Genomic DNA, 72,089 nt, shown 5'->3' on the forward strand with positions numbered 1-72,089 from the left:
AATATGTGCACACTCTTTAAAAAAGAAGAGTATTTCTAGTGCTAGAATGTGTTTCAGGGTGCTAACATGTGTTCGTGACTGCAGTTCTAAGTGTTTATAGCCCCAGCTATTTAATGTGCAATATAAAGAAAATGTATTCTTTTTCTGTTGTCTGGGTGGATTGAAAGTGCGTTTTTGGCTAAACAACAAACGTTTGTTGAAATGCTGGGTCACTGGTGCTGTGTGTTTTTTAAACATGATATTTAGGGGCCGATTCATGGAACAAACGTGCGCCGAAAATCTTCGCGCAAGCAGGCGCAAGCGGAAAAAAACAGGCTCACGCGCACGCGTGCCATTCATGGAAGTCCCTGCGCGTGTTTAACTCGGGATGTGCGCCAAACCCGTGCATGGCGCACACGTCACTGCAACATCCCGAAAGACGTGCGCGACGCGCACAGTGAAAGCGCACAACCTCGGCGCATCCACTAGAAAGTGGGCGGAACACGGGGCGTAACGCGCGGAATGAGGAACAACTCGCGAAAACAAGGGCGTAACTGGGGATGTACTGCAGGGAAGCAGATGGAACGCCCACACACACCCGAACCACACGTATTCATGGAATCGAATAGCGCAAAGCCATGCACAGCGAAAGACACGCACAAGCCGAAACACGTCCGCCACACAAAGGCAGGCGGTAGCGTCCCTGCGCATTACAAAAGTGGCAACATACAGCAATTGTATGTCGCCACTGTGCGAGCGGGGCACGTGTATATCAGGGGTTCGCGTGAAGTTTTTCATGCGATCGGGCCTGGGGGAGTGGGCTACGTGTATTTCAGGGGTTCGCGTGAAGTTTCTCACGCGATCGGGCCTGGGGGAGCGGGCTACGTGTATTTCAGGGGTTCGCGTGAAGTTTCTCAAGCGATTGGGCCTGGGGAAGCGGGCTACGTGTATTTCAGGGGTTCGCGTGAAGTTTCTCACGCGATCGGGCCTGGGGGAGCGGGCTACGTGTATTTCAGGGGTTCGCGTGAACTTTTTCACGCGATTGGGCCTGGGGGAGCGGGCTACGTGTATTTCAGGGGTTCGCGTGAAATGGGCTACGTGTATTTCAGGGGTTCGCGTGAAGTTTCTCACGCGATCGGGCCTGGGGGAGCAGCCTACGTGTATTTCAGGGGTTCGCGTGAAGTTTCTCACGCGATCGGGCCTGGGGGAGCGGGCTACGTGTATTTCAGGGGTTCGCGTGAACTTTTTCACGCGATCGGGCCTGGGGGAGCGGGCTACGTGTATTTCAGGGGTTCGCGTGAAGTTTCTCACGCGATCGGGCCTGGGGGAGCGGGCTACGTGTATTTCAGGGGTTCGCGTGAAGTTTCTCACGCGATCGGGCCTGGGGGAGCGGGCTACATGTATTTCAGGGGTTCGCGTGAAGTTTCTCACGCGATCGGGCCTGGGGGAGCAGGCTATGTGTATTTCAGGGGTTCGCGTGAAGTTTCTCACGCGATCGGGCCTGGGGGAAGCGGGCTACGTGTATTTCAGGGCTTCTCGTGAACTTTTTCACGCGATCGGGCCTGGGGGAGCGGGCTACGTGTATTTCAGGGGTTCGCGTGAAGTTTGTCACGCGATCGGGCCTGGGGGAGCGGGGTACCACTCACCGTCTGCCTTGCGTGTCGTAGAACGCGTAGCCAACACCCGCTGTGAAGTAATAGCGTGTGAACCCCAACGGATGGAAAACACACGCACCGCACGAAAAGCACATACAGAACATAAAGGCACGCGGGATCTCCAAGCCCTGCCAGGGCAATGCCCGTGCGCAAAATGTCACAGACGCGCTTACGCTGTAAGGGCCTTTGGTCCAATGAAATCGCGTACGCGTGCAGATTTTTCACGTGCCAAATCACTCCATATCAAGCTGGCCACGCGAAAACACACGGAAGACCACGCTCCTGCCCAGAAGGCCGAATCACTGCCCCCCAGTGCCCTGAGCAGCCTCCCACGTGCCATCTGCTGCTGCCTGCCTGCCTGCCTGCCTGCTGCCACCGTGCCCTGCAATTTGGTGCCTGCACATCAGCCATCTGCAGGGGTCCAGTTGGTGTGTCCGCCCCTGCTGGTACAGAAGACTCCCGACTCGAATAACATCGCTCCACAGCCCAGCCCCAGGACCCAGTTGCCCACCCACTCCTGCCCCTGGGGTTGCCATGTCGGGCACATCCACATCTGACCCCAGTGGCAACCCCCGGCCAGAGGGGCAGAGGGGCACCAGCTTCACTGCCACCGAAGTTGGTGTCCTGGTGGAGCAAGTCCTGGGGCAGTATGATGCCCTCTTCGGATCGTCCCACGCCAACAGGGAAGGACGGGAGAGGATCTGGGCCGACTGTGTGGTTGCCATGAACGCGGAGGGGTTGGCAACCCCGCACCATCCAGAAGGTCAAGAAGCGCTGGGAGGACTTGAGGTCCAGGACCCTCATGAAGGCCCGGCGCCTCGTGGAGGGGGGCCGGGGCCGCATGAGTTCCATCCAGTTGAGGGTCCTGGAACGCGCACACCCAGCGCTCCACGCCCAGGTCCTTGAGAGGGAGACCCGTCTGGAGTTGAGCGGTAAGTGGCCAAGCATTGCTGTGTGAGACAGGGCATGTTGCAGTGTGCTGGTTGTCTGATGCTTGCCTGCATGTGTGACATAGGCCATGTACGCATGTATGTGTGCAGGGACATCATGGGAATGCATGTGCGACCTGTAATGTGTGTACCGCACGGTTGTTGCATGTGTTTGAATGCGACATGGGGAGCCCTGTTCAGATTGCACACATGAGAGCATGGCAGTCTCTGTTCCTGGACATGGGTGGGGGCGAGGGATGGGTGCTGATGCCAGATACATATGTGGTATCCATGTCTGTGTGCCTGACCTGCGTGTCTGTGACTTGTGAGTGCCATGGATGCATGACACATGTCTGTGACAATGTACAGATTCACTGATGCAGCCTAGTCATCCTTGTATGCACTGTGATTGGGGTGTACGGGGCCAGATGGATGTGACTGAGGTGAAGTGTGTGCATGTGATAGGCATGACCCATGATGCATGTGAGTCCCATTATATTGTATGATTCGAGAGTCCATTGGACATGCATTGAAATGTCCATGGCACGCACCATGACTGTCACTGTGTGTGTTTTGCCTGGACTGACACATGTGTTGTGGTGTGACATGATGGAAGTGTACTTTGACAGTGGCACTCATCTGCTATTGCTTCCTGTCTAGGGGACCAATGTACAGTACCCTGATGCTTGTGTTCTATGTCTCCCTCTACGCAGCGGCTAGTGAAGGAGAGGGCGGAGACGGCGCTGTGGAGCAAGGCGGCGGGGATGCCCCCACGGCTGCAGCGGAAGGGGTGGGTGAGCCCCCACAGGGGCCTGCTACGGCGGTAGATGGCGAGGAGCCATCCAGGTTGGTGGTTTCCACAGAGGAGGAGGAGGCCACCACTGAGGCGCACATGGGGCCTGGTAGGGGCATCCCTGCTGGTGCAAGTGGTGCAGTCCAGGGGCAGGGGCAGGAGGCAGCACAGGTCACCGTGGAGGGGCCTGTGCATGTCGCTGTCCCTGAATCTGTGGGTGCACCACCTTGCACCAGCAGGGATGCCCCGTCCCAGGCCCGTCCGCAGGTAGAGAGGATGTCCATGTCATCTGACTCCCCTCCACCTGCGGACGAGGGGACCCCTGGCCGTGTGGAGAAGGTCCTGATTGGGGTCGCGATGCGCACGGCTGTGATTCGTGATGCTGTGCGTGCTTCCCAGGAGGAGCACGCATGTCATCCCGAAGAGCACCGTGCCGACGTGGCCCAATTGGGATCGGCCATGTTCGGGGGTTTCCTGCATGTGTCGGCCAATCTGGCGGCCCTCTCCTCCTCTGTGGAGACTATACTCCAGTCATTCTCCTTGCCGTCTTCCGGCCCAGATGCCACCAGGGCCCCCTGTGGACCTGCCCTGACCAATGCAGCCAGCTCGGTGGGGATCCCATCCCTGCCACAGTCGGGAGTCAGAGGTCCAGCATGGGTGGACAACACAGCAACTGGACCCCAGCAGATGGAAGATGTGACAGCATCATCGGGCAGGGCACGTGCACGACGGCGTCGGTGGTTTCCATCATCCTGGATGCCGTCGTGCTGGCAGAGGCAGTGGCGTCAGAGGCAGCAGCAGGCTCGACGTGGGAGGCATCATGGCTCGGGGCCATCAAGATCAGAGGGGCAGGCATCGGCCGGAGGGCAGGAGAACCCTGGGATGGTAGTGTCTTCCGTGTGGGAGCAGTTGGTCCAGCGGATAGGTGCGGAGCGGCAGTGGGCGGAAGAGAAGCGGCTCACCATGGTCAGGGCGGAGTTCTCCATGCGTCGGGCGTTGAGGCGGGCTGAGTGCCTCGAGGAAGCTCGCAGGGAGTTTGAGGTGAACATGGGGTTATCCCTGCGAGACCTCGGGGCCAGGACAGAGTCCCGCCTCCAGGACATCGACATGGAGTTCGATGATGCCCTGGCCGGCAACATCACAGAGTGAGCCGCAGGACTTGCCCGCTGCCATTGTATATAGTTCTTTAGTTAGTTAGTGTTAGGTTTCCTTTATTTTTTTAGATTTTTTTGGACCGCTCGGACAATGGCCACTTTCCTGTATATTGTTTTTTCATTAGGTAGTAGTAGGTTTCATTTATAGTGTTGGGCTCATGGACCCTGGAATATTCTTGTGTATAGTTGGATTTTTTAAAATACATTTTTTTGATTTATATTTGTGTTCACCATGAGGCAATGGTTTTTCCTTATTTTTTTTCACCATGATTTTGCTTTGGACAACATTAGTTTTTGGATTCGTTTGTTTTTTGGATTTTTACATTACTTATCGGACATGGACAATTTATTTTGTTATCCCCATTGTTGTATGTTTGATTAGTTTACTTCATTTTCTTCGAGAATACATGTTTTTATAACTTTCTTTTGTGGTATTTTCTCATTGGTTTCATGCATGTCATGATATGGGTTTTGACATTCACTTGCACCCATTGTGTATGTGTGTGTGACGGACATGTGTTCATTTACATACTTGCCATTGGGGTTGTATCATGTAAATGCATTTGCTATGTGGGTGGATGCAATCCTTGGCTGGGTGTTTGTGTGCTGGGTATGCTGCCCATTACTGCCATGATTGTGTATCGTCAGGACCTGGGGGCAGGGGGACATGGTTGGGGGCCTGCTGGCAGGTGCCCCACAGTGCTGGGGGGTGGGGGTTCTAGGGGACATGAGTTGGACATGAGTGGGTGCCTGCTGGCAGGTGCCCCAAAGTGCTGGGGGTTGGGGGTGGTGGGAGACATGAGTTGGACATGGGTGGGGGCCTGCTGGCAGGTGCCCCACAGTGCTGGGGGGTGGGGGTGGTGGGAGACATGAGTTGGACATGGGTGGGGGCCTGCTGGCAGGTGCCCCACAGTGCTGGGGGGTGGGGGTGGTGGGAGACATGGGTGGGGGCCTGGTGGAGGCTGCCCCTGGTGGCTGGGGGGGTGGGGGTGGTGGGAGACATGGGTGGGGGCCTGGTGGAGGCTGCCCCTGGTGACTTGGGGGGTGGGGGTGGTGGGAGACATGGGTGGGGGCCTGGTGGAGGCTGCCCCTGGTGACTGGGGGGGTGGGGGTGGTGGGAGACATGGGTGGGGGCCTGGTGGAGGCTGCCCCTGGTGACTGGGGGGGTGGGGGTGGTGGTAGACATGGGTGGGGGCCTGGTGGTGGGTGCCCCTGCACTGCTGGGGGGTGGGGTTGGTGGGAGACATGGGTGGGGGCCTGGTGGAGGCTGCCCCTGGTGACTGGGGGGGTGGGGGTGCTCGGAGACATGGGTGGGGGCCTGGTGGAGGCTGCCCCTGGTGACTGGGGGGGGTGGGGGTGCTGGGAGACATGGGTGGGGGCCTGGTGGAGGCTGCCCCTGGTGACTGGGGGGGTGGGGGTGGTGGGAGACATGGGTGGGGGCCTGGTGGTGGGTGCCCCTGCACTGCTGGGGTGTGGGGGTGGTGGGAGACATGGGTGGGGGCCTGGTGGTGGGTGCCCCTGCACTGCTGGGGGGTGGGGGTGGTGGGAGACATGGGTGGGGGCCTGGTGGAGGCTGTCCCTGGTGACTGAGGGGGTGGGGGTGGTGGGAGACATGGGTGGGGGCCTGGTGGTGGGTGCCCCTGCACTGCTGGGGGGTGGGGGTGGTGGGCCACATGGGTGGGGGCCTGGTGGAGGCTGCCCCTGGTGACTGGCCCTGGGAGATATGGGTGGGGGCCTGGTGGAGGCTGCCCCTGGTGACTGGGGGGGTGGGGGTGCTGGGAGACATGGGTGGGGGCCTGCTGGCAGGTGCCCCGCAATGCTGGGGGTGGGGGTGCAAGGGGACATGAGTTGGTGATCATTGGTGCAAGGAGACATGTGCCTTTGCTGGGGGGCATGCCCATGTTGGGTGGGCTGCCTGCGGGACATGACCAGGGATGCAGGGTAGTCCCCTGTGGTGTGGGCTGCCTGCAGGGGCCGTGGAGGGTGTACAGGGAACACCTGGGAGGACCCACACTGGCAAATCACATGTAGGACTCCCCCGGCACCCCTGAAATACACGTACCCTGCTGAAATCGCGTGTAAAACTTTGTGCGCACCCCTGTAATACCCGCACGCAGCCCAATCGCGTGTAAAACTTCACGCGCACCCCTTTAATACCCGCACGCAGCCCAATCGCGTGTGAAAATGTGCGTGCACCCCTGTAATACCCGCATGCAGCCCAATCGCGTGTAAAACTTTGCACGCACCCCTAATAACCGCATGCAGCCCAATCGCGTGTAAAACTTTGCGCGCACCCTTAATACCCGCACGCAGCCCAATCGCGTGTAAAACTTTGCGCGCACCCCTAATACCTGCACGCAGCCCAATCGCGTGTGGAACTTCCCGCGCACCCCTGGAATACACGTGCCCAGGCCAATCGCGTGTGGAACTTCCCGCGTACCTCTGAAATACACGCGCCCAGGCCAATCGCGTGTGGAACTTCCCGCGCACTCCTGAAATACACGCGCCCAGGCCAATCGCGTGTGGAACTTCTCACGCACCCCTGAAATACACGCACACGCTCCCCCAGGGCCGATCGCGTGTGAAACCACCCGCGAGCCCCTGAAATACACGCGCCCAGGCCAATCGCATGTGGAACTTCCTGCGCACCCCTGAAATACACGCGCACAGGCCAATCGCGTGTAAAACTTTGCACGCACCCCTAATAACCGCATGCAGCCCAATCGCGTGTAAAACTTTGCGCGCACCCTTAATACCCGCACGCAGCCCAATCGCGTGTAAAACTTTGCGCGCACCCCTAATACCTGCACGCAGCCCAATCGCGTGTGGAACTTCCCGCGCACCCCTGGAATACACGTGCCCAGGCCAATCGCGTGTGGAACTTCCCGCGCACCTCTGAAATACACGCGCCCAGGCCAATCGCGTGTGGAACTTCCCACGCACCCCTGAAATACACGCGCCCAGGCCAATCGCGTGTGGAACTTCCCGTGCACTCCTGAAATACACGCACCCAGGCCAATCGCGTGTGGAACTTCTCACGCACCCCTGAAATACACGCACACGCTCCCCCAGGGCCGATCGCGTGTGAAACCCTCTCGAGCCCCTGAAATACACGCGCCCAGGCCAATCGCATGTGGAACTTCCTGCGCACCCCTGAAATACACGCGCACAGGCCAATCGCGTGTGGAACTTCCCACGCACCCCTGTAATACGCGTACCCTGCTCGCACGGGGCCAATCGCGTGAGGTACTTCCCGCGCACCCCAGTGATACACGTAGCCCGCTTGCCGTGCTGGTACAGGGTTAGCGCAGCCCTTTGCGCTGGATTGGGGATTTTGATGGCTTTTCCCTGCGCGGAAGGCGTTCTTGGGGGCGTAACTGGCGCTGCTGCAAGGTCGCTGCGCCACTGTGCGCCACGGCTGGTTTTGGTGGCTGGAATCCATGAATACGCTGTGCGCGGAAATGGGTTTTGGCGCACGCGGCTGGCGCAGGGATTCGCACACGCACACTGTGCGCCAGCCGCATGCGCCACTTGTGCGCTGAATTCTATGAATTACCCCCATAAAGTTTGTTCTAGAATCTATCCCTGTTTATTTTTGTTTAAGGGGCTACCAGCAAATTTAAAACAAAAGGTGTTTATTCTTGGTGGGGACATTCTGTGTGTAAATGAAAACTGGTGTCTCTACATGCACAGATGACACAACCACAACACGCACAACAATGCTGGCATTGTTAATACAGTTGATGAAGTGGGTATACATAGCAATGTGGCTATGATTGAACATATTGATACAACACCCCTTAATAGTCAAGATGCCTGTGTATATATGAACGGAGGTGAATACAGTTTTGGCCTTGATAATATTTCTGCTGATGTTCAGGAAGGGTTAACACACAATGTTTATGTTTTCAGTAGTGTCTCTGATGATATTCAGGGCAGGGATGTTTCTAATATTTTAGTTGGCGCTCAAGTAGGGCGTGTGCACAGGTGTGGGGATGGAACTTATGTCTGTGTTTAGGGGGGCTATGTGAATTATGATGGGGATGTTATTGATATTTTGGATGATTATCAAGGAGGCAGTGTGCACAATGATGAAGAGATCTACAATGCAGATGTTAATATTTCAACTGTTCCGCTGCACAGTGTTCAACCACAGGACATTGTGACCTCCGAGGTTCCTTCAACACTAACACCAATACAACTTTTGAAACACCTCGCGTTGAGCCCTTTATAATTATGGATAGTGATATAGACACGCAAAATGAAGGTGATCACAGTGTGGGAGCCAGGGGCTGTGTTGGGGTCATAAACATTTCAGATACAGTTATGCGTGAGTGTGTTGTGGTTATTCAAAAGAACAAGAGAAAAAGCCCACTTTAAAAAGAATTATAAGAAATTATTGAGCATCGTCAAAAGTTTAAAACCCTATTGTAAAAAGAAGCGGCTTGTAAAATCTATGGTTCAGAGCACTTTTGAAAACACGGAAGTGGCTTTTTTGATGGTATTATAACACCTGGGGCTATACTAGGACTAGGACTGTGCATTCTTCTGGGACAGGCACAGGGTTGACAGTCAATATTACACAAACCACTGTCCCAGTTGTTGAACACACACCATTAGTCATATATGGGGCATCTGATACAACTTGTGAAACATTCACAGAGGTGCACCAGGCTTCAGCGCTGGACACAGCACACAATGCACTAACCACCTGCCAAATTTCTACAAGCATTTGTGGGCCTAGCATATATGCTTCACTATCAACCCCCAATCTGGAAATATCACAAATATTAAACATTTCAGAGGAGCCCAAAAAGTAAAGACTAGCAACTAACGAGATCCGGCAAAGTTCCATTATTAACCAACTAAAAAACACTCAAGAACAAGCCCCATAGAGATCGGCTCTGGAAGACAGCAACAAATTAAAAACACAGCCGTTGTCAAGCCTGTTGTTACAGACAAACATATTGTTCAAAGTGGTGGTGGATGTTCGTTTTGTGAAAGCTCTAAAAACAGGAGACATAACTTAAAATGCGCCAGATCTCGAGCGATAGACGTCGACTATTTAAAATCTTTAAAAGAGCCAGCTTGGTTATATACAGATGTGATCGAGCTAACACACTGCAGATATCAACGGGCCAGACACCGGGTGCCGCAGTGTATTTGGAAAGGGTGCAAACTTATCAAAGAAGTTATAAAACATTTAGAGCCATGGAGCATTACGATGAATTTACGTTCTCGGACCATTTATGCTCTCTAGGTCACAGAATAACGCTTATAACGGAGGCAGTGGAAGCCTTAATCCAGCAGAAATTGGTTTTGTTCTAATAAAATGGGTACTCTTGTTTACAAGGCAATCACATTGTGATACTTTTTGCGTTATACAGTTTTTAGAACATTGACAAAGACTTCTTTAGAGTAAAACTGAGTTTTTGCGCCACTGAAAAGCCTTTCAGCAAGATTCAACACAGCCACATCATAAAATCTTAAGGCCGTTTGTTATTAAACTTCGATCACGTGCAGGATGTTCTGACCCACTGGCTCTGCCCTGCAACATCACTGCGTGCTGCTTTTATCAAAAACAACAGAATTGCCGCCGAAAAGCCTTATGTGTGCTAGAAAAATTGCTGAGAAGTGCGCAGGAAAACCTGAAAAATAGGCTGTCAATCCATTTTGCCTATGTCAGTGGTAAAACAGGAGACCACACTGCCAAAACCTATGATTGGGCTGCCCACAGAGTGAAATAGAACTTCTTGGAAAGGCAGTGCTGCATTGCCAGGAAAATCCAGAAGTGTTTAAAATCCGTTTTTCCCTGGCTGTTGAAAGTGCAAAATCATGGTTCCCAAACGGCAGAGAAGATCCAACATCCTTGTGGGGTGTTCACCATCACCTTATTTAAGGAATCCCCCTAAGCACAATGTCAGGAGAAACACCTTTCATTATAAAAAATCCATATTCAAAAGGTGCTTGCATGGGAAAAATATGTCAGATATGGGCGCAGTTACGCCGCTCGCCTGTGTCAGAACTTCTAATTACTTATACTGTTAGTTTGAAACTTGTGTCTTAAAATCAAATTATTGAAAAGAAGAGAATTGCACCCAAAATCAATATAGGTTGCCACTATTTAATTTCTATGTTGAAAAAGACTGGAATTGAAGATATGTTTGCCTGTTTTTAAATATGTAACTTTAATTTCCACAAAGAACAATGTCACAATTTACTGTAAGGAACCCGATTCAGCTAAACTTCAAAGAGGCTTCCCCCACTGAGAAACACACCACCCTTCTCCTTCCCACCAAAAGGGCAGGAATTCTCAGTTGGATGTTAATGGAGGGGGAGGGGATTTGCTCTGCTGCTCTGGGAAAGAGACAATATGCTTCTTGAACTGAAAGGAAATGCAAATTCGGGTGTCGACAGAAACCAACTGCTAGCAGAAAGACAGCCTGGGACTGCTCTGTCTCAAACAAACCTTGGGGGCGGGGACAGACAGTTTTGTTTATTCTGAAAGCACAGAAAGTATATTTTGAAAAGGACTAACACAGAACTGTGCGAAAATGTAACCATTGTAAAATTACAGTATTGTTAATATGAAAATTCTGGTCACAATTTGAAACTACTCTGAACCCTGTACGATATTCAGAGACCGGACTATTAAAATGTTAATATTATAGCAATTGTGATCATGCTAGGAATATGAAAGTTTACAGGATTATGCCCAGATGTCATGCGCATGTATGTGGAAAAATGTGTACAGATCTGACACTGGGTAACCAACCAAAAGCGCAAAAAACTGTCAATTTTGAACCTGAAACTCTCAAGATGATGGGACTCAGATGTATACGTGCTCTATTTAATCTGTGATATGAATATGTATTATTAGCAAGTTGGTGATATTGTAGATATGCTTTCTATGAAAAATAGATTTTCTGTGTAGGAACAAAGGGGAGGTTTTTCCCTGGATTATAAATTGCAACATCACTATGACACTAGGTTTCCTTCTCAAATCAGGAGAGGGGGAATACTCTGACCAATCAGATTCCTAGAGGGTGGGCTTAGTATAATCAGCCTATCCACCCCTTTGGTAAATAGATAAATAGGGACTATTTAGGACCTAGACACACACACACACATTCACCCATTAACTGATTTACTGGCAAAGCGCTCTGCAGAAGAATCCAGATCCAGACTCTAGAACTCTGAAAGCAGAAGGCCTAATTCCAAAGCTGAACCTTTCTTAGCCTGGCCTTTAAAATCTTGCAACCTGATTTTAACCCCAGACCTCCAAGGGGCACATCAAAAATTGAACAGCCTGGCTTTGCTGTTTTCTGCTTCTTGCCAAGAACTCTTGCCAGAACCCAGAGATCCAAACCAGTAGAGCAGAGCTGTAACCAGATAGCTATAACTCCAGAACCAACCCGTCAGATCCAGTTCAGAGGCCGTGCAGAGACAGAGTGCCGTGCTGAGTGCAGACCTGGGTGCCTGAATCCTGTCTGGTGGGCGAGCAGAATTCCAGTCCAGAACCCTCTGACCAGATCTTTGACGGGCCTATTCCAAAACCATAGTCATTCAATCCTTATTGCTAGTGTTTACCTGAAGCTATCCAAAGCGGCTCCCACTAGTTTTGAATCCCATTTAGAGAATTAAATCAATTTTTAGCATTTTTCCCTATTCATTTAAAATCACATTAAAAAGCATTCAACCTGTTTTAAAATCATTCCTGTTTTTCTCTAAGCTTGCTGGGGGGAACTGGGATTGAAACTGCATTTGTAGAGTGTTTATTCCTGTAAGCTGTTTTCTCTCCTTCCATCTCTATATTGTAAATTAGGGGGGATTGAGTAGTATCAGGGGCAAATAGTGATTACATTGCATTTGATTAAACACACAAAAGTATTATTTCTGTGCTGCATTAATTTCCTCTCATTGCATTTCATTGAACCGACACAAAGTTTATTCTATGCAACATTATTCTTCTCATCCATACTCCTACTGATTAAAGAGATTGTTGATTGTAATATCACCCACCACTGATCATTGTATAATATTAATAGTGTGATATCTAGATATTGCTCAAATTCATAAAAGGGTGTTATATATCTGGTTAAAATCCATCAAATACATGTTTTAACTTTGCAAAACCACCTACTTCTTTGTTCAGTGAGACCGGGGGGGATTCAAAGAGAGGGGCATGATATAAGGGTACAACATTCAGAAATAAAAGAACTTTAGACATAAAAATATATAATTAAGGGTTCCAGCTCGGCATCAGATGCTTGGCATTGACTTAGGTGGAGTGCTGGGTTAAAACCACTTACACACGGCCCCCTAAATCTCTGCCTAGTGTCTAGTCTTACAGATTTAATCAAACTGCGAAGCATAACAGATGCCGATATACGTGTAAAAAGAGTTAGAAAGTGCAGAACGAGTTAAAACTACTAACCAGCACTCCGGTAAGGTTTGGATAACTGGATCTCTTTAAGGGGTATTTTACTAGACCCATCAAAATATTCTATTTTAACAACAGGGTCTGGCGATATTTCCCGCTAACGCAGAAAACAGCCAGGAACACTTTCTATGTTTTACAACACAACAACCATTTCTATGGTGTATTGAAGCTCAAAGGTTTTCTGGTGCCTAAACATCTCTGTCAGATAGTCATCACATTTCCAAGAACAAACATAGACACAGCTGTCAATACCACTGTCACTTGTGTCTAAGGGAAGAAAGTCAAGCGCATAAGAAAAAACCTACAAAATTCCGTCAGTGTCACACGTTTGTGAGGTCTTAGGCCTGTCTAGACACACACATTCAAAAGGCTGGTTTGGGGACAGCCGTGTATGAGCCGCGCATTGATGGTCCAATGTGGCAAAAATGTCTTTAACAGACACAGCTGCGTTGGGATGATTTGTAGAGTGTGTAAAGTTTCCATTGTCAACACGGCTGAACACATGTGCTACATGATGCAGGCAGACCTCAGATAAAACCGAGAACTACATAATATATGACATGGAGGCCCACCAAGAGAATATAACCCATCAACTGTATAATATCTATGCTAGACATCTAACTGGGAACACTATTGGCAATTTACAGAGGATGTCTGTGTGGTGACCTTTATAACCACTTTTGTAACAAGCAAATTCACGGGTTATACCTTTCTAACCCATAATTCAAACGGATATCATTCATACTTTGTGTAGAGACAGTTAATTGGGGGAAAAATTGGGGGAAAAATTCAAATATAACTTATCACCCAAAAGTGCTAAACTAATGGCCATCTTTGTGGTACCTCTAGAAATATCTTTTATTGATTCCTTGAACTTTTTACCCATGAAACACAGCAAGGCATTTAGTTTCCCTGGTTTCAAAGTGTTTCTTTACCCATCTTTTTTAACACTACCACTAACCACCCCCAGATCAATACGCAGTTCAATACATGATGCTTGATGAAAAAGAACAGTTTATGACTTGGTATAAGTCGCATGAACACATCGTCTTTTGAATTTCGCAAAGAGTTAAGGGCCTACTGTCAAAAAGATGTCAACATTTTAAGACAAGTTTGTAATTTGTTTAAGGACGGCATCATTCAAATCACCTGTCATGAAACACCTATATTGGGTGAAATACATATGTCATACATCCTCCCTTTTTAAAATATCACCCTGGCTATATGCAGATCTACAGACAACTATATCTAAAACTGGAAAAAATAGTGCTGCTGCCCCATGATTCATATTCACGGTTGACAAAAATGTTATTCAGCGCTGGAAAGTCAGTGGCTCTTATGCATCTCAAAAAAAGACAAAAAGAGAACATCTCTATACAACATGCCCTAAATGGTGGTGGTGAAAAAATATGCGGCCAATACTTGTTAGATGGTTATGCAGTGGTTCAAGGGGGGGGAACAGCCTATAAATTTAACTTTTGCTTTTATCACGGCTGTCCCGGTTGCTATCCCCCGGTGGCTTCGACACTTTAACGGGCACTACATATTAACAGTTATATAGACGCACTCTGTTGAAACAAAGTTTTATAGCCAATCTAGGTGTTTGCATCGTCACTATCCAGGAGCACGAATGGCTTGCACTGGTAGAAGACAATTCTGTTGTGTGCCATATTCCTAAGAAAATGGATCTACCAGAACCCCTAAACTTTTATATATTTTATGTATAGAAAAGTTAAACTTAGTACAGAAGGGAAAAATACATGTCCTTCTATATATCAAGGTTGGTGCTTCCAGATAAAACAGCAGCCTTGGACATATAGAAGCCAGCCACTCTTTAAGTAGATCCAGCAATAATCACTGTAAACAAACAGTGGCTGGTTTCACATTAAATTGATCACTTTTCAGCAGATGTTCATTTTTTATTTCCTGCAAATAAGTGCAAGTACATATGAAAACCTCTACAGTCTCAGTCCTCATAGGTCAGTTTACAGAGGTTTCATGTGCATTGCTCTACCATACTGTCTTTGATATACTTTATCCCGCCATTTACAAACTGTTTTCTTAACACACATCGGGCAGCTCCATCTAAATTGCTTCATTTTCAAAAGGGGGTTATTTGCTGTTTGTTTAGCCCACAGTGTTTTAGTTACACATTGATCTGCCCCAGGTCCAGCCCTTAGCTGTGTTAGCGACTACGTCAAGCACGTCATTTCTACAAGGCATTTAGAGCTCAGCATGTGACATATTTTATGTAGCAAATTATCCGTGTAAGCTTTTTAAAAACCTTAGTGAGCATCCTGTTGAGGGTAATCAATTTGGTGTCCTGAGCACCATCTGTGAAAGTGTTGTTTTAAACATGTTTTCACAACAACTGCCATAAAGCCTTTGATAGCCATGATAACCGTCCCGGTCACAGCTGCTCTAATCTTATCATTTTTTACACTATCAGTTTCCATTAGCGAAACACCGGCCTTACACAGGACATTTTCAGAATCCCCGGGTTTTTCAATCTGGTTTGAACAGCAAACACAGTAAAAACTGATGGTCTCAGCGCCATCCAGTTCATCGGTTAAAGGCTGTAAACAAAACAAATATGCAACGTTTTAACAACAGCTACTTCTTATGCCCTAAAAAATACACATGCTTTCTTTAAAACATACTTACCGGATAGTGTGCCATCCGATACCCTGGGCGCATGACCTCCTTTTTTTCTGATGGGGCAATAGGGCATAATCCATCTCAGGCATTGTTGCCGCGTCCACCTGCAAAACCATACATTGATATCCACTGTCTTCAGAGCTTCACCTTGACCGCTGTTGGTTGCTCCATAATTGCATCATTGCCATTCCAGGTCAAAATTCCTAGATTAGCCACATTATGGGCACATGCCTCTTAATGTTCTGAATGCCACATTCAACAGACTCACCCATAGAAATAACATTAAGCAGCAGCTTGCTGTTAGCAGAAAGTGACGCCAGGTTTTCACAGAGCTCCCCGGTCTCACGATCTGTCAACACGTCCTGATCAATCTCCAGATCATCATTATACATAAAACAATATGGGGTATAACTATCCTCGGAACCCCCAGGACTTCATGAAGGTGTTTTCCCCTCATCGTAGCTGAAGCTCTTCATAATTTTCGTTTTCTGAATAGCCCTTAATTAGCTCAAAAAAGCGCTGTGTGTTCGAACCCTGTCACAAAAAGCTATATATCCGGGGTATAAAGCCTGCCCCCGATGCCATCACGACCTTAAACTGGCCATTTCAATCAATTTTATATCAAGCATTCTTAAAATATATGGTGGCTTTATATAAAAATAATATTATATTACATGTAGTTATGGTTAAGTTGCTCATCTCATAGGAAGAGCACTTTGTGGGCGGCTAATAATTTTGCTCCCCTTGGACGAATCATCACCAAAGTATATGGCCCACCCTGATTTTTTTTGCAAAGTTTGGTGAGGTTTGGTCAAGGGGGAGCAAAGTTATAGGGGTGGTCTCAAACATTTTTTTTTCCCATAGACATAGACATAGACAGAAAAAACTTTGCTCATGCCTACAGCCGAAACCTCTGGATGGATTTTCACCAAATCTGTGGCAGGAGCAGTGGCTGGGTCCCAAAAGCGTGCTTTTGTTAATTTAGTTTAAATCCGTCCAGTGTTTTTTTTTTAAACAACCAAAATGTAAGGCAAATAAATGTGTGATATCTATGTCCGGTCCGCGGACTCACTTCCCTGTTCGGTCCGCGGACTGGCCTCTGGACATCGGGAGGCGCCGCTGATTTGGTGGTGGGAAAACTTGAAATGCGTTGGTTTTCATAAAACGCCCACCATCTTGGATATGTGGACTTTTTTGGGGACCGCGAACAGCGCAGTGAAAACATTAAAAAAGGCAGCATTTCACTTGTCAAACTCAACAAACAGTCTCTGGGGATAAGGGGGGAAGAGGAATGGATATGGCTATACAAAGCCATAAAATCGGTTGTTTCACCCCCCCCCCGAAGGTCTGCGAACACTCCAGATGTCCTGTGGCAGTCCTGTGGTGTTCGCGGACACATCAGAAATCCTTGGACATCTGTTAGGACATCTGTGCCTATTTCTGCATTACAGAGTTGGATGGCACTTAACTTTTGCGCCACTCAATGAAACTACATGTAATTTTGTAATGTTATTCTAGAACTAATCCTGAATGGTTTTGCAAGATTTTGTGGGATTCTGTCAAGAGGGGGCCATATTAGAGGGGGGGATCCCAAAATATTGTAAAGACATGTAAATGTGGTGTCATTTGATGAATCTGCACAACAATTGACAAAACGATTTTGGATCTAGATATAAATGGTTTTCTAAAGTTTGGAGGGATTTTCTCAAGAGGGGTGAAATTAGAGGGGGGTCTTAACATTTTTAGATGGCTCATAACTTTGTTGCTATTTGACGAATGTGGACAAAAGTTTTGAAAATGATTATAGACCCAACCGTCAACATTTGTGTAAAGACTGAATGGATTTTTGTCAAGTGGGGGCTAAGTTATATGACTATTGTATGTACATACATTTTGACACTTTTTAAAAAATAAAACATGGGCGGATTCGAGCAAACTCGTGAGGAGTGTAAGTGATTTCAATCCGGCACACACCCAAGTCACGCTCAGCATGTAGTGCGCAATTGAAACCTTTATTTATTTTTATCTATAAGTTCAATATTCTGAACGAAATACCACTTGTATTACACCCTTCTCCTGGAACCCCCCGGTCACACTTAACCAGGAATCAGGCTAGTTTGCAAAGGTAATTATTTATTTATGCATTTAGAATTTTAATCACAATATATTTTAATAGGTAAACAACAATCACCAATGGGGTGATGGAGCACTGTATAGTATCTTTAATACACTGGGAATCAAGGAATGAGCACAAAAACAATGGCAGCACAGAAAAGAATACTTTTGAGTTGGTTTGGTATAGCTGGCACTATGGTTAGAGGTTCCATCTGCAACACCCCTCAACCCCCCAATCAATAGGCAATTAAACAGATGTGAGGAGATAGCAGGTATTCAGGAATAGCACAAATCAAACAGAATATCACTCCCACCTTCCCCCTGCAAACACAAGAGAAAAACGGAATTGACTTTTCAGCTGTCAGCATGGCTTTGAAATTGTCTTTGGAATTGACTGAGCAAAAACATCAATGTGGTCAGAAATGCTTAAATTATTATAAATTCCTATGGGAGCCACTTTGAACAGTTACAAACAATCACAAGCAATGATTTAGTCAGAAGAAAACTTTTTAAATCTCAAAGTCAAAGTGGGAGATAAATTAAAGTTATTTCAAACGTGTAAAATTTCTCAAAATTTCAATTTGCGGCAAACTTTTCCTTGCGCGATATTCCCGATAACAGGAGAATAGCACTGTTGAAATTGGGTTCTATGGATAGCTAAGGATGTTAGGTACAAGTAGGAGTTGACATTTCTGAGGGAGTTGTAGAGGTTTTAGTGAGAGTCTTTTTTTCAAAATAGGTGTGAGAAGGGAAAACAGAAATACACTTTGAAAATGAAAGATGGGTTTGATCACACTATATTATGACTATGAAAAAGAGGATGCCACACATGAATCTCCACAGTTACGTGGCCAGCGTAAGACTTCACGTGGTGGATACTCAATTTCTTTCTGGGATTCACTTTAGTTACTCAAAATCACTAATGACTTATGATTTTATAAAACACGAAAGGTCCTGACCATGCTATGATTCTGAATTTACAGATAGGATGGCTTTGACATTGGGATCATGCAAGGCAGCTATATTAGGGTCACTTTTCTTCCTATTAATACTCACAGAATAAGTTATTAAATTGGATCTTCAGTTCTGGTCACTGGATTGGGTCTGGTCTAGGAAGGACAGTACATAAGGCGCAGGACTGGATCAGCTAGGCTGGTCTCCCGTTTTGCACAGGATCTGCCCTTCTTGTTTGTAGGTAGTTCAATCAGCTGGATAGCGAGTTCCTCAGGCAAGCCTTGTGGTAGCAAGCCTATAGAGTTTCAGGATTATAGTTCAAAAGGCCTTTCCACACCCCACAGCGCTTCACTGGGTGGTGAGAATAAGTTTGAAGATTTGGACCTTGCTGAAATCAATGGCTCTCTATTGCTGGCAAGAGTCTTGGCATCTGGATTTGGAAGGATGTTAAAGCTGGATGTAGAATGCTGGATCAGAGTGCTTCGCCGGAATCAGGAAAGTGAGTGAATCAGTCAGTCTCTATGTGCTGTCAGCTGTCTCTATTTATCCTTTCAAATGATATCACAAAATGGGTGTATGGGGCGGATTAGCTAAGCTGCCCCTGTGAGCTGGGATTGGATCACAACTTCATCTCTGCCTTGAATTTAAGTGATTGGGTCAAGGCCGATTGATGTCACATTTTATGGTTTGCTTCACAGTTCTTAGAAACCTCCCTTTAGCCACTGGTCTCAAAATCGGATTTTATCCTAAATACATATTTCTACATTGGTCACTTCTACACAAATCACACACAAAGATACCATATGTTATGTAGCATCTGTTCCTCAAAATCCCGCAGCTGTGGGATCTTGTTTCAACTTTCTACGGAATTGTGTCCTTTTCGCAATGAACACAATTTCCAAACATTATGTAAATTACCACAAATGTGTGTGTTTAACATCGGGATGTGTATGCACATTTTCACAATTCTAATATTAATACATTTCACATAAAACCACATATATTACCATTCCTGTACAGAACATGTTACACGGTTCTGCAGCCTCTTAAAACGTGCAGCCAAAAATTAGACTCACAGATATGTCCTTGGTATATTATTCACCTCTTTCAATCACAAGTTCTGAGTCTTTCAAAATTGTTCATTGTTCATGCTTAACAGCAAATTGTATGCCCCTTTTTCTCTCCCTGGAGTCCAGGAGCATCCCCCTCCTTGGGGAAGTTCCTTCCAGGGGCCATTTACGACCCTCTCACACCTCCGTTTCCTGGGCTGAAGGGTCTGCTTTTGTTCATTCTCTTTCTGTAGACAAAAGTCTGGGGTAACCCACAATTATCATCTACCAGTGAGTTTCAGCTGAGAGAATTTCTCTCCCCCTGGGAGAAACATGTTTGTCCACTTCCAAAGGGTTGCAGCTCAGCCAAGCTAATATATTCTTAATTAAAGATCCAGGAAAAAAACAACTTGTTGCATCAAACATAAACACATTACTTTCTTAGCTTTAACACTGTGGGATAAAAAGCAACTGAGGTCTGCATTCTTTTTTGCAACAATCCTTTTTATGATTGCTAATCTGGCAGACATTTTAGTTTGGATCACTTTGAAGTTTCATCAGTAACTCATCTGACAGCTGTCATTCAGGTAAGCCTTGGTATTGCACCCAGATTATGACAGGGGCTGTCAGTTTACAGACAATCCAGTTTTCTGAAGAAATGTTTTGGTCTTCACATTAGGACTTTGTATGTTCGCAATGCTTCATTAGATTACATGATTTTTAGTGCCAAGATAGATTTTGAATGTTGAGAAGTGTTGTGTTATAGGCATTTTGGAGTTTTTAGCAACAAAACAAATGTCATTTATAGGCACATTTTGTAGTTTCATTTGCAAAGCACTGCTTCTCCCTCTGCACTCTGTTTGCTGGTCATGCAGCCCACTGGCACATTTTCTGCAGGGTGTGCTCTATTCCACCACACATGCACCACGGGTGGCTGGTTGTGCATCCATCTTTTTGTGTGCTGAAGCACACAGTTTTTGTAGGTTTTTGTAGGTTTTTGGCGCGCACCAGAGTTTTGCCGCCATTGTTGCCGTTCTTTGCGCCATACTATCAGAGTGATTCTGCATAGCATAGCGGAGTGGGTCAATACATCCCACAGAGCTCCCCCTCCCAACTTGGTTTTGACCTCCCATCAAGGGGAAGTCGGGATTGGGGTGTGCTTTTTCTGTCTGTGTGGAGAACTTCAGTGGCTTCTCCCGTCAGTGATTGAAGCGACATGCTCTCCTCACTGGTTATGGTCGGGAGTATTGCTGGTTCTGGTTGGGAGTATTGCTTGTTCTGGTTGGGAGTATGGAGCGGCACTCCGGGCTCCTTGGCTCTTTCCTCCCGGTTCCCAAGTGGTCCTCATTGGTAATTCTTGGGATGATTCTTAGTCCAATGCTAGAAAATAGAACATAGCATGTTTATGGAAACGTTCCCACTACTGTGTCCACACGTCATCTGGGGATGTCAGCAGTGGGAAAGACACTTGCATTGGTTACAATTGGTAATTTTCCCCATCTTATGTTCACTAATGGTTTTAACAGGTGGATTCTGTAGGTGATTCCTGGGATGGTCACCTCTCCTCCATTTCTGAAATCCCATTAATAAATAGGGTCCACATTAATCTCAAGTTGGTTGAGAAGGTCACGGCTCATATAAAAGGCGGAAGGAACACCTCGCACAACCCAAAAAGTATCTATTATGCTTTTGTCATTCCTAGAAATGTTTATCATACAACTGCTAAGCAGAGGATGTTTGGAGCGTGGCGCTTCCAGGTCCCTTACCCATTGCTGCACTGACTCTACGGCGGGTAAGTCTGGTCATTTGGGAGTTTTTTTTAATAATGCTTCGCTGATGAAGCTTTCTTTGCTATTCAAGTCAATTCAGGCGAGGACAGACTCCTTCCCGTCATTTAACTGAATCGGGAGGGAGAGCTGTTCCACCTTTTTCAGAATGCCAGCTAAATTCTGTGCTGGTTTGATATCAATTTTGCCTATGGAATTGGGATTTTCGGATTGTACATCAATATAACATTTTAATGTATCTCCCTCATGGGTGGAATGCCACTTGAGACGGGAATGGACGCTGAATTTCAGAAATGGAGAAGAGTTCACATCACCGTTTGGTGGTCCCACAGCTATAACAATGACGTTGGGTGTGTCATTTTTTTGAAAGTAGAACCTAATTAGATCCGGTTTTGTTCAACCATGTGGCATGTGCCATTTAGACTCACATGGTTGACACTTTGCTTTAATTTAATTGGCCTGTGGGTCTGGGTCCAGAGGACCTTGTTTACACAATCTATGAGGGGAGACACCCTGCGGAGGATGTCATTCCCTAATAGACAGGGGGTTCCCTCTGGCACCACAACCAGGATCGGGTGCTTCATTTTGTGTCACCCAATTTTACTTTCCAGCTCTGCAGACCCTTCAACAGGAATTTCCTTCCCGTTAAAGTTCTGGGGATGTCCAGGGAGAGGGGTGAGAGGGATGTGGTATTTCTCCCCCTTCCTGAATTTAGCTGCTCAAAGATCCTCTTTGAGAGCAAAGTTGCTTGGGATCCAGTTACCACCAGTGCTGGAATTGCACATTGCCCTTGCACCTGGATGGAGGCATAGAATCTATCTTCCTTCTCCTCCAAGGGACAAAGGTAATGGGGGCTCTGGGTAAGCTTGATGGTCAATTTGCTTATTTCTGACTCTGACACCGGGATAGTTCGGTCAAGAGACGGTGTTGGAGTTGAAGAATCTAGCACAGAATTTTGACACACTGCTATTTGGGGAGTTTTATGCTCCCCTTATTCTGTTTCTGGGCTGCCTCCTCCCCCTTTCTGGAGGCAGTTAACAGAGGTGGTTGGTGAGGTTTGGGGTTCCGCTTGGGCTGGTTCTGGGTTGCTACCCCCTTCTAGGAGGCGGTCCCCAGAATGGAGTTGGATAGTTTGGGTATCTAAGCACACAGTTTCATACTCAGTGATTTGAGGAGTCTCAGGCTCCTCCCTTTCTGATTTGGGGCTGTGCCCCCTTTTTGGAGACAGTCCTCACAAGGGCTTTGGGGAGCTACGGATCTTCTTCCTCCAGTTCTGGGCCACGCCCCCCTTTTTGGAGTCAGTCCCCAGAATCGGTTTGGGCATGATCCTGGGTGTCAGCTTGGGGATCTGCAAAGAAAACAGGATCGTTGGATATGGGAGAGCTTTGGGCTCCCCTAGTTCTGATTCTTGGCTACCCCCACCTTTTGGAGGCACTCACCAGAATTGGTTTAGACAAGGTGATTTACTTGCTGGTCATTCTGGGGTTCAATAATTGGCGGTTTAAACTTTGTCCCCACATCTACCTAGTCTTGATCAGGATTTCTTGGGACCCATTTTTCTTTGGGAGGAGTTCCCCCCATCCCTGAAGGAGAAAATAATTTCCCCAGAATCCTCTGAGGACCCCACTCCTTCAAATTGGAAGATTTGAACCTCCTCCACAATATGGGTTTTTTTAGGCTCTTTATTTCTCCTACCCACCCTCTGTTCCTTAGGTTGCAGATTTTCGAGGGCAAGAGATTGTGGTTCCTGGGTTTCCAGGGGCTTTTCACAAGTAGGGAAGGAAGCTTCCTCTAAGGCTTTAAACCCCCCTTTACCTTGTGCCTCCTCCCTGGAAACCGGTGGGTTATCGGGGTTGTCTCCCCATCATTGCTCTGGAGCACCAGACCATTGATTTGAGGGGTTCTGGGCCGCCATGGTCATCTGAGGGTTCTGCTGAGCCCTCAACATGCGTCCCAGATCCTGTGCCAAGTTCTGGACCTGGCGCTCCAGTTGGGACACCCGCACTGGCTGGTACGGGGTCCTCTGGTCTACCCTAGATTGATCACGGGAAGGGTAACTGTCCCTTCTCCCATAATACCCTTGGTTGGGATAGTTTTAGTACCCCTCCATCCGTGGTCTCCCCTCTCCTGGATTGGTCTGTCTGGGCTCAGGAAAGTGGGGAAAGAAAGAAGGGTTGTTTTGGGGGTTGGTGTTTGCGGGTGCCGGGGAAAGAAATTCAACCCGGCATTTGGGGGATTACTGCCCTTCTGGGAGAAGGGAGGAGGGAAGTTTCCTGGGTTGGTGACTACCTGGTTGGATACCCCTCTCCTTGGGCTGGGGAAGTCCACACATAGCCCAGGATGGGTCTGCTGCCCTTGTAACAGGGACTGATGTAGTCAGGGGAGATAGGGGTCCCATTTCTGGGGTTACCTCCCTGACCACCTGTTTGGGATTGGCCCGAGGGCCTTCTGGGTCTTTGGTTAGTGGGATTTTGTGCAGGAATGTTTTTAGGCCCCCCCATCTCCAGATCTAAAATGGGGGCAACCTTCACCTCTGCCACCTTAGCAGCAGCAGGGGTGTTGGTTGGTTTTGGGCTTTTATTGGCACTTTTATTTTCTACGGGCTTCTGCACTTCGTAGATGCGAGTTGCTTGTTCAATGACCCCCGTCTAGTGATCTTTTCTCATGAAAGTCTCTCACCAGCTGGGTCATAATGTATTTAGGGAGAGCGTGAAAGAAGGTATTGATAAATTCCCTACTGTTGGTGCGCACCCTCCTGGTGGTCTGTGCAAAGGCACGTTTCAGCTCTTGGAAAAATTCTTGTGGGGCCTGGTCTTCCCCACATTGCAGATTGTAGGCCGCCTTGCGGGCCTCTTGAGGGCTTCTGTGTATTGAGAAATGCTTTAAGATGGCTGCCCTATAGGTGGACCACCTTGAATAGTACTGATCCTCCAGCCCCGCAAAGAAGCTGGAGTATTCATGTGAAAATGTCCACTTGACATACGGAATACAGCTTTGGCTGTCCTTCAGGTGGAAAGTCTCCATCATATGCTCAAACAATTCGAGGTGCTCCCAAACTGAATATTTGGCATTTTTATGGTAGGGCATTATGATGCTCCTAATAGCCTTGATTTGCTTCAGGGGATCTTTCAGTAGGGCTCTCTTAATTTTGTTGGCCTTTTTTGTTCTGGTCACCCTTGTCCACTCATCTTCTGACTAAGAGGCACTGCTACCAGAGGTGGATGTCTGATCCTCTAGGCTCTCCCTGATTCTGCGGGCTTTGGAATGGCTGGCAGAATGTGGGGGCCTAGTCTCTTGAAACCTGTGGCGCTCAGAAAAGTCTTTTGACTCTCCCTTGCTCCCAGGATTGGCTGAGTATCACCCCCCCCCCCCCATACACACTGTCCTAGCTGGGAAGAGGTTTTTAAAATGCTCTTTGTGGGCCTAGTCTCATGGAATTTGCCACCAAATTTGACTGACTGATCTCTTGGTAGGTGATATTTTTGAGGATCCAGTTCTCTGATTCTCCACTCACTGGAGTCTCCCTGATCAGAGAGGCTGCCCTAATATTTGGGAACCTGTACATAGATGCCCGCCCATCCATTTATGGGATGCGCTGATCTGTCAGTCCCATATTTCCCATTGTATTGAAGTCTACAATCCCAGTGGCCCTTGGCTCATATGAGCCAGTGGACATGAGGTTGGCAGAGTCCATGGAACTGAAGGGATTAAAGTCCCTGATGCCAGGGGTTCTGAGGTTATGCTCAGGGGTTTTCTCTTTCCCATCTTACCTCATCTCTTTCAACCCCTACTCCCTGATGACATACCAAAATCTGACCCTTTTGTTCCTCTATTAAGGCCTTACAGGCCTCTATGATTTGTTCTTGCATGGCTATCTGTGCACACTGTCATTCTTTTCTCATTGTCTCTCTGTGCTTCCTGACTGCATTGGGAGTATTGGGCCAATTTTTGCTGCAGGAGACTCACCTCCTGATTTTGGTCCTTATTAGTCTGATTGTTCTTTGCCAAAGCATCCTCCACCCGCCTAGTGTGCTCTAACAGCTTTTCATAATCAGTTTTGATTTCCCCAAACTCCTGAAGGGCTCACCCTCTTTCCTCCTACTTTGTTTTTAAATGGCTGACTTCTTGGCCTAAGGCATCCCTCTCCTGACTTAGAGTGGCCCTCTGCTCAGCCAGGCCGTCCCTCTGTTTTTTAAAGGCAACAGCTTTCTGGCACTCCTCAGGAAAACTCTGCTTGGGATAATTAATGTATTAGTTTCTTCCCTTTAAGAATTCTAGGCGGTTTTGTAGGGTGACTATCTGTTCTGCACAGACTCTATTATAATTTAATTGCTGCTCCAGCTTTTTTTTTACTCTGTTGTAGACAATGCAACCTTTCTTGACACTCTTTTTGCAGTGTCTGTACCTGGGCATCTTGCTCTGTATTCTTCTGAAGTAAGAGAGCCAGATCTTCTTGGAGCTTGGTTGCATATTTACTAGTCTCTTTTTCAGATTCTTTGCTATCTTGGAGCCGTTGCTCTGCAGAGTCCAGATTGCTCTGGATTTTCTGCAGTGCTTCCCCTTGTCTCTTTGTGAAATCTACATGGTCTGTGTACTTTTCCTGTATGACTCCTATGTGGAGGTACAGGTAGGCCGCTAATTTGGCAATTTTGCATTGCTCCTCTGTTATTTTGGGGGCCATACACAATTTGCTAAGTGCTTGATGTAATGGACCCTTATCCGGCCAGATATCAAGGTTGATTTCAGTGATTTTCTGTTTTATTCCCTGGCCATTCACCCCTGACAAACAATTTGTGCAGTTGATGTTCCCTAGCGATATTGATTTCCACTGGGGTCCCCATTCCGGAAATATTAATTTCCTTCTGACTTTCTCAGGGTTATTTTACTTTTGCAAACAGGCCCAATTCCTTTGAGTATTTCTTTTGAGGGGTGCTTGTACAGTGTAGCACAGTAGGGTAATCCAACAAGGTGCATGTAACCCATTGGCCAGCACGCTGTGTTAGACTGTCACGAGTGGTATTTCACATTCAGGATCCCGGCATCGAGCCCCCAAGCTGTAAGTGATTTCAATCTGGCACATACCCAAGTCACGCCCAGCATGTAGTGCGCAATTGAAACTCTTATTTATTTGTATCTATAAGTTCAATATTCTGAACGATATACCACTCGTATCACACCCTTCTCCTGGATCCCCCCCCCCCCGGTCACACTGAACCAGGAATCAGGCTAGTGTGCAATGGTAATTATTTATTTATGTATTTAGAATTTTAATCACAATATATTTTAATGGGTAAACAACAATCACCAAAGGGGTGACAGAATACTGTATACTATCTTTAATACACTAGGAATCAAGGAATGAGCATAAACACAATGGCAGCACAGAAAACAATACTTTTGAGTTGGTTTGGCATTGATGGCACTATGGTTAGAGGTTCCCCCTACAACACCCCTCAGCCCCCCAATAGGCAATTAAACAGATGTGATGAGTTATATAAAATGATGATGTGATACCATCAAGGCCACATCCCACTCCTGCATCATCAAAGCGTCACCAACACCTAACACTTGCCAGCTAATGCCTCACTTTGCCCTTGACCAAGCAACTGCGCACACTTGATATCCCATATTAACATCATATAAACTTTACATCAAACTGATTTAAATAATATCCTTTTTATATCAAAACATATAAAAACACACAAACACACTGTATAGACGTGTATATACATCTGATATCAAAAAGATATCAAATCAATATCACATTTATATTACTTCATATTAAATTGATATAAACAATTATATCAAATGTGGGCGGGACTAAAGACACAAAGGGGGCGTTTTCACCTGTCAAAATGTGCTTGATGGGGAAAGGGGGCCCCGTCTCTACTATTACGTACTCCATTAAATTGAGAAATTACATTAAATGATTCACGTCCCTCCAGTTTCATCATTGACAAGGTGTCTCCATCTGCAACCAAATCAAAATGAAAAATCATCCTGGCACAATTTATCCTCAGCGAAGTGAAACCACACTCCACCTGTGAGTGGAGAGCAAGCAAAAGGGCAGAGCAGCCCATTTGCCGGGAATCTTGGCCTTTTCTGCCTGGCGGTCTGTGACATGCAAAATTGCCTGTACTGGGACACAAGTGCACTTTGGATTGCCGTTACCAGGAAATGGAGCTCTATGACTACTTGCCAGGAAGAGGGAAAGATTTTTCTGGACCTAGACACATGTTGTGGTTCTCATTGAAACCCAGAAGACGCCTGCACAATCCACAACATTTCCGACCAGAAGTGGTCTAATCTTTGGAGGATTTCTTCCCATTAAACATAAAACAGAGAACCTTGTCAGCAGGGTGCATACACAAAGGTTTACAAAGCGATAGGAATAACTAATGCCTTTTCTATCCTGTGGTTAAATCAGTATAAAAAATGTACCTCTAGATCACAAACAGATAAGAAAATAATGATGTAATTAAGATACGTATTAAATTACAAACACACCATACAACGATTAACAAAAAAATAACACAGCAATGCAATCTAGTTGGGAATATTCACAAGTTGGTCAAATAGTACAATCCTTGTAAACAATACAGGTTCTAAATATCCCTAATGTGGGAAATCACTGAGGATCAAAAACCATAATTGAAAGTGTGTGACAATAACAGCCTGTGAATAACAAAAGAACAGAGAGAAGAAATGTGATAATGCTTTGGGTATACATTTGAGCAAACTTAGCATGTCAAAGTAAAAGGTAACACATATATTCTCTAATTTACCTCAAAGATTAGGTTTTCAAATATGTCAAACATGTATTGGTTTTTCACGTCCCAACCTGTCTCTTAAACTGATTTGCATGGACCCACTACTTAAGTGTGTGAAAACAATGAAACAACGAAAAAGAACAGCAGAGAAAACGGTAGATAAAACTGGAAAATGAAAATAAAAATCATTGTAAATACTAGGGAATGTTTGCATAGATAAACAAAATCAGGACATTGAGCAGGATACGAAATGAATATACATACCCTGCCTGGGCAACTTACAGTTATAATGAGTACGCATTCATTACATTCTCCTCTGAAGTTCGTATTAGCACAGAGGGCTCACAAGGAATTGCTGCTTCCAAAACGCAGGCTGTTGTGTAGCTTTGCAGTCCTACTTTCATCAACTAGAGCGTCAAAAAAGTTGTTAAATTGGAAGGGAGGATGAGGCACCATGTACCATGATTATGAAAGATACATATAGGATGAGGGTTCCTAATTCAGCCGTAAACAGTCCGAATGTAGAACAGATATTTGTTTTTTCAAAAATGTGAAGGTCATCCATGGTAATCACAATAAGAAGTAACATCTTTTTACATTAATAAATATCTATTCTGATGAAGCGAAACTTGTATATAATGCCAATTTGCAATTCGGTGTGTAGAGAGGAACAGAGAAACGTGCACATAAAGGTTCATAAACACAAATAAACTACTTTATGTCCAATTTAATGTGATCTGGTTTTAAGAATGGGGTCTTGGTTCCAATATCAGAAATTGTATCTAGGTCTTTTCCACCCACATTGGCATGCAGGACTGGCCAAGTAAGGTTGGTGTCTTTATGGTCTGCTGTTAAGAAGTGATGAACTAGTGGTGCCATTATTGCCTTGTTTCTAATGCAGCTTCGAGTTCACCTATGCGCCCTGGCTTCCATAGTGAGGGAAGTTCAATATGTAGTTCTCCTCTAGCTTTCATAAAAGTGCAGACCGCTCTGCTACCTCAGGACACTGACCATATGGTAGCGTTAACCCCACAATTCAATGACGACTGGAGTTTTTAGAGTATTGGGAATTCTTAGCTCTGTATGAACAAAATGGTCTCTTACATTTGAACTACGCTTAAATGCAAGCAGTGTCTTTTGTAATTTAGAAGGTCCTTCTGCTAAAAGTTTCCAAAGTTTTACAATGATCTTCTGTCTCTTATTGAAATGATTAGAGTATTTGATTACACATATCAAACCTTCAGAATCAGTAACCTTTTTGGAGGACTCTAGCAGTGACTCTCAGTTGTTCATTGATGTCCACTACAGGCACCACTGTGTCAGTTTTCAAGGCCAGTGTTTATTTCCCAGTTTTTCTGTCAGGATAGCAGTATGTTCTTCAAATATATCTCTATTTGTGCTAATTTTCTGTAGCATCAAGAACTGAACAAAAGTCATCTTTAAGACAACGTGGATGAAAACTATGATAATTTAGGAGAAGCTCCTTGCTGTAAGTTTTGTGGTGTTTTGTAAGGGAAGGGACTAACCTGAGGACACTATTATTTCTTCCCAGCACCACAACTTCCATAGTACTAAACTAGTATTCAGAGATGGCAACGCAGGGTATGGGACTGGATTAGCATGGGCACACTCCCATACCAATGCACCAAATTTCAGTCAGCAACATTTTACCGGCCGCAGGAGCATCCTTCCTCTCCCAATGGCTGTTAGTATCGGTCAACAGCAGATCTATCCGTGGAATGTCTGCTATCAACAGGTGGTCCGCTACTGCTGATGCTCTAAATTGGAGACAATGCAAATTCAAACAAAGCAACATTGTGTAGAGGGGATATGTGATATATATTCTCACTTCGTTTTTGAAAATGTTTTTTTCTTATGATGTTGAATTTTCAACTGTGAAAAAGTTATGTTTCTAATTGAATAGCAGTCGTATGTGTGTTCTTCTCATAATTGAGAAAATCGGACTACAAAATAACTCAGCAAATGTCTAGAATGGTTTCCCTCAGGTTTTGAGTTTTTTTTCAACGCTAATTTATTTCTCAATATCTCAGAATGCTGCACAGAATGTATTCTTTTATCATCATTCAATGTGAATCAAGTTCACGGCCAGAGTTGGGCAGATGGCTGGGCACAATGATGGAATGCACAGTGGTTCACAAAGTTTGGGCAACCCTAAAAACAGCAGCACAGGAAAGGGAGGGAGGATACAGATGAGATACAACATTACTGAGGTGGTCTAAGTGCAAGCTGCTGCATAGATTTTTCTAAACAATGATTTTCAAATTAATATTTTTACTTATAATACATTTTGAGATATAATGTCTGTGTGTGTGCCGTTTTTTCAGTATTTTCTATTCCATACAATTGTTTAAACTGAAATGAAAGCTTTTCTGCACAAGTATTTTAGATTGTAAGTAGGGTAGGGAAATATAGAAACTTAAAAAGATATATTTTATTCTTTGTTTAAAAAGGCACAATTTAAAATTCTACTTTGACCCTAAATGTCCTCTAAATGCAGGAGAAAACCAACATGTGCAGAACCAAAGTTTACAAATATTGCAAACTCTTTTAAAATGATCCATTGGGGGTTTATGGAAGTGGTTCATATTTAAAATGCATTATAAAATAATTAATGTAGTCTGGGTTGATAGCTCATGAGTTAAGTGCTCCCCTCTCACATATGGCCCGTATGTACATCACCCATGTATATCCTACAGTCAGGCTGCCTCCCATGTTTACCATTGGAACAATGGCACATTGTGTACCATTAGCTGTAGAAATAATTCACCTTGAAACACTTGTGTATAGGCGCGTTATAAATGCCAGATCATATCATACCATATCATATCAATGACACCTTTTATTTTATTTTTGTTTATTTTATTTATTTGTTATTTGTAATGCGCACTATAGAGCACATATTGTGTTTCAAGGCGCATCGAGACAGGGGAATAGGGAACGGTGAGGAAATAAAACAAAAACAAAAAATGCCCCTTAAAGGTCTTGAAACATTCGGAATGTTGAAGTGCTAAAGCAGGAGAGCAGGAGAGAGGGGGATGAGGGGGAACACAGAGACGGGGTAGAAGAGAAGACATCAAAAACATTCTGACTAGGTTGTGAGATTTGGAACACGAAAGTGCTGAACATGAAAAGTCAACGAGGTGGAGGAAGTAAAGTGCAGGAGGTGAAGAGGGTGGGAGGTACATATAGAGACAAAACAAGAAGAAAGTGCAGGAACAAGTTGGTAAACTGCATTAAGAAGGACCAGATATGTGATTGTGACAAGTAGGTAGGAGTGACTTCATCCTGGAAAAGCCTTTCTCTCAAGGAATGAGGGGTTATATCAGGCATGCAGACACACAATTAAGATTAAGTAGGTAGAGGGATTGCAGGCTTGAAAAGCCTCACCTCAAGGAATGAGGGGCTACATCAAGCATGCAGACACACAACTAAGACTAAGCAAGTAGAGTAACTGCAGCCTTGGTAAACAATGTAAGACACAACGAAAGCTGACAAAGGCCATCCAGCGTGTGCCTATAAGTCATAAAGGCAAAACACAATGGCCCTCATTACGACCCTGGCGGAAAGTAACTGACCTGACCGCCATAGCGTAAATAGCGTTTCCGCCATTGCACGACGGAGTAAAGTGCGGCTAATTCTGACCCATCGGGCATGAGCACTACGCCATGGCGGAAGTGCAAAGTCCGCGATGGCGGAAATGTCCCCAAAACGCCCCTCACCGCCGTCGTACGGCGCCCTAGGTGCAATTCCGCCACCCATCATAGCGGTCACCGTAATGAGCGGTAATCGCAAAATACGGTGACCGTAAATATACGGAAATGGAAGTAAAAACATGGGCCCGGAACGGGAAACAGCACGCCATACACCTATAAAATCAGAATCCCAACACAACCATAAAAAATCCTACCCTGAGACACATCCCAACCCGTTAGCCACCCTAGTGAAAACAATAAAAATGGGAAAAGTTGCCAAAAAAGCGTGCGACCGCAAGCGTCAGGTCCACTTCTCCCATGAGGAACTCACCGTGCTCACAGAGACCCTCCAGGAGAATGCTGCCGTCGTCTTCTCGACGCAAATGACCAGGACGGCACTTGCGAACAAGAAGGCCATATGGGCCCTGGTGGCACAGCGGGTAAGTGCGGTGGGGACCGCACCCCGCAACCCACAGCAATGCAGAAAGCGATGGGACGACTTGCGGATACGCGTACGGAGCATACTATCAGCCAACCGTAACATTGCCACAGCTACCGGGGGAGGATCGGAATCACCCATCAAGTTGACCCCCTGGGAAGAAATCTGTGCCTCCACCATTGGAATGGAGAGTATAGAGGGAGTCGGAGGGATGGAGAAAGGAGTGCAGACATCCGAAGAATCAGGTAGGTGGGCCAAATAAAACAATGCTAAATCCACAATGTCCAATCATGTGAAGTACCATGTGTCCACATAGTGCAACAGAAACACATGTCCAGGAGAACGTCCACATACATTGGCCTGATAGCGCACTTTAAAAGTCACATTAAATACATAAATAATTAAAAATCCTAAAAACACCCTTTACACGTGCAGCATGCACACCCTAACTGCAGGCTGCAAAACAACTGCATCCTCAATCCACACAAAAATGAAACCACCTCCAAGGCCCTGACCCAAATCACCCTCAGGTACCACCCCAATGCATGTGATACATTGCCATTCCAATTTCCACAGACCCATAAATAACGCTCACCCTCCTTTACTCCAACACAGGGTCCGATTCAAACGACGAGCTTCAGGACACCCCTACCAGCACACCTGCAAAGAGGGCCAAGACCAACGGCCAAAGACCCTCCACCTCAGCTGCACGGATCAAGACACGGCAGCAGCACAAATCAAGTGGCAGCACACAGGAGGGGACTTCAACAGGCACCCCAGCAGCCAGCATGCCCACAACAGCAGCACCACAGGTCCCCCCAATGGATGCCACAGAAGGCACTGCTTCTGGTGGCAGCAGCACCATAGGTGACACTGCATTAATGGCAGCATGCTCCGACACAGAAAACGGTGCTGTCGATGTAGGATCCATCCATGACCTGTCTCAATCGCCCTGTTTGTTTCATCCCGTACACCATAAGGATACCACGCAGGGGCACCCACAAGACGACGACTGGCCATCCCCCACAAGCCCTGTGGCAAGGCAACATGAGGTGATCAGCCCCTCTGTGACACCACCGCAAATGGGCATGGCCCAGCAGAGGCAACAGTCCCTCGACCAGGTGATCGTGCAACAGCAGCAACTGGCCACGCTCCTCAAGGAGCATGCTGATGAATGTGGGGGTACTAAGGCAGCCATAGAAACATCTACTGAGACACTTAGGGCAGAAATGGAGAGAAGTACAGAGACACTAAGGGCACAAATGGAGAGAAGCACCGAGAGCCTGAGGGTACAAATGGAGAGAAGCACCGAGAGCCTGAGGGTACAAATGGAGAGAAGCACCGAGAGCCTGATGGGGGGACTGCATGCGACGTCCAAAGACGTATGTGCTGAACTTGCCGCTGTGCGCCGTGTGCTCACTGACCTCTCACAAACCCTTAGGGACATGCATGGACGTGAGCAGGCAGAGACATCATCCGTTGCAAGTTCCGTCCAGGGCAGCCCCCAACGTAGATCTGGGAGGAACCTGCGCTCCACAGGCAGGGGTGCCCCTGATACCCGGAGAGGGGGCTTGCAATAGCGTCTGCCCACTGACAATGAGCATCTTTGGACACTGGTGTTCGGGGGGGAGGTAGGAGGGTGGAGGGGGTGTGTTGGGCTTTCTTGGGTGGCGGGTCGATGGGGTGTGTAACATAATTTCACATATGCTATAAACATTTCACAATCATCCAATGAGATGTGTGGACATTGATCTTTGTGTACGAGGCCTTTATAGGCGTACAGTCCATATTGTGCATGTTCCAGACACACACAGTGCCACAAGTCCCGTGTCCATGTATCAGCCACCAGGCGTGAGTGCTAGAAGCATGAATCTATGATAATCTGACGAATTTCACGGCCCTCCTGTGCCTCGCGGACTCCTTGAGGTGCTGCCACATCCCCACCCTCATCATGACCATCTTCAGGTGCTAGCAGTTCTGCGTCAGGGGGCATGGGCACATTTCTACGTACGCACATGTTGTGTAGCATGACACATGCCATGACCATCTTTGCAACCTTCTCATGGCGGTACAGGAGTGCCCCGCCAGACCTGCTGAGGCAGCGGAAACGAGCCTTCAGTAGGCCGAATGCCTGTTCTATGACTACACGGGTACGTGAGTGGGCATGGTTGTAGTCCTCCTCATGCTGGTTCTGTGGGTTCCGGAGTGGTGTAAGGAGCCATCTCTTCAGTGGATACCCGGCATCACCTGTATGTGGACAATAAAGGATGTTTGTGGAATGACATTGCTACGTACGCATCCCCCCCCCTTCCTGCCAGGTCATTGCCGCATCACATACCCCACATTATCATGCATGAAATGAGACTCACCGAGTAGCCAGGATCTGTTCCCTGCGTGTCGCTCCATGTAGCGTGGTATTGTAGAGTTCCTCAAGACCATAGAATCATGGGTTGATCCAGGAAATCGGGCACAACAATGTGTAATGATCCTGTTGGAGTCACACACCATTTGTACATTAAGAGAATGATATTGTTTTCGGTTGCGGTACTGGACCTCCATGGCATGTGGGACAACCAATTCCACATGGGTGCAGTCGATGGCACCAATGCAACCCGGTATGCCGGCAAGTGCATGGAATTCCACTTTTGTGTTCGTAATTTCCTGCTCCGAGCGTGGTAGAGAGATGTAGTCGTCTGCGTGCTTCAGAAGGGCATCGAGCACTTGCAATAGTGTCCGTGACAACAGTGGCTGTGAAATGCCATGCAACTGTCCGACTGTGTGCTGGTAGGTGCCTGTGGCCAGGAAGTGTAGTACAGACACCACCTTCAGTAGGGGTGGGATGGCGGTTGGGCTATCTATCATGCTGACAAGGTCAGCGTGTGTCATGTCCACAATGGCGGTTATGGTGTCCCGGTCCAAACGGTAGAGGGTGTGGATCTGCTCATCAGTGAGGTTGAACGGATGAGCTCGGAGGCGTGGGATTGCGGGCTGCCTGCGTGGTGGTAGTGGCTGTGCTGGTGGGCCTTGCTGGCCCTGCCTTGCCCTCCTCCTCCTCCTGCGTCTCCTCTGTGCGGCCGGTTGTTGTAGTAGTTGGTGTTCGTCTTCTTCTTGAAGTTGGAGTACTTGCAGTGCTATCAGGTCCCCCAGGGCCAACATCGCTAGTCCTGCCGGTAGCATTTTGGAGTGGGTGTGGTTGTGGGAGGGGGTTGGGTGTGCAATTTATGTGTTTTCAGGCAGTATAGCCTCCACCTGTGGTGATTCATTCCACCTGTGCAAGCTGCAATCCCCTTTGGACGAGCACGTCCCGCACACAACGCTGCAATTTGACGCATGGCATCTTGCTATTACAATCATGTATTTAATCCCGATGGCAGTGAAATATTGGTTCATATGTTCATTCTGCTATGGTCCCATTGTTTCACATACTATCTTTACAGTCGCGAACAAACTTGTGAAGGGTCAGTGGAATGTAGTACTCGATTAACGGTGGACCCTCATGCAGCACTGTACCGAGGTTCACCGACAGGCGGGGCGTCCCATTTGTGAGTGAAGCCAGTTGCCATTTTCACACACTGCCGCACTACATGGATGAATTTGTGATTTCAAGCGGTCACAGATGCCTTTTCGACGTGATGTTGCAAATGAGGAATTCGAAGGACAGCGCTTTCGGTTTTCAGCTAGCGGCGAGGAGACGCCCACAGGTCTGACTGCAGATATAAAGTTCTATTGTTTAATGTCCTTCGGACAGGGGCCATGGCGAGAATGCAATGATTGATATGAATAGTATGGGATGCGCAATAGCGTAGTGGACGATAAGGCCGGACGTTCCCAAATACATGTTACTTCACAACACTGGAATTCCGGGCTGGAGCACAGTGGATTTTGCAGACTGCATTACGCACAGACTCAATGGAAATTTCACATGTTATGTGAGTAAATAATCAGGCGTTTTCATACCGGGATGAGGGAATGATGTATGGATGCATGGACAGATGATTTAATTGAGAGTTTGCCATGTACATGGCTTTTTGGAATCTATCCACTTCCCCTGCGCTATGTGATGCGGAGCTGCCATAGTGGGACCATCGTCTATCTGCCCTTGTTGAACCCTCCCTGTCTCGACGCGCCTTCAAACCCTTGTGTCTATGCACGTTACTAATCCCATCTAATGGATTCTGTTTTAACAGACGCATGCACACAAAGACTCGTTTGTAATAGGGTTTTCACCTCGATTTATATAGTTATGATTCGCAAGTGATTTTTGGAAGGGAATAATCCTTTTGAGTGGGCTAGCATGCATATGGCTGTAGATTTAGTGTGATCATTGAAGTGAGTAATTCAAATGAAGTTCTGATTCCCATACTATTCTTTTTCATTTCATTTGGGTGACAGGTATCTCCTCCCCTTTTGCCGCTGCCATCTGTATGCCACTCCTGCAGATGGCTTTTACTCCCGACACCTGCTGCTTCGTGTTAATCAGTGGAGCACCATTACGATCTTATGGGACGATCGCCAATGGGCCACATGCCCTCACGCAGTACTAGTGGCTAGGAGCAACATATCGACCTTTCAGCTGGACTAGTGCCTACCTAATGGGACGGCCCTGCGGTTCTAGGCGCTTCCATGTTGCCTTTTTGAACGTGAATGTAGCCCCTGTGTACCATGAAGGAACAGGGCGTCACACAAGAAGAAGCTGGTCATTTATTGCGGATGCAGCCCACAATAATGAAATATATTTTGGAGTTCATGACCTAATAGCTGTATGGGCTTGGTGATTTTGTTGTGCATTAAATTTCTATTATGATATTAACCGTGTAGCGTTATTCTTTGCAAGTAATGTAGCATATTCCTATTTGTGGAGCGATGTATTGTGAGAAGATCTGCATTGGGTTCCGGCTTCTGAGTATAGTTGCGTGGTACTGTACTTGGCGCGTTTGCCTACGAAGCCCAGTGAGGTCAGGGATAGGGGCTGCCATTATGACTGTTTTAATGATGTCATGCTCAGGGGCGGGGGATTAGCTTTTGTGTAACAGATGCCGGTCAGCCAGGTGGATTGGTGGAATGATGTGATTATCAGAATATGGCTGGTCACAGGTGCCTGTGTTTGCGTGCGTTTCTTGGAGGGAGACTGAGGTCATGTCCATTGGAATAGCTTCTGCAGCTCCCATTGGCCCCTCTTGAGATGAGCCTGGCTGCTCAGTCACTCTGCCAACTTGTGTGGTACATGCTTATGCTGATGGTTGGTTTGTTTACTGGCAAGAGTACAGGGCTGGTGCAGTCTCCCTCAGGATACTGCTTTGAATGTTGCCTTGCACTGGTGTCAAGCGATGGGGGCCTGTTGTTGTTTGTCTCATATTTCAGTTCATATTGCTGTACTTGAACCTTCACATGCCTGTGCTGCATCAGTACGGCAATGGTGACATGGCAAATATGGATGGCCACTCACAAGGCACTTGGAGCCCCTACATTCATTTGTTCGTTGGCATGCATGGGTGACTTGTACATTTCACTGGTTGCATTGTGTGACTTCATTGCACCTACGAGGAGTTGTGCAATGTGGCCAGGGAGTGGTGTACAGGCACTCAGTAGGGCCATTTACGGTTGGTTCGCGATGCCGTACTTCTCACCATGGCGGAATGGTACTTTCCGCCATGCTTGATGGCGTTAGGTAAATGTCCGCTAGGGTCAGAATTCGCGTACCGTTGCGCCATGGTGGTAATTACGGTTTTGCAAGGCGCGCGTGCGCGTACTTGGTGCAGTTAGCGTTGGCGTTCACTACGGTGTCGCTAATGGCATCGTACTTTACGGTGATGGGTCATAATCGCACCGAGCGCTATTCGATGGTGGTATTGCATTTCCGCCATCGTTTTTCGATTTCCGCCAGGGTCGTAAGAGGGCCAATGAGGTTACAGAGTCAATCAGTGTCTGCAAGTAGGCACAATGCCACACATGGCAAGGTAACAAAGTCAACAGTAGTATTAGGTTGGCAAGATGGCAAAAATAGTGAGGATGCAGAGTCAACAGTGTTTGCAGGTAGGTAGGATGAAGAACACAGCAAAGATGTGGAGTCAATTCGAGGCCAATTGAAGGCGAGTACCCGACACACCACAGACTGTGTAGTCAAGCCAGAAACAATGCAAAGGACACAGTGAAGAAGAAGACAATTAAAACAGTCGCTGAGAAATCAGGATTATGCAGTAGGGCCCAAAAGCTCTGTGTTAACAAGGATGATGTCAGGCAGAGGGCGCAGCATAAAAAGGGATCAGGAGCATGGGGATGGGAGTCAAGCAAGAGTGAAAGAGGGGCAACGACATTTCTTACCTGAAGAAGGTAATGTGAACTGATACAGGAGGGTGCACAGGGAGCACCTTAGGTTCCATCAGAGTAGAAATGGGGGCCAACCATTTTGATCCTGGCCCGGACAGGCCCAGATAGGGCCCTTGTGGAGGGACGGCTTTGCCTGCTGGCTGCCAGTCCTCTGGAGGTATGAACACAGCCCAAGCCAATCCACTAACAGCAGAGGTAGACTCATGGTGCCAGCAAGAAACAAAGGGCTTGCGGACATTGGTCGCATCAGGAGCAGCCATCTTGTAGAGTGCATGCCGCTCTTGGATAGTGATGGGAAGAAGTGACCGGCACATCGAAGTACAGCAGTATTGTTGAAAAGTGAGGCAGCAGATGGTAAATGTGCCTACACAGGGTACTAGCATACCCTCATAGGTGGCACTTGCAGGGGGACAGCTTTGCCTACCAGCTCCCGGAACCCTAGAGCACAGCACTTTGACGCTGGAGGAATGCAGCATCAAGTGCTATACAAGAAAACAAATTAGGTGATTATGCATGGTGTTAATGTAAAATGGAAGATTTTTGTAAAATGTATATTTTGATTTATTAGCATACATATGACCCTTACAAAAATGTCTTATACACATATACAAATTATCCATCACATCATACAATAAAAAATGAGTACAAACAATACATAAAACCACTTAATCACCATATATAAAAATCCTCCATTAGCTTGAAGAAAGCTATACCAAAAAGTTTGCATAAAATATCTCATTATTATATCTGCGGACGCATTGTTGCCTCAGCTTCTCTAAGCTCGTACACTCTATTAAAAGAAGCATTATATTTTCTATTTTAAATACTCCACTCATACAACAAAATCTATTTTGACTTGGAATGCCAATTCGACCTTCCATAATTTCCATAGTCAGCATTATGTTAAATGTAATGGCCATGCATGTTTGTATAGTGCAACTGTGCGGGTAAGCTCTAAGATACTCAGGCATCGCATTACCTCCCAAATAACAAGCCAGGTCTACTATATGTTGTTCTCTCTCCTGAAGCTGCAGCACTGTTTTCGTAGCTGTTTTATAATTACTCGTTAAGTTCATTGACTCAGGATCCATGATTGTGTTACAAATTTCAATAATTCTTAGGCAGCTAACTCCAGATCGAATATCTAAAAGGCCATGGCCATGTCATCATTGATAAAGCAATGCACCCTGCACTGCCTCACAGAGTTTCTTTCGTACGTAAGTCTCTTTTGCAAGAAACACAGTTTTACAGCCAACAATATTGCATTCCAGCTTTAGGTTTTCATCATCAAGTTTATTCTGATTTGCATGTGGAAAACAAACAAAATACATACAATTATAACACCATAAAAAACATGACATCTTAAAACCACAAGAGGAACAACAAACATGCCATGTATATATGAATGCAACTGTTCACCATATCTGTAACTAAGTAAAACGGTCTGTAACCAGCGCCATGATGCCTCTGGGCTGTTGCGCGCTCAACAAATGCGAATAAATAAATAAACAAGAAGGATTACGGATTCAATTCATTAATCAATATATCAAAAGAAACTCATTGTCAGGGCGACATATCAAGCAGATGTTTCCTGTGGCAAAGGGATATTGTTAAGTACAAAAGTAACTACCAGCCCACTTGAGGTGAGTTTGCCCACAGCAGATAGGTTAGAGAAGGCCTGTATTGTACAACACTCATAAAAACAAGCAGTCCATCGATTCATTTCTCCCCTGGGGAGCACACTATTGAGTGGATACAAATGTGTGCAATTTATCCCCCTCAGCTTTTTCCTGATGTAAGCCAACCACAGGATCTTAGCACCCGGGTCCTGGACCATCAGGAAGGTAATCAGGCCATGTGTGAGGGTTGCCATACCATTACCATATAGCCTAAGCCAGTGTAATACTGGCTGTATGTGGATCATATCACTGATTGGAGTACAACCCAATTGCATCAGAGCTCCAAAATTAGGAGCAGAGGTTGGCAGCTCCAACAGGTCGTTCATGAATTGGTTCTCCGGGGTCTGAATTACATTAACTTTGGAATGGCCCCAGAGCTCCATCCCACATTGGGCAACCAAAGCAGCTTTTCCCTTGTACAACTGGAGCAAGGGGGCTATCAGCTTTGTTTTGAACAAGGACATTGCCCTAGAAACCCCAGCCAGAGTCTGCTTAAACTGCAGGACCTGTTTATGTGCATGTGCCATAGCGCCAATGTTGGCAGAAAATCTAACGCCCAAATAATTGAAGTGGTCCACCATGGGGCTAACAATGGCCCTACAATACTTAGCCCTGAAATTGATCCATTGTCTCCCCTTCCAGCAGGGCTTCACCGCTGACTTGGCTGCGTTTACCAACAAGTCCATGCCGTCCATGAAGGCTGCATATTATGTGCTGAGAGTTTGCAGTGCCCTTGGAGTATGGGCCATCAGAACGGAATTATTTGCATACACCAGAACTGGTAGGGGCCGACCACTTATCTTTGGGACATCAGGGGAAGACCCTAGTAGGTATTTATAAAGACCATTTATGTATAAGCAGAATAGGAGATATGTCAGCACACATCCCTGGCGCACCCCCAGTTTGACTTTGATGGAGCTCATACAGGCTCACCAACTCCACCCCTCACACAGCCTTGAGTATTACCATGCAGCCTCGCCATAAGGTCCATCAGTGCCCCCGTGCAATTCATGAACCTGAGCGGTTGACTTTGTGAAATGCTGTGCTCAGATCCACGAATGCCAGATAAATGGGCTCCTCCCTCAAAAAAACTATTGTTAAGTATTCAATGGGTAGAGACAGGTCTGCATTAACAATTTTTTCTAATAACTTTTGCCTCCTATTTCTCTACTTTATACAAGTATTTCCCCCCCATACTTCTACTCTGTATGTCATTGATGACCTAATCTAAGCCTTATACATGGTTAAAACGGAATGGACAGTGTCCTCCATGATTCTCCACAAATTCCCCACAAAGGGCCTCATTCTACGGTGGGTGCAAAGAAATACTGGGCACCGGTAATGACACCGGTGCTGGTAATCCCTTTGCGCCCTATTCTGAGGTCCCTTAGCGGGTCCCTCCCTTAACGCCTGGTTTTACCAGGCGTTATGGATGGGACCCGTTAAGGGATACCGGGGTCAATAACGGAACCGCAATTGGGGGCTCAAATGGGAATGGGGAATGGCTTTTACAATGGGGACTTACCGGTCCCGCCTAAGTCGGACTGGACTGGTAAGTCCCCATTGAACGAGGGCGGACACGGTCCCGTTATTGGTGCTAGTCATGGCGCTAATAGCGCCATGACTAGTAGCACCAACCTCGTAATGATGCCCAAAGGCTTTAATTGCACCAACCATTTGAGAAACTTGTTGATTTATCAAATCACAATTCTTATCCCATTTCAAATCTTCATCTATCATAATACCTAAGTATTTGTATTCCTTTACAATTTCAAACTTATCCCCATTCATTTGCCATACAGTTTTTGTTTTACTGGTAATAATGGCAACCTCATTCTCCTTACAATAGGTACTCTGCCTATTCAAATTGTTTTGCAGGCACCTCAGGTTGTAATCAATCACTATCAAGTAAATTGGATATCTGTTTGATACCAATTTGATAAGCAGGTGTTTCCTTTGGGTGTAAGCGACGAGGAAGGGGGAGTGAGCAGGGGTTATTTCTGGTTAGTTATGTGTGATCTCAGCAGCAAGAGGAGCCATGAAACCTTTTTAGGAGAACAAACCAATATCTGTGTGTTGCTCACTGTGCATATGCGGAAGCAGCTCTACCAGCCTCTATGTTTAGAATTAACAATTCTCTGATCCAGTGATGGATGAAAATATAGTTGCACATTTGTGACTTTGAAAGCTTGAGGCAAGGCTTTATGGAACTGCATGCACAACAGAAGTACCACAACAGTTGACATGGAACTGCATGCATCAGAGCAGTGCCCTAACAGGTGACATGGATCTTCATATATATGTGACATTCCATAATATGTGACAATGAACTCAATGTACAAGTGATGTGCCATGAAAGGCAATATAGAACTGCATGCAGGCATGACTGGTGACACAGAACTGAATGCATACGTGATGTGCCATAGCAGGAGACATGCAACTGCATGCATAATTGATATTCCATAATTTGTAGCACGGAACTACATATGCAAGTAATGTGGTTTATAAATACTGGTATCAATACTGGTATCAAACCCAGAGACACACACAACAGTGGGTATCACCTTTCTCTACTGTCTAGGTACAACTGAATTTGTGTTTATAAAGAAGAGCAATGAAATATGTTGAACAACAACATAGCTATGACGTTTTCCTCCTACAGTTTGAGACACACTAAGTCCTGAAAAAATTGACAAAGTAGCATGTGGGGTAAACAATATACAAAACATATTTTATTTCAATCAAAATTCACTTGCTCATGGCAAGAAACATATTAAAGTCTAATACACAAAAGCAAGTCTAACAATCACATGACAAACAATAAACAATAGTGCTCTTTCTCACTTATAAAACAACTAATACAACAACACAATCAAACAAAAACAAATGTGCAGTAATCCCATCTGTGTAAAAACTTGCCCTACTTGTTTCTGTCCCTGTTACCAAATTAAATACACTAAACATTCATCAGGGGCTAAAGAATGAAAGATGACGTGATTTCAGACTCTTTTTTGGACTTCAAAAGATGGTTCAAAATGGCAGCAGCATTTCTAACACTAACAACAATAAAAAGAGGAAAAAGTCACATATTCCAAAATACATCAATTGTATAATTACAAAACACAGATCAAAAACAATTAGCTATGTTCAATCTGTTTATTGCTTGCAACACCAAGCAAACATATTTAATAAATGAGTACCTGCTCATTATGCATGGCATCGACTATCATATGGATCCACATTCTCCAGTCTTTATTGCTAGGAATCCACATTTCTGAAAAGGCCTCAACTGGCCAAACACTGCAATACGAAGAAACCCATATGGCAACGCTATAATAATCCCAAACAGTGCTGGCAACACCAGGCGTGAATAGTACCCCAAACCCATAGTCACTTAGCCAATTATTGGCACCACAACCACTCAAATCCACAATAAATACCTGGCTGGCACTGCTTGTGATCATGTGCAAGGGCCTCCAACTGAATCTTCCCACAAATCCCCCATCATATTGCTCTCCATTGCTTATGAACCACACGCAGGAGAAGTATCGAAAATCCAAAACTCAAAACAAGGCTTGTGTGACAACCAACTTGTTCTTCTCCCCCGGATCCAAAAATGTGCTGCTCAGTAACACCAAGGTCATCTATGCCATATCCAGTGGGCAATGGAATATCCTCACCACAGCATACGCAGTGTGTGAGCCCTTCGTTAACCAGGCCCCCACAGTGATTTCAAGCACCAGATTAGATTCAGAGTGGGATAAGCGTCAATGACTCAGTAATTTTACATTATTATCATAGCAATACCACGATTGCATATACCCAAGTCAACATTAAAATGCAAACTCACCCCACTCGTAAATCAAAATAGGCGTGGTGTGAACAGACCAATCTCCACATTGGGCAAGGTGTTAGACTTCCCCTCCAGTACTTAAAATCAGATTTAATACCTGCGGCACGCTGCCCAAATCCAGAGATATCTGAGTGGACTTCTCGAGGACATGGGGCCTCATTCAGAGTTTGGAGGTAATCATGGCGCTATTCGCGCCATGACTACCTCCAATACCGGTACCGAGTCTGCCCTCGTTTAATGGGGACTTACCGGTCTATTCCGACCTTTGCAAGGGAACTCGGAATAGGGCGCAAAGGGATTACCGGCACTGGTGTCCTTACCGGTGCCCGGTATCCCTTCGTGCCCAACTCGTGATGAGGCCCATACTCTTTAAACAAAAGCAACGGTAGCTCTGCAAATGTTGCTGATTGACAGCGGGCATAAATGGAAATATAGAAAGGACTCCCAAAACAGTTCAGAATTTCAAACCGGGTGGCGCCATATTAGGATCCTGCGCATACAAAAAATGTGGGCTACCAACAGTCGTGCAAAAGTCACAATGTATTAGCATACTTACGGCTCCAAGAAAATGCTCACCAAAAACATATTATTGCTAAAGTGAAACCGGGGTGAGGAAATCAAACACGCTATTTCTTTATATATCACGCAATATGCAAATCATTTCCACATGTCAGACCTCCCACCTTTCAAGACCAAAGTGGCCACTGGGGGAACACCGTAACTGCTCACAAGTCCTCCTAATACCAATGTAACCACTTGCACCACCAAAAAGGTTATACGTGAATAGACCAATGCTGGAAAAATCCATGCGAAAAAAAACATCAGAAATTATGTCTTTTGCAGGGCCACACAATAAAAGTGAATATCAGTTGCCCTTGAGGGGTAATTAATGCTCTAAATGCAGTACATTTTAACATTGATAGTGGGTTCACATAAATTATGAGTTCAAACAGAACAGAATCAAGCAATGTGCAATAAAACGTGTCATGGAATTGCTTGCATAAGTGATATTCCATATTATGTGGTATGGAACTGCATATGCATGTAATGTGCCATGAACGATGATACAGAACTGCATGCACATCTGAAATGCCACAAAAGGTGATATGGAATTATTATTATTACTATTATTATTATTATTGTATTTATTCAGCACTGACATAGCTTTGAGAAGTAAAGGAGTGCTTTACAGAGGTATACACCAATTCAGATACATAACAGAGCACTTTACAGGCGTAAACAACAATACAGAAACATAACAGAGCGCTTTACATAGGTATACAACAGAACACATACACAGCGGGGGGTAGGATACAGAGGGGCACGGAGGAGTTGTACAGCTGTCCCGTGCAGTAGGGAGAAGATGGGCGGGCGGTTTCTAGTGAGTCAGGTGTCACGAGGGACGATGTGATGGCATAGGTGTTGAGGAAGAAAAAACTCCTGGAACCAGGGTGTCTTGAGTTTTTTTCTGAAATCTAGGAGTGTGGTGGCGAGTCTGAAGCTGCTGGGTAGGAGGTTACAAAGTCTTAGAGTGTAGGCGAGAAGGCTTGTTTTCTGGTTCTTTTTGTTTTTGCAGTGGCAGATTTCAAGTCTACTTGTGTCCTGACTTCTGGTGGTGCGCTGTCCACCGGAGATGCTGAGTTTCACCACAAGGTAGCTGGGTGACTTGAGAGCAAATGTCTTATAGATGATGCAGCAAGACTTGAAGGTGATTTGTGCATGCAGTGGGAGCCAGTGAAGGGCGATGAGGACCGGAGTAATGTGGTCGTATTTGCGTAGACCCTTGATGATATGTGTGGTTGCGTGTAGGACACTTCTCTGGGGCACAAAGGAGGATGATGGCAGGCCATTGAAGAGTGCATTGGGATAGGACAAGTGCTTGAACAGTGGACCTAAAGCTATCCAGAAAGAGGAAGGGCTTGACTTTCTGCAGGAGGTAGAGCTGATACCAAGCTGTCTGAGTTTTCTTAGCTATGTGTGTCTTGAAGGAGAGGTGTTTGTCGATGTGGAACCCAAGGGACTTGGTGAAAGAGGTGAGATTGGGTGTAAAGCCATCAGAGTTCATTATTGATAGCCAGGTCTTTATGGCTGGGTGCTCAGTGTTGTTGGTGAAGAGTAGGAATTCGGTCTTGGAGATCTTGAACTTTAAGTATGCACTGGACAGCCAAGAATGTATCAGAGAGGAGCAGGTGGGTCTGACCCTATGGATGTCCTTGACAGAGTCGTTCTTGAGGTATATCTGTGTTTCATTGGCATATTGATGGATGTTGCATGTGGCTAGAAAGGCTCCCGGTGGCTCCATGTTTAGATGAAAATCACTGGGGAGACAATGGGATCCTGCGGGACTCCACGTGACGGGTGGCATTGTCGATCTGGAGGAGTCCACCTGAACAAATTGCTAGCAGTTGGTGAGGTAGGCCTTGAACCCCAAACACTGATGTAGGGTGTGCGTAAGCACCTGGTGGTCTACTGTGTCAAAAGTGACAGAGAGCATGCTGGGGGCATCTTCAACCACCTGTATGGTTGCTGTCTCTATGCTGCATCTGGGTCTTAACCCAGATTGGTAGGTTTGGAGGAGATTGTTGATGCTGATGTGTTGCTGCAGTTGTGCAGCTACGACTTTCTCGATGCATCCATAGGTAAGGTACCACAACAGGTTACATAGTCCTGCATGCATACTTGGTATTCCATAATATGTTCTAAGGAACTCCATATGTAAGTGATATGCCATGAAAGATGATATATAACTGCATGGACATCCGATGTGCCACACAAGGTGTCATGGAACCGCATGCACATCCGATGTTCCACAAAAGGTGTCATGGAACTGCAAGCTTAAGAGATGTTCCATAGCAGGTGATGTGAAGTAATATGCAAGTAATGTGCCATGAAAGGCGATGTGGAACTGAATACACAAATGATGTGCCGCAACAAGTGACATGGAAATGCTTGGATAAGTGTTGATATGGAACTGAAAGCGTACCTGATGTGCCAGAACAGGAGACATTGAATTGCACCCATAAGTGAAGCGTGATAACAAGTGACTTTGAACAGTGCATCATTTATGTAACTGATGTTCTATGAAAAGTGACATGGGATTGCATATATAAAAGACACCTGACATCAATGACAGCCTGTGACCCTCTGTATCCCATCTTTCCATGACATTGGAATTGTAATTGTACCAGACTACCCTTCTAATTTAAGTGCAATTATTGAACTCTGTTAAGGTATCCCCTTATAGGGCTTTCCTCTGTTTCATAGCTGTTAAGGATTTCATTCAGACAACGCACACCGTAGTCTCGGCCCAGTATGCAGCGTGCAATTGAAATGCTTATGTTAGATTAGATTCAATATTGAGATGATACACCACTCATATCACACACCCTTTTCAAATACCCCGGGTCACAATGGACCATGAACCAGGGTAGTTGATAAAATATAATATGTATTTATTTATTTTAAAATTCAAAAGAAATCATACAATTTTTAATATGGGGCTGCAATCACCAATGGGGTGATAAGAACAATGGGAATGTAAGCAATGCACTTAGTTTACCCTTCTATTGACACAACTCCAACATACCAGGGAATAGGAGCACTTTCTGAATTTAGGTAAAATAGCACCTGAGTTAGAATTTCCCCCTGCAAGTTTCCCTCAACCCACAAATAATCAATTTTAAGTGGATAACAGAATCAGCAGGCAATCAGGAATGACAGACAAGAAACCAATTTTAAATCTGACCTTCCCTCCCCAAACAAGAGGGAAAACAGATTTCAAAACCTGGCAATGCTAAACTGACACTCGGAATAGGATGACTAAATCAATGAATGGGTATAACACTCTTGAAACAAAAACACTTCTTTACTGGAGCAACACTGGAAAGATACTAGCAATCACAAGCAATGGATTGAGCAAAAGCATACAATTAGAAATTAGATTGAAGATTGAAAACAGTTTATAATCAAAATTAGAGAAATCGTGGCTTTAGAGGCACAACAAATGTAATCAAATATTATATGAGGAAAATAAGGAGTTATAGCCTCCTTCTTGTCTATTCCAGTCTTGAGTAGGTTGGACTTCAGGTGCAGCTGGGTAAACCTTGAGGCCATTCGAGATCCAAACACAGAAAACAGAAAACATACACTCAGTGTTGCCAGACGGTAACCCTGTGCTGCACTCTAAATGGGATGCAATCCCGGGTATTTTTATGGCCAGTTGAGAACAGGGGTCTCCACCCTGGAGGCTACAGTCCCAATTGGTCAATGCAACAGAACAATGTAAGTGTGCAGATTTCACTAATACATGTCCTTATGATTATCAAGTGATGCACATCCATGCAGAAAATAAGCCTGTCCCCCTGATTTTGCACAGTCAGGAGCCAACACCGGTCCAACAGGTAAACAAAATATTAATTTATAGCAACATGTATAAACAACACACTGATTAGGCGTCAATGTGCAAAACACAAAATAATACAAAATAGGCATACATCAATATAGTTAAATACAGTGTCATGTCCAAGCTGCTAGTCTACTCTAATAAACCAAGAAATTCAATTGAATTCATGCATTCAGGATAATAATAGAAAAGTACTTCATCAAATTGATGTATGTGTATCTCATACACATGAGCAGTAAAGTTCCTTCTGCTCAATCACTCATCCTATATGTTCACGAGTGCCGACGCGTTTCGGATTTCAGCAAATCCATCTTCAGGGCAGGATGTGTTAAGTTTCATGATATTTTCGGGACCAAATATTAAGGTATCTTCCTAGAGAGATGAAGATAGACTAATTATGTTGTTCACAGGTAAGATGGAAAGGTGGATTCCTTTAAAAGACACTAACCTTATGATAGAAACAATAGAAGATAATCACCTCAACCTGTATTGAAAACAGAAATGGTATATCTCAGCTATCAAACACATAGGATTTAACACACATAGGTAGGAGGTAATACAGGTATCCCCACTCACCTGGTCAGAAGGCAAGCTCCTCGCCCGGGTATTAGTATGCTGCTGGACGCTTAATCCCAAGTAATGCAAGCTAAAAGAGTCAGAAGAGACATAGGGCACTTAAAGCTTAGCCAATAAAGGATCAATCGTCATGTCAACAAATTAACATGGATATGCTGATAGGGCTATCCATACACTGTGATATCATCAAGCACTGTAAACCTATCAGTGCACACATGCTACGTGCGTATAATGGAAATCTGAGGCTTGTCATGCAATCTCTCACTTGTGGAGAGTAAGTAAACTACCAAGCCTGAACATCACGCTCGTAAATTTATATTCAGAATATTGCTTGAACCGAACGTGTTAGCAAGGAATCAAAAAGGTGGACAAAGCAGGAGATCTTGCCGTGACATCAGAAGCAAAATACCTTGGAGGATTCCAAAGGACACAGAACTCGAGCCGCCCGTCAGCCAGACGCGCTGCTCGGCTCTGCGCTGTGTTTGTCAGTTTCCATGGGAGCAGCGTGCACGCAAGCCGCGTTCATGGTCGCCATGTTGGTGGGGGCACTTGTTCAGAGTCGATGCATACACACAGAATATATAATCTATGTGTAATCTATATATATTCGCCATGTGGAGATAACTTGAATGTGATCATATGGTCATCCACACTGCATCGGCACCAATGTTCCAACTAGTAAAAAGTAACTGGTTGTCACAATTCGATCAGGTTATGGAAACGACACGCACCGTGTCGCTGTCCACGGCAGCCTTCCTGTGTACCAAGCAGAATGCCCTTAAGGGAAGTGCCGATCTCTTAATTTTCAAAAATGGATTATGAAAAAGAAAAGTGAAGAGCATGAAGGGACTATACCCCCCTAATTAATTACAGCGGATAACTAGCACACAGCCCATCACAGCACGGAGTGAGAACTGTGAGCGTTGTTAGTGCATAATGCAAGAGCGAGAGGCAGGGCACCACCGCAGTCATTGACCGCGTGGTGCTCCACCTCTCACCAGTGATTAAGGAGTCAACTGAGGTTGGACACCGGACAAGGTGGGAGAGAATTCACACGTTCCTGTTCGCCTGAGTGTGGCATGGTAAATCATTTCCTAGATGGTAAAACTAACTCTCCTATATCTCAGCATACTCATTGACCATAGTAATACTAAAACTCATATGCAATACAATAAGTGGTAAACTCATGGAAACATCCGCAATACATCAAAACCAAAGCAGCCTAGTCACCATCTATACAGGTACTAGTAGACTTATCCCAGTTGTTATGATACATACTGAGTCATACTTCAAATTCTGCATCAGCCTGTAGTATTCTAATGAGCAATCCAATCAAGCGAAAGCACATTTTGTTACACCAAGAAATAACTCTTATGCAGTGCAATAAGTGGTAAATACATGGAATACAGTTAGAGATAATGCTCCACACTTCAGAAACTGTGCAACTCTTTTTGTTAAGCGGTTGATATTTATTGTGTTGCCCTTTAACGATAACACGTGTTTCGACACACCAGTGTCTTTTTCAAATCAGGGCTAATAGTGAAGCTATATTCCAATTTGAGAATTTCCAATTAAATGTAACAAACAGTCATGGGATAAATCCCCCTCCAAATCTTCTGCCGTCTGATTCAAACTGAATAAACACATCAGCAATGCATCAATATTTAAGTGGTAATTGTAAAATTAGCAAACTTTTGCCATTCCCGCCTAAATTTACCAATGATGCGGTTTTTGTGTTGGGGTGTAGCTATGGATCTTAGGTACAATATGGAAGTGAGATGAAGTCTCTAGCTGGTAAATTGAGTGAGTTATGCAAGATCTAGTGAGGTGTGTTTTGGAGAAAATTAAGGCGCGAAAAAGGCAAAGAAATCTGTTTTGACAAGGAACAGTTTTACTCTGCACAAAGACATTCAGGCTAGGCTACCAGATTGAGAAACAGTAAGCCCCGGGGTTGACTCGCGAGTTCCAACCCTAGCACCTCCACCCCCGCCGTGACGGACACAGTCCGATCACTCCAAACAGGATTAATAGCTCAGGATTTTACAAGACAAAATTATTAAAGATGTCGGCGCTAGCACAAGGAATCAAAGGCAGGGTTTCAAGAATGATTTTTGACAATATTACAGTTATCCGGATAAGGATAGGATGGCTTAAAGAGTGGAACTACGGACAAGGCAAGGGAGACTATGATTTTCTATGGTTACTATTGATACAGTTCACTTTTAGTTTGTATTTTGGACAGTCAGCTGTTCTGGATCACCACATGGATTGGGTCTAACACAGGACAGCCGGATAAAATCAGCGGGCATGGACTGGATACCAAAGGATAGTTCTTCTGGACTGGCAATTCTGGTTACTGGATACTATAGGGCATCAGGAGAGCAGTATAGCAACAGTATGCAGTGAGTGGCAAGCCAGGTTAGTTCAGGGTGTTTCTCAAAACACCACAGTATTTCCCTTGGTTATTGGGATTAATTTAGAATTGAGGTCTAGCTGAAGCAAGATCAGCAATGCTTGGCCTTGTGGTTGGGATCTGGAGTTTAGATGGATGAATGCAAGATGAAGACAGGAATAGACAGGATGCCGGCGTAGGAAATCAGGAATCAGTCAGGAATCAGTGTCCCTATGTGTTGTCAGCGGCTCTTATTTATAATGCCAGGTGACATCAACACAGTATATGAAAGGGGCAGGCTTTACTACACACGCTCCTAACAATAGGATTGGGCAAGGGTAGTAATTTCCACCTTCCTCTCTGCTGGTTGGATTTCTAAGGAGATGATGTCAGGTTTATGAGGTGAAGTTTAGAATGTCCCAACACTCCCACATTTACTTTACTTAAAATCTGATTTTGCCAAAAAAAACTACATTTCTTTACTTGCAATCTCTTGGCAAATTGCACACACAGGTTACATATGACGTGCAGCACAGATTAGTCCAAACCTCCAGTCTGTGCGACCTTGTTTCGCCTTTCTGACACAGTTTGGTAATTTTACACTAAAATTCCACAATTTTATACACAAATGTGAATTGTCCCCAGGGATGTATGTACAAAATCTTATGTTTGCCACATTAATACTTTCCTGGGAATCTGTCATATTTCATAACTTCTGTTCCCCAAGTTTCAAAAGATGGTCCCCAAAATTAGATTTAACACTACAAACTTTTACATTTCTGCTCATTCTTGCTCGTGAAATAGGAGTCTTTAAAGTTTCTTTATATCCTAGTCTCTGCCACCAAAAGGCATTCCGTTTGTTACTTGATCCCGTTTTTTTTTCTTCCAAGCAGTTGTCATTTCCTTCCAGGCAGGGGGGTTTCCAGTCTTAATTGAAGGGTTTATTGCCCCTTCACACTTGACAGGTGAGTATCCCAGGACTGCTAGTGTCCCATCCTGGAGCACGGACGAATGTCTGACAAGCTTGTGAACTCTTATTGTCCTGTCCCATACAATGTTTTTCAAGCTGGCACTTCACACCTACTTATCCTGGATTCAGGGTGTATCTCCCTTCCTTTGGGAAGTTACATGGCTGGCAACTGGAATCACAGGTTTTTCTGAGATCTTGCAACTCCAGGCTATGTGTTTTAAATTGTTTAATTTCTTACTTTGAGTCTGGAATTAAACAAACCTGTGACAGAAGATAGCCTATGTGTATATTACCACCACTAACATAATCCCTTTATATTGCTAAGTAAACAGGTTTTCATTAACAATTGAGTTTTAAACAGCCCATTTTTTTTCTCTTCAGTCAGCACAGCCCATTTTTCTACATGTATTAAAAATTGCAGGACTTCTTTCTTTAATTCGGTTTGCATCTCCTCAGATTGCCACTGTCTTGGCAGCTGTAGTCATTTCCTTGCAGCAGGACTCTTATCTAAAGTATAGATACATTTATCCCTGACCTGGCTCAGAGAGTAAAAAGTCTCTTTGAGCTGTTGTGCCTGGATGCATTTTGTCAAGAAATAAACATGTGTTCCCGTGTGAGGGAAAAATGAAGTTGCTTTTGATTTCTCTAAGAGTTGGTTTGACTGGGCCTTTTTACTCACAGTGGTTTCAGAATGACAGGTGTAATTGGCACCAAAGCAGCATTTGAAAGGGTGAAAATGTTTCATTCTGAACATTAATTTTTGGCTTTTGCAGCAATGCAGTGCTGCCGGTTTCCTTGATTCCATATGTCTCAGAACACACTGGTGTACTTTTCCAATGTGTCCCCTTGTTCCATTTTGCCTGAAGTGTGTGAGGCAAGATGGTGCAGCCATGTTTCTGTTGCTGCCAAAACACAGTTTTGAGGTCCTGTTGCGCACAGGAGCCATCACAGCCAGGTTGCTGTTTCTTGCACAAATGCAGCTCAGTGATGTGGGGCAATGCTGTTGAGTGGGTCAATATATCCCACATAGCCTGGTCAGTGCTATAAAAATAAATTTAAAAAAACACATATACAGCACAGAAGCAACACAGCAGGTAATATGGCACTACCTAAACTCCATACATAAGTGATGTGCCATTCCCGGCTATACACAGGTATGTGGTGTACCTAAAAATGTATAAAGTTCTATGTAAACTCTTTGGCTCACATACTCTCCCAACAGCCTATGACAGCACCCATACCTTTGTATTGTTGTATACCATAAGGTTGTCCATTACATCCAACTCTCTCTTCCTAAACATCTTCCTTCTCAAGCCCTTCCTTCAGCTACCTCTAATTGTCTGATGGTCAGGCGCTTCTCCAGACAGAGAGTTGTAAGTAGATCTCTCTCCTATGCAAGGGCCTCCCTCTGGAACGGCCTCCCTGCCCCTCTCAAACTCGAGCAGGACCACCTCAGGTTCCAGAAGCAGCTCAAGACCTTCCTTTTTGCTTGTGCTTTCTCTCCTGCTCACCATTGCTGACCACCTGTCTGTCACTCAAGCTGGTTGCCTGGCTACCCTCTGAACTCAACGGGTACCAGGCTTCCTCCACGACCTGCAAGCACCTGCACTGCCTCCAGGCCTCTGTGCATTTAGAGGCTGCATCTGTAACCCTACACACACACCCCCTCACCCATTTTATTATAGTTTGTACTTCCCTCTGCGCACTCCCCCGGCTGCACTTACTAAGAGCAATTGCTGCCCTGGCCGCACTTCCCTTTCTCCCTCCCCATGGCCCTTCTCCTCTCCACTGCCTGCACTTGAACGATCTGAATGACACAAGGCCTAGTAAGATTGTTTGTTTATCCTCCCTGTGTCTCCCTACCTTGTCTTGTCGCGCCTAGAAACACCTGTGTACAGGCGCATTACAAATGACTCTTCATATAATATCATATCCACTATCCACATAACTATGGGTCGCTAGCAGGGACTTAGCCACCCCTTCGTACTGGCTAAAATGCACACTCCCATTTGAGTCTCCTCTTATCAATTCTCAAACCTCAGACTTCCGTCCACCAAGAGTGTTCCCCCACAGCGCTTTGAGGCCAAACCAATGGCATTAGGGGCTATAAAAGTGATATATAACATAACATAACATAAACTGCATAGATAATTATTGTGACACAGTCAGTGACATTGAACAGCATGAACTGTAAGTAATGTGTCATAACAGGTGGCATGTTACGCCATAAATAATTGATCAGCCAAAATGGAAGACATGTAACTCCAGTTGTAAGTGATGTGAGATAAGAGGTTGCATTGGGTTGCACACTCGACGCATCACTTGATCTCTGCAGTTTTCTGAATAGATGTGAAAGTGCAAGCATTGGTGACAAAATCGACCATATGATAATGTCTGTGTCAGAACGGATGGCGCCGCCCAGACAAGAGGGACACGAGGCGTGGGCCGTCGAACCACAGAAGAGAACATTGGACATGGCATACCTCTAATTAGGCAACGCAGGCATTGCTAAGCTTCGTCTCCTGTGAAGCCCGCCTGCCACCTGCTGGACCTACCTGGACGCTCAAATGTCAGATTCCAGCTTCCCGGTCTGTGCTCACCCATTATCCCCAAAGCAATCCTGACAGACCCTGTGCTATCAGCACATTTGGACGTTCAAGAATGGCTGTCTGGTGACTGAACGAGTCATTAATCACATAAGGGTAGGTTGTCCCTTTCTCCACATAATCCCTAATGCTGCCCCATTGAATCCTGGGCAGCCATCTTTGTGAGGGCAACATATATTATTTCGCGAATCGGGAGCACCACAATAAACCTTCCTGACGTTCCCGTAGACTGCTGTAGGGTCTGTCTGAGCCCAGTTAATGTTATAAATGGATGGCTCGATTTGGCATCGAGGCCTAAGGTAAAACGTGAAAGGTGCTCAGGCTGCTTTCATAATTTCCATTCTTGCAGGAAGCCACTCTCTCCTCGAGACGCGCTAATTTGTGTTCCTTACGCTGACAGAACTTCTCCACCCGGCAATTAACATTGTCTGCAAAACGCCGCTTTCAGAACAGAGCGGCTTGGGGACTTTCTGCCAAACGTAGTCTTATAAATGGCATTTTTAGGAAGTCGGCCTATAGAAACGTGTTAACCGCTTCCATATATTTTCTCAAAGGCTATGCATAAATTTCCAAATGGAATGTATCCCACAATGGCTCCCGGCAGTGAGGCAATCCATTATATTCTGTCATTTTCCAGTCAAGTGGGTTAAGCGGGAGTCGCGCCAACAGCCAAAGTAAGCAACACGATGTTCATGACTATTCATTTTAACCACCTTTTCTTGCCTCTGCTTAATAACCTGTGCAATTTTCTGTGTGTTCTTTCTTCCACTCTTGGAGCAGGATAGATGCCAAATGTTGACTCAGGGGATAGCTTAGTGGGTTATTGCACCTGCAGCAGAGAGTTATCTCGAATGTGAGGATTTATCATAAATTAAGGCTCATATCACTTCTAACAGCCATAAAGATTGCACCGACCAGATATGATGCAACAGCGTGTGGCAGGAGAGAAGCCCCGGAAGAACCCTTGACCAGACCGTTGGCCCTAGAATGGAACGACAGGTGGGAAAACAAAGATTGCAAGGCAACTCTCTGGAGAAAACAACCCTGGCATGCAGGTCGCTGAGCTGTTCTTGTTACATCGTGGTAGTTCAGAAACACGGTCACGCCAGTACAAGCAGAAGAATCAGTCGTTAGAGTTGCTGTGGTAGTGGAAAGAAAGATAGGTAAGAATGTGTTCTATGGATGATTGTGGCTTTTGGTGTAGACGAAGGGAAAGAAAACGAATGTACCGGGAAGAATCTCTGGTGACGAAGGGAAAGAAAAAGAGCGTACCAGGAAAAATCTGTGGTGAGAGGGAGGCAAGGACTGATATCCAGAACTGTCCGGAAGAGCAGGAGTTTGGGTTGTTGCGTTGGAGGAAGATGTGGAAAGCATGTGAAAAGACTGGTTTGAAAGGCTCAGTGAAATGTCCAAATGTAATGGACGGGGAAAGGCTACGTAGCAGGGTGTATAGAAGCCCATCAAAAGGTACTGGTTGATCGCGCTGAATTAAATAGTGAACAGCGTCTTCCCGTTGAAACTAAGTAATCAAGGGTGAATAAGAGTAAATCAGAATGAGGGGTTGTCTCGAGTTAGAGGTTTTAGAAGGAAGTGTGTATACTCACAAAGGGTCTAAACTTTGGAGAATAGCGATGCACAGGTGTCCTATATGCTGCTGCATATATCCACTGGGGAAATCAGATGGGTGCGGAAGCAGGAAGGAGATCGGAGAGTATCCGGAGACTAGACTGTTGCATCGCACACTGGGTGCCATCTTGCTAGGGAATCAAAGGATCGGGCTGCTCCTCATCTATCTGTTCCAGATAGACTGCAGGCAGAGCCTGGATGTGACAGGATTATTTGGGTGTTTGAAAGAGGGCAATTGGGCGTATTATACATTTGGTGGTAAATCTAAAGAGATACCACCAAACTGTATAATTGTTACCACCACTTGGTCCGGCAATATTACCTCCAGATTACAAGTGGCAATAGGCGGTGTAAATCCCCATTTGTTTTGAGTCCTCAGGACTCAAAGGGGGATTTTGTGGGAATTATTGTGCCAGTAATTCCACCAACATTTGGCAGAAAGTCAGTGGATTTACCTCCAGCTCATAGCTGGAGGTGAATCCTCCAACTTTCTGCCACACTTATAGTTGGGCAGTGCGCTAATGCGGCGGTATATGTTAATACTGCCACATCTAATCCCACACCGCCCAACTTGTGATGAGCCCCAACGTTTCGTCCTCTCTGGTAGGAACACATGGCAAAGGTGGACATAGCTTTTGCTGACCTACAACTTTAACATTTCTGATTTGGAAATTTAAAAAAACAAAAGTGTTCAATGTTGCAACAATTTCTCTAATTTCATGTATAATTTGTTTAATATTCTAACTATATTATATGAATCTTCACGTCTAAATAGAAGTTTATTTGCAGGCAAAGGAGAATAAACTCCATCAATCAGGAGTATTTTGAATAGATTCCAGGAATCAGGAGCATTTCATGTTTATTAAGCCAGAACATGAAGCTTTGTTTGGAGGACATTGGGCCTCATTACAACTCTGGCTGCCACCGGAGTTGCATTTTTACCAGCACCCGTGAATGGGCCAGAACCAGGTCATGCAGAGTTCGGCGGACCCGGTAATTGCCGATTTGTGTGTGCTGGCAATAAGGACTCCACATCCCCATTCTGCCCCATAGGGCTGAATGGAAATGGGACGCTGGATGCACCGGCACCATTGAGAATGGTGCAAGTGCATCCGATGTGCTGTGATCGCGGGAGCCGCTCTGCCCTCCAGGTCAGACCTGGCGGGCAGAGCGGCATCCGCGAGCACAGCTCGTAGTATGGTGGTCCGGGAACTACGGTACTGACATGCTTACCGGTACGGTTGTGCAGTAGGGACCTCAGGCCGGCCCGAGGACTGCGGGTTTCCCAACAGCACTTTAAGATGAGTAGCAGCACCCTTGAGATGGATGGGGATGCAGATTAATACTCTTGTGTCAAATCAATAATGACAACTCAATAGTTTGGCAAAGGGAATCCATTTATTGACAAATACAAACAACAAATGTCAGCAATCGCTCGATCTTCCTTCTCGCTTCAACTCCAATTAATTTCAGAAAAAACATGACATGTATACTAAAAACTCGTCATCACTGACGTATAACTCTTAAAAATTAGCATGCAACTTGATTGGCTCTAGGAAGGTAACTTAACTATAGGTACTATATCTGTATATGGTAACGGGGAGAGGGGATTGGATAATCAATGTCAGGTGGGGTAACTAAGCCCTTCCTTCAAAATGGCTGCTGTAAATGCCACTAAAAGTACTATGTCTCATAGGTTCTTCTAACTATAGGACCCTAGATTACATGGTCCACTATGATTGGGTTGGCATCGACCCCACTCATACTTTTCCACTTGCTTATGTAAGAGGATTCAATTCAACACTACAGCTAAGTCAATGCCTAGTCTGGGATACTGAATGGAAACCCTTATTGATATATCTTTATGTCTAGTTCATGCGTTCTGGATGACTACCCCTATATAACACCCCTCTCTTGGAATCCCCCTGACCCCACTGAGCCAAGAAGTAGTTCTGTTTTGCAAGTTAAAAGGTTTATTTGAGAATTTAAACAATATATATATATATATATATATCACACTTTATGATAAATTAATAATTGGATATCACACTTAATCTGAGCAGTAATCAATAATGGATAGCCTGGCACTAGCACACTTGTGAATAGGAACAGAAGAATCAGGTGGTAGAGAATGCTTTATATAAGTTCAGATGGATGTAATGTTGAATGAAAATGCAATACAGAAAATACTCAATATGATTTCAACAAAACAATGTAATCACTTTTCTCTGGCAATCCCCTCCCCCCTTTATGCAATGCAAGGAAATGGAAGGAAAGCACACAGTTCTCAGAAATGCAATCAAATGTAATTCAGTTCACCCCAGCAAGCTTAGACTACAGAAGTTTGAAACACAGGCCCAAAATGCTTTTATATGTGCTGGCAATGACGTGAAAAATATGCTAAAATGCTTTTAATTCCCTCTAGAGGTTCAGGGTGAGTGGCATCTAGTTAATATTAGTCCAGGCTCACTCTAGCAATGATTCAGGGATGGTTCTTAAGAGGCAAACGAATTTTTAGCAAGGAAAGCAAGGAAACTGCTGTTTTCCCATGTGGAGAAATTTGCAAATCGCGGCAAATTCGCGAGTGCGTTTTTCGCGATTGCGGCAAAAGTGTATGGAATAGGAAGCCGTTTCTAGGTTCGTTGACAAGCCAAGATTCCCAGCTTTCAGAGGAAAGTTACTGCAAGTCTCTAAGACAAACGGTCATGGAGATATGAGCGATATGGTAAAGGTCGTTTTTCAGATTTGAAATTTTAAAGTTCAAAGTGACAAGTGACAGCTAGCAACTAGAAAATGACAGGTGACAGTTAGGAGGCAGTTCTACTTAGTTTAAAATAGCTTGGATTAGATTATTTTAACTAAGAGATTGGTTCTGCACAGTTCTGCTAGGTACTCACAATATATTTAGAAATAGAATGGGCCTCGCCACGGATCTGGTCAGGTTTTAGACTGGACTCTGGTCTGGTCTCTGCACTTCACAGTGATCTGGGTCAGCTCTCTGGTTCTGCTAACAGTGGTCTGGGTCAGCTCTGCTCTCTCTGGGTACAGCACTGCTTCTGGATCTTTCTGCACAGCTTTCTCTGGAGATTGATGGATTTGAAGTCTGGATCTCTGGATGTGGTATGGTCCGGCAGCATGCTCCGCAGCAAATGGAATTGAATGTCCCTATCTGTCCTGACTGTCTGCTTTTATGTGTTTTGAAAATGGGTGTGTGTGCAGCATCACTAGGCTCTACCCCTCTCCACTTGTCATTGGCCACTTCATCATCTTCCCCTTGATTAGGGGAATGAAATGAAGTGTCATCATGATGAGGTCTGTTTATGGTACAGGGAACCCACCCCTGTCAAATTACACACAATCTATATTTTGACCCAAAAGACATATTTGCACAGGTACACATTTGTTTAAAATTACATGCACCCATCACATATCACAGGAGGTATACCCTGTCCAAATCTGCTCTTCCTGGGAGCTTGCATTCAGAAATGGCAACATTTGCACTTTTTAACTGGTTTCGTAATATCGGACATTACCCCAAATTTACACACATGTGCGCAAGGAGTATCGACATTACTTGATGAAGTGTCAGATTTTTAACATGCATACATTTTAAGTAATACCCTCTTAACTGCTAGCTTGCCCCCAGATCATGCCACCGGTTCTAAAAACCTCTTAAAATGTGGGCAGAAAAATCACAAGAATTATGGTATCATTTAAATAATTATGACAAGTCCGTACTATGAGTTATTCATCTTTTTCTAAAACCATATTCTGGCTACAGGGGTGTGGTTTCCCCCCAGCACAAGGTTGAATTTCTGGTTTTTCCAGTTCTGCCAAGCCAGCTTGCTCTCACAGGCAGTGCTCATCCCCTTTCCTTCCAGGAGGAAACCACATTTACGACCCCATAATAAAACATTTGCCTGAGTCAGGACAGGGCTTTGTTCAATTTCCTGCAGAGCCCAGGTAATTCAATCAGAGAAGTGTCATATCCCTTTTGGTGGGAGCATCAAAAAGCAGTAAGGCCTGGGAACACAGCTGTTGTGCAAGTCTCATCTCCTGTCGGGGGTAGCTGGTGGGCAGAATTCAGTTCCTTAAGCCAGGCCCCAGCTAATGTCACTTTTAGTTACCCAGTTTTCTGCATTCAAATAAAATTAACCATTTTTACATATGCAGCTAGAATGCTGATTCTAAGTTTAAAACTATGACATTTAAACAATTGCAACCTATGTGACACTCAAAAGTAGGTCACTCATTTCTTTTAAACATTTAGATTTTTAGAGTCTTTCAGTCCAAATTTACTTAAACTGCTGAAATCCACAGCTCAGCCAGTCTTGTTATAAACCTTCAAGTCACTTCAGAATATAACTTTACATTGTATCCACCTCTCAGTAAGTCTTTCTTTGGCCTGCTTTGGGTTCATTTATTCAGTTTTACACAAAAAAAAAAGTCTGGTGTTGTTTTAAAATGCCGGCTTTCTGATAGTGGTGAGTACTGGTAATGCACCCATTTTTGGGATTTAAGAAAATGAATTCCCCACACTTCTAGGTTGCTTTTGGCAATCAGCATTGCCATTCCCAATGGTTTCAGACTACTGTGTGGGTAGTCCAATGGTGGTTTTAGGCAGTGCCCTTCTGTGCCCATAACATCGGCAAAAATGAGTGGCAGCCTATTCTTCATGCATTTCCCTGGGCATTTTCTGGGAAGCTCTGGCCATCATGATGTTTTCCATGTCAGTACTGTACAGTTTTTGAGGTAGGGCTCGGATGCATGGATAAAAACATCCCACAAGGCCCCTTCTTGCGATGGCCATTCTGTTTCACTGATGGGACTCGCAAGACCTGGGATGTTTCCTCATCTTCTTCTAATAGATGGCACAGTTCAGCATCTTTTCCTCCATCCGGTACTGATCGATCGGTTCTCCTCGCCGGTCCTGATGGGAATATTGGGCGGTACACTGGGCCCCTTGCGTCTCTGCTCCCGGTCTCCGGATCGTCCTCCTTGGCCAGTCTCGAGGTTTTCTTTCTCCTAGGACGACAAAGGAAGAGCGGCAATACCTATTCATAGACATTTTTCCCCCACCATTGATATAGTGGGGTGGCATATGAATTTTAGAACTCAACAGATATGCACATGCACATTTTTTTAAATTAAGAGACAGGAACACATAAACTTGAGAAACACAGAATTTGATAGGCTATATGTAGGATCTTTTAAGTTAGAACTGAATTAATCTGAGACAGTACCCTCTAGGATTCCAGAGGATTCCTCCAGTTGTTGCAGAGTGTGCCTGGGATGGCAACACTTCAACTGGTTAATGTGGACCCACTTGTCTTCCCCCTCTGCCAAACCGCCTTTGGGGATGCGGATCTTGTAGGCCACAGGGGAGATTTTGTCTATAATCTCAAAGGGTCCCTTCCATGTAGGCAAAAATTTTCGCTGTTTGGCCTGGTTCCTTTGGAAATTGTATAGATAGACCCGGTCCCCCACCTGATATTCCTTCCTGGAAGTCTTCAGGTCATAGTGGGTCTTCATGCTATCAGCTGATCTTTCTAGATTCCGCTGAGCATAAGCAAAAGCATGTTGAAGGTGTTTCCTTAAATTCTCCACATACTCATGAGTTGTGGAGGCATTTATCAGTGTCTGCTCTTGGGTCCTGTAGAGCAAATGCTGAGGAAGCACCATCTTGCTTCCAGTCATCAACTCAAATGGTGACATTTTGGTTGCAGATGAAGGGGTAGATCTGATGGCCATTAGGACCAGAGGTAATCGGATATCCCAACTTGGCCCAGAATCTGCCACAAACTTTTTTAATATGCTCACAATGGTTCGGTTATATCTCTCTACTGCCCCAGAAGAAGCTGGCCGGTAAGCAATATGCAACTTCCTTTTGACCCCCAGTATCTCCCACATCTTTGTCATCACTTCACTGGTGAAGTGGCTACCTCTGTCTGACTCAATCCTTTGAGGTAGACCAAAACGGGAAAAGATGTGGTTAATCATCAGGGCAGCTGCAGTTTCTGCCTTGCAATTTGGGGCTGGGAGACATTCCACCCACTTGGTAAACAAGCATGTCACAGTCAACATGTACTTATTCCCCCTAGCAGAGCGAATCACGGGGCCTACAAAGTCGATTTGTAAATCTGACCATGGCAGGGTCATCCCCCTCTTTTGGAGAGGCGCACGGTGTGTGAGGGATGTTGGCTGAAATTGTGCACACACAAGACAACCCTTCAAATATTGGTTGAGGTCCTGGCCCATGTGTGGCCAGTATGCAACCTCTCTTAAGATTTCCAATGTTGTGTGAAACCCCCTATGACCGGCGGTGGCCGCATCATGGGCGTGACTTAACATCAGGCTTCGGAATGAGGTAGGAACCACCCACTGATAATGGCCAGCTTTGGATTTCTTTACCAGCAAACCATCTTGGATTCTGAACATTTTTGGACATTTCATCAACACTCTTAGGTCCTCTTTCCCAATATAATCGGTATCCGTCAAGGGAAAGTTCTCAGGGTCCTCAAGGTGTTGGTAAAACTTACCAATAATTGGATCCCCCTTCTGAGCTGTAATCAAATCAGCATCAGGGGTCTCCTTGCTCCATTGGGCAGTTGAAAGATCACTGTGAGCATTTGTCTGGGACCTAGTGATAGCAGTGACCTGGATTTCCCCCAACAGGGACTCAATATCAATTAGATCCCCTTGGATGGCCCCGGTTTTGGCCAGCTGATCAGCTAAGTCATTTCCAGTTTTGTCTGGTCCCTCTACTTTGGAATGACCCTTGATCTTTTTCCAATAGATGGTCATCTCATTCGAGGTGACCAGATCATCAATGTTTTGGATCAACTTCCCATGTTTCAATGGTTTGTTGTTAGCACATAACATGCCTCTGGTTTTCCAATTGACCAGGTGCTCCACGTACCCGTTCCGTACATAATCCGAATCTGTGATTATGACCAGTTTGTGGAGTTGATGCTGGACAGCAGTGAGGATGGCCTGATGCACAGCCATCAATTCTGCCACCTGACTACTTCGGGGACCAATTTTGTATCCAGCGGAGGGTTCTGGGGACCCATTCACCCATGCATTCCCTACGCCAGCCACCAGTTCTTTCGCCCCGTTGTTGTCAACATGGTACGAGCATCCATCCACATAGACAGTGGGCATTCCCTCACACTTGTCCTCTTCAAAGACTTTGTGGGGGGAATTAAGGTATGCCTCCATGTTGTCCTTTATTTTTTGACTTTCGTCCTCGAGACAGTTTTCTCTGGCACAATCATGCAAGTCAGCCAGACCTTGCGCGAGGGGACTCTTCTTGTTTTGGCCATATCTGACCTCCACAGGAAAGCCTTGCATTGACAGAATCCAGGAAGTAATTCGGGAATTACTCACATTTCCGGCCCGGATTCTGTCACTTTGGAGATATTGCAGAGGCTGGTGTGGAGTCTCCACTATGATGTGTTCCCCCTGGATAAACGGGCGGTAATTCTTCACTGGACTGAACATAAGTCGAATATTAGAACACAGAACGACAAATCACCAGTCTTTAGACACTTTAAGGAGAACGGTCATAACATTTCACAACTTAGATGGGTTATTTTAGAAACAGTACATTCTCTACCAAGAGGAGGAGATTTTGCTAAGAAGTTAGCACAAAGAGAACTGTACTGGATCCATAAATTGGACTCAGTTAATCCCAAAGGACTTAACGAAGATTTCTACCTAGGTCCTTTCCTTTGAAACACCTCTCCTTTAACGCAACATCCTTTTTCCTCCATTGCTGAGATCTGCTCTATCACATCGATAGCCTTTAAGTCTAAATATAGGCATCAACTTTTCCCCCCCAGAGGTATTAGAATTCAATTTTGGGTTCGCATCTGAGCTAATCACATTTAACCTCAACAGATTGTGCACTCATCTGATATGAGGCAGAGTACAGCATACCTTGTTTATCATATTGATACTATTTATTTACTTGACTTCTATGGATGACTTTTCTAGTATGTTTACATTCACAAATGCATATGTTTTTTATGTATAACATGTCATATTTGGCTACAAATGTCTAATATATCTATGCAGTTTAGTATTTGCACCTCCTATGTATTATCTCTAATGATATTCGGGTTAATCATTTTTGAAGGTTTAAATATACCCCTGCAATGACACTAGTTTTCTTAATTACATCTTTTGTTAGACTCCCTTCATACGTACTTTCCCATGTACACAGACTTTTTGAGAATATTAAACGAACCAGACTAATTTCTTTAAATGACACTCCTTATTAGACTCCCTTCATACGCATTTTCCTGCATACATAGACCTTTGTGTCACATTTAATGACTCAGGTCAACTTTACACATCCAGCTTTTTACATTCAGCCGTATTTACCTCTTGGCCACTTTTTGCTACCAGACTCGTCTCTTTAAACGGACGTATACATGGTGTTTACATTGGCGACGTCATGTGCGTTACAGCGTGATGACGTCACAATAATGACGTATATATTAACCGCCATGTTTTTTGGAGGCTTATAGCGACTGCGGAATCTCCCCGCTCCTACCTGTCTTTCCTGCCTGACAAAGACTACAGTAAGTTACTTATTCTAGGACAGGGCCAGACTACTATAACCCTATTTTTCAACTTTGACGCTAGTTGGATACTCTTGACACTGTAGACCTGTTTGGTCGTTCTATTTGTAACGAGTGGCGCCTCCATCTTTTAGGTACCGCGCACAGACTGAAAATACTGTTCTCCTTTGACACCAACACGTCCCCTCAGCCTTTGAGGGATTCAGATACAAGCAATTCTTGTTTGGCTAGTAAGTTAACAGACTTTCTTCTTCATCTATCAATTTTTACTTGATTCCAAAGCACAGTGCTCATTTAGTATCTTCTGCCTCTTTGGTTATACTATAGGGGACCCAGACAGCTACAACTTGTTGGGATGACACACTTGTGTAACGACATGACCCAGTCTATCCTTTAATGTAACATACGGTATGTTTATTACTCTTTATACACCTAGTGGTTCTTGCAATAGTCTATTTTTTCTTACATTTGATTTATAATTGTTTAGGATGAAGACTCTGCTATAGCGATATTAACTCTTGTTCCTTGTTACTTTATAACATGATTGCAGACTCCTCTAATTAGTGTACTACCTTTTGCTTTAAGAACTTATATGATTTATTGGATAAATCACTGTCTTTAAAACATTAAGTCGATATCATTATTATGCAAATTGACATTATTATTATTTTATATATACTTCTCTAGAGTTACTGTGATTGACACAACGAATAACTACAGCCCCTGATGAAGAGAACATTATCTCGAAACGCGTTGGGCATTTGCTCTTTGAAAAATAAATCCAGATTGGATAACCAACTCTTCGTTGAATTGATGAATATGTTTCGATACTAAACAGATATCTTGAATTACTATGTTGTTTCATTGCACTTTAAATTGATCTACTCCATTTACTCTGATTCCCCTCTTGGGAATAAACCTTTATTCAGCTTGTTTAAGCGATTAATAGAGTGCAGGGGACGGGAGTTCCCTAATAGGGTTCTTTTTTGTCTTTGTGTAATTGTACAACCCATATGCCAAGGTTGATTTCTTTTCTCCCCTGCACCTTGAATTACTCTTAAATAGATCGCTCTATTTCATAATAGAGTACCATATACACATTGAAGTCAGTTTTACATTCTGAGTGTCAGGTGTGTGCTTTCCAGTTAGTTAGTTTATTTTCCCTTTACGGGTTGGCATAAATTAACACCTGCACCAACACCAAAGTATGTCATTCTCTAAAATAAATACTTTAACAAACAAAGAAGCCACTACATTAGCATTTACAGAAGAAGAGGCTAAAAGGATCCTTAGCCTAATAAAAGATACCGACAAAGAGACGTCAGGAGATGACAACCCAGAAAGACTAATCTTTAAACTTGAGAAATTGATAAGAAGAGAAATATCTCAAAAATTGCATGCTACAACTTTAGCACAATACTACAAAAGCAAAAAAATCCCCCGCGGATTAAGAGTTTACCTCAGACCTACCTTGTGTAGGGACAACCAATTATTTGTTAAACGTTGGGAGCAAATACTTAACAAATGCTCACTGGACTTAATTCTTTTAACCATTGAGGAACTAGCAGGATCTCTCTCATCAATTAATCAAGAGATTGAGGATTTAACAGCACAACTGTCTAAATTTAAAACAGCAGAGGATCTAACAACCATCCTTGAAGATACCAATCGCAAACTAGAGAGTTATAAACGCGACATTGAACAAAGGAAGATTAGGAAGTTCAGACGGGACACACTAGACTACGCCCGGGACATTGTCTACACTTGGCAAGATTTCTACAATAATACCCGACCTGGTCCTACTAGACCCTTGAGACAACCTGGTACACCGGCACCTATCAACAATAGTGACAGCAGCGACGTAACCAGTGGCGAAATAGATACGCCTAACCCAATACGTCCATCCTTATCTACAAATATACCTCTAGATTCCACGGAACCACGCACACAACCGTATACAGCCACCCCTACAACATCTACAACGCCTTTTTTAGGCGGAGGAAAACCAGAAGAAGCCAAAAGAAAACCAAGGCAAAAGAACAAATAATAGAGTCCAACATTTTAAATATCTCCTCCAAAATTCTAACTAAATCACAAATGGACACACTGAACTTGGGCCTATCATTTATTCCCACATCCAGCACTAACAACTTTGAAGAAGAAGTGAACTTATTTAAACTTATACGTAAAATGGAACTCAAAGTATTCTTTGATTCACTTCCTGAACCGACTGGACAACACAAGGAACATGAGTATCTTGAATTAAAAAATAAAAGTTCTTTTCATCCTCAATTAAATCATCCAGTCATCAATCTCTTCAAGTTTAAAACCTCAAAAGAACTAAAACGACTCAAATACAATACTCCTAAAAAAATCAACATTAGGAAACATCAACTCAAATTGATAAAAGAATTGGCAGAAGACTCATCTATCACACTGAAACCAGCCGATAAAGGCGGCGCCTTAGTACTGATGGATACCAACTTTTACAACTCTGGATGCCTTAATTTATTGAATGACTAAGGCACATATTTGGTATTGGACTCTGACCCTATCCTGGCCATTAAAGATACTATTAAGAAAGCAGTCGAGAAAGCATCAGAAATGGATTGGATTTCTGACCACACCTGTGACTTCCTCATTAAAAAATTTCCAGTGACCCCGGTTTTTTATGCTCTTCCAAAAATCCATAAAGACAAGACTAAGCCACCATTCAGACCTATTGTTGCGGGGACTGAAAGTGTGTTTCACCCCCTAGCTACTTATTTGGATCAAGCACTCCAACCATTGGTCCAACGGACATCCACTTACCTGAAAGACACTGCTCATTTCCTTAGAGTTATCAATGAAGTACAAATTGACAATTCCACATCTATTCTATTTACACTAGATGTTAACAGCCTGTACACCTCTATCCCGCACCAACAAGGGATAGAAGCGCTGGAATGGTTTCTTTTGAAACACAGAAACACCAGGATACACAAAGTATTTGCTATGGAACTTATTCACATCATCTTATTCAACAACTATTTTAGGTTCAATGATAAATTCTATCTACAAACGGCAGGCACATCGATGGGGTCACCAGTGGCCCCTTCTTACGCAAATATTTTCATGTTCCATTTTGAAGAGACCTATGTATTGAACACAGAACCGTGGAAAACCAAGATAGCTTTATGGAAAAGGTTTATAGATGACATCTTTGGTATCTGGCTAGGCACCAAGGATGAACTCAACCAGTTCTTCCAATATTTAAACAATTGCCATGAAAGAATTACCTTCACCCTAGAGATGGGCACACCTAACATTCATTTTCTGGACATTATTTTTTGGAATCATTGGTAACAATCTACAAACCAGTATTTACAGGAAACCCACGGATTGTAACAGTACACTACGATTTGAAAGTTTCCACCCAACCCACTTGAAGGACAACTTACCCTTCAGTCAAATGTTACGTCTCAAAAGGATTACATCTGACACTAATAAACTACAAGGAGAATATGAGGATATGAAACAAAGGTTTATCAAGAGAGGCTTCTCTGACGCCACCGTTGATAAAGCTATCAGACGTACCGCGACTCTTTCAAGATCCAACCTACTGGAAGATAAACCTAAGAAGATTAATACCAGACTCATCCATACATTGAAATTTTCCAGTCAGAGCTATCAGATCAAGAGAATAATAACCAAGAATTGGGACCTCATCAAAGCAGACCCTAATCTTAACAGATTATTCCCTGAACCGCCTATGTTGGCATATAAGAGAGGAAAGAACTTGAGGGATAGTTTGGTTAAAGCTGAAAAGAAAACATCATCAGTACAAACGACTTTGAGAAAACAAAAATCTGGAACTTACCCATGTCTACACTGTCAGCATTGCCCTAACATAATTAAAGGTGAATACATCCGACACCCTAATAATGGTAAAAAAATATTCCTATCAGATCATGCCACTTGTGACAGCAAAAATGTCATCTACGCCTTAAGATGTCCCTGTGGGAAATACTATGTAGGCAAAACTAATAGGAAAGCGAAAGAACGCTGGACTGAACATAAGTCGAATATTAGAACACAGAACGACAAATCACCAGTCTTTAGACACTTTAAGGAGAACGGTCATAACATTTCACAACTTAGATGGGTTATTTTAGAAACAGTACATTCTCTACCAAGAGGAGGAGATTTTGCTAAGAAGTTAGCACAAAGAGAACTGTACTGGATCCATAAATTGGACTCAGTTAATCCCAAAGGACTTAACGAAGATTTCTACCTAGGTCCTTTCCTTTGAAACACCTCTCCTTTAACGCAACATCCTTTTTCCTCCATTGCTGAGATCTGCTCTATCACATCGATAGCCTTTAAGTCTAAATATAGGCATCAACTTTTCCCCCCCAGAGGTATTAGAATTCAGTTTTGGGTTCGCATCTGAGCTAATCACATTTAACCTCAACAGATTGTGCACTCATCTGATATGAGGCAGAGTACAGCATACCTTGTTTATCATATTGATACTATTTATTTACTTAACTTCTATGGATGACTTTTCTAGTATGTTTACATTCACAAATGCATATGTTTTTTATGTATAACATGTCATATTTGGCTACAAATGTCTAATATATCTATGCAGTTTAGTATTTGCACCTCCTATGTATTATCTCTAATGATATTCGGGTTAATCATTTTTGAAGGTTTAAATATACCCCTGCAATGACACTAGTTTTCTTAATTACATCTTTTGTTAGACTCCCTTCATACGTACTTTCCCATGTACACAGACTTTTTGAGAATATTAAACGAACCAGACTAATTTCTTTAAATGACACTCCTTATTAGACTCCCTTCATACGCATTTTCCTGCATACATAGACCTTTGTGTCACATTTAATGACTCAGGTCAACTTTACACATCCAGCTTTTTACATTCAGCCGTATTTACCTCTTGGCCACTTTTTGCTACCAGACTCGTCTCTTTAAACGGACGTATACATGGTGTTTACATTGGCGACGTCATGTGCGTTACAGCGTGATGACGTCACAATAATGACGTATATATTAACCGCCATGTTTTTTGGAGGCTTATAGCGACTGCGGAATCTCCCCGCTCCTACCTGTCTTTCCTGCCTGACAAAGACTACAGTAAGTTACTTATTCTAGGACAGGGCCAGACTACTATAACCCTATTTTTCAACTTTGACGCTAGTTGGATACTCTTGACACTGTAGACCTGTTTGGTCGTTCTATTTGTAACGAGTGGCGCCTCCATCTTTTAGGTACCGCGCACAGACTGAAAATACTGTTCTCCTTTGACACCAACACGTCCCCTCAGCCTTTGAGGGATTCAGATACAAGCAATTCTTGTTTGGCTAGTAAGTTAACAGACTTTCTTCTTCATCTATCAATTTTTACTTGATTCCAAAGCACAGTGCTCATTTAGTATCTTCTGCCTCTTTGGTTATACTATAGGGGACCCAGACAGCTACAACTTGTTGGGATGACACACTTGTGTAACGACATGACCCAGTCTATCCTTTAATGTAACATACGGTATGTTTATTACTCTTTATACACCTAGTGGTTCTTGCAATAGTCTATTTTTTCTTACATTTGATTTATAATTGTTTAGGATGAAGACTCTGCTATAGCGATATTAACTCTTGTTCCTTGTTACTTTATAACATGATTGCAGACTCCTCTAATTAGTGTACTACCTTTTGCTTTAAGAACTTATATGATTTATTGGATAAATCACTGTCTTTAAAACATTAAGTCGATATCATTATTATGCAAATTGACATTATTATTATTTTGTATATACTTCTCTAGAGTTACTGTGATTGACACAACGAATAACTACAGCCCCTGATGAAGAGAACATTATCTCGAAACGCGTTGGGCATTTGCTCTTTGAAAAATAAATCCAGATTGGATAACCAACTCTTCGTTGAATTGATGAATATGTTTCGATACTAAACAGATATCTTGAATTACTATGTTGTTTCATTGCACTTTAAATTGATTTACTCCATTTACTCTGATTCCCTTCTTGGGAATAAACCTTTATTCAGCTTGTTTAAGCGATTAATAGAGTGCAGGGGACGTGAGTTCCCTAATAGGGTTCTTTTTTGTCTTTGGGTAATTCTTCAATGCCCACACCGTTGCCAGGAGTGCCTTCTCACAATCGTTGAATTTTTCCTCCACAGAGGATAAAGTTTTGCTCGCATAGGAGATTACTTTATTGACCTTGTCATGCTTTTGGTATAATACTGCCGTCAAGCACGTATTAGAGAACCCCGTCTCCAGGAAGAACTCCTGGTTTCTGACAGGGTAAGCTAGGCAGGGTGCTTTTGAGAGGCTTCTTTTGAGTTGTTTTACCGCCTCGGCTTGTTCTGGACCCCATTCCCACTTGACCCCCCCTTCAGGAGATGAATCAGGGGTCTGGTGATCTCTGCGTAGCCCTCAATGAACTTTCTGCTGTAATTAGTCAGTCCAAGGAGGCTCCTTAGTTCCCGCAGAGTTGTGGGGTCTTTCAGTTTCTGAAGTGCTTCCACTTTCTTTTCCTGGGGACAGAGACCCTGAGGAGTAATCTCATGCCCCAAGAAATTAACACGGGTTCTACACCACTGTGC

This window comes from Ambystoma mexicanum, chromosome 2p (genome assembly GCF_040938575.1).
Source record: "Ambystoma mexicanum isolate Mex_15411 chromosome 2p, UKY_AmexF1_1, whole genome shotgun sequence".
Taxonomy (NCBI): domain Eukaryota; kingdom Metazoa; phylum Chordata; class Amphibia; order Caudata; family Ambystomatidae; genus Ambystoma; species Ambystoma mexicanum.